This window comes from Cryptomeria japonica, chromosome 3, assembly GCF_030272615.1.
Source record: "Cryptomeria japonica chromosome 3, Sugi_1.0, whole genome shotgun sequence".
Taxonomy (NCBI): Eukaryota; Viridiplantae; Streptophyta; class Pinopsida; order Cupressales; family Cupressaceae; genus Cryptomeria; species Cryptomeria japonica.
Genome location: NC_081407.1, coordinates 740,115,368 through 740,187,456, shown reverse-complemented (window position 1 = coordinate 740,187,456; position 72,089 = coordinate 740,115,368).

The window sequence follows — 72,089 nt, the reverse complement described above, 5'->3', positions numbered from 1 at the left end:
AAAGTTTAAATTGCTAATGTTTTCTGTAATCTGTGACAACTGATTTACCCCCCCCTCTTAGTTATCTTTCGGTTATCTGAACTATCTAACAATCATTTACTAGTTGTTATATCATACCAGTGTCCTATTCATGTCTTCAACACGAGTCAACACTAACTTGTGTAATAGTGACTCTAATGTGTTGGATGACACTCTCTTCATACCAGTGACCTCCAAAGCTAGGTGACATCGAAGGCATCACATCCGATATGTATCAATGACGGTAACTACTCATCAATCTCCCATACCGGTTGACACCAATGACAACACAATGACAATAGGAAATGCCTATCGCAATCTATTATCAACTTTGATGAGTAATTGTGGGCCAAGGAAACTCATTTCATCAATCAAAATGTACCATTAATTCTTGCATTGCTCTTGAAACACTAATAAGGAATGCCATGTTGAAGGACGGTATTCTTGAATAAGTATGTGGAGGGTAGCATGGATTGTTGTTGCTTGAATGTTATAAGCAGACAAAACTATTTGTACAAGAACAAGAACTGGGTATACTTTTAGAATTAAACTAATATTTAGCTTATTTTATATGCAGTCAAGAAGAAACAATTTTCCAGCACCTTTTGTGCCTTGGATGATCAACCGTAATGGTGAGGCATTCAAATTTTGTGCAGTCCGAGAGGTTATAATATCAAGTGTAAGTTGTTGATTTGTTGCAAGTTCAAAAAGTATTGGGGTGACTTTAATGAATGTTGCCAAGGGTGGTGACCGATTGACTTTTTTCGGTTGAAATGAATTGAGGAGCTATGCTATGAAGGAATTCATTAGGCTGGGATGTACTCCAATTAAAGTGGAGGTCATAATCACACCTACCAAGAATTTGAAGGGTAGTCACATCAAAGTTGTTTGAAGCACCCATTTGTGAGAGGAACTCATACTCATAAAGTTCTTGATCTGTAGATTGTGGAATATCTTCTAAGTGTGAGTCTTCATCATTTTTAGGAATGAATTGTTCTTGAATGCCATTAACATGCCATCAGACATAATGAGTGTTATGAAGTTGTTTCCAATTCAGTATAATTTTATCAGCTGGTGTTCCTATGTGTAGAAGAATGTTACGGAAAGACTTGTACAAAAGCAATTCATTCCAACAAAAAGATTCAAATGTATTGTCATCTTCTACAGGTAAGGATTTGAACTGGGGGAAGACATTTACAATGGCTTTTAGTTTTCTTTTTTGCCATTTACTTTTTTTGTGATGTTCGCTATATGTATATTGTTGGGCTGAATGAAGAAAAGTAATGTTAGATAACTCGATCATTTTTTTCATGTAGGTGGAAATGAAAGAAATGGAAGGCTGAGAAGGTTCATCATAGGTTGTTATACATTGGAAGATTTTTTTTCCAACATTGAGGGTGACAAATTTACATGTGCAGGAGATCAAGGGGCATTTGAGAAGCATATGGAAAGTTTCTTGAGCACTAATGTCCCTAGCAGCAATAATGCCCATCATAAATCTCTGATATGCTAAGAGAATTGTATGTTTTGTACTAGTTGATGCAACAATTTGTTTGAGCATGTTAGTATAGCTCTCTTATTTGCATTCATTTCTTGATACATATTTATAAATATATTGGAGTAGTGCCCTTTTTGAGCAAACAAGATGGAAATCAACATTTACCCTCCATATGGATAGCATGGCTAGGTTGTGAACATTGAGATGACTCTCATTCCTTGCTGGTTGATAGCATGGGCTATTATTGTTGTCTAATATCAATGTTGAATTTTGTTGTTCAACTCAAGGTGCTTTGTAATGACATTCAAGAGTTGTGTTCTTCTTTTTCAAGCAAGTAAACTCTAAACACTTTGTATGATGCTAAACAATATTCACTAATTCAACATAGTCTGTGGAAGGATCAGATCTTAAAATTACATATGTGTTTGATAGGAATGGATCTGAAGCAACTAGTGTATATTGCCTATTTGCTTGCTTGACTTCACTGCATGGATTTCATGTTGTGATGTATTGGTCAAAGAAGGTTTTATCTAATTGAACGGTTTCATGATCTGTCTAATCAAGGTTATCCATATTAGGTACATTTGACAACCCTAGAAAGCCATGTACGTGTGCAAACCCTCGGTGTTTCCATTCATACCTATACCAATGGTCAGTTGCATGCAACAAATTGACAATTACTTCATCACAAAATATCTAGAATTTTAGATGCAAGTATAAAGCGGTTATATGTGGGTTATTGACAAGATTCTTAATACATTGTTTTCTAGCGAGTTGTAAAATATTTGGAGGACTGTTTGGGAATAGTTTATGTAGGTTAGGCCATTTTTTATCAACTAAGATTAACGTGAAGAAAAGAGTTGGTGGTCCCAACTGTTCTATCATTGTGGTGAGGTCCCTATGATATTTTCTCCAAAATGTGTGTGTGTCGTGTAAGGAAACATCATAACACATGATGTGGTTAGGAAATTAATTTGAAGGTGGTTTTTGTAAGTGCTCCCTCGATGCTTGAACATTGCCTGGAAGAGAACCTTCCAAATTTGTCTTTATGAAAACAATAGTTGATTGTTGGGAGTGGTGCCTCATCATAAGATTGTAGATGTAATATTTGAATCACACATGTTGAACAAATATTTGATCATGATATTTAATTAAGTGCAAAGCATATTCATACAAATGTATATGTTTTTCTCTATCTTGAAGAGGAAAAACCAATCCATTAGCAAACAATATTGGAAATGCCATTGGAAGTAAACCTTTTATATTGTATTCACTGATAGGTGAGGAATGAATTTGTGGCCAAGGGATCACATTGTTATTGGTAGTATCCAGATGTAGAATTGTCCTAATTGCATCAAGTTCAGACACTGAGGATGAAAGTTGTGGAATAAATGTGGAAGTGTTTTTCAATGCATCTTCATTATGGTTGGTGGAGGCTGCATCATCATTATTCTGTATAGGCTGATCTTGAGGTATTCAAACTCTATGTAACAAATCTGAAACATTAGTACTTATTCTAGGCAATAGGTCTAGTGCAGAAATATCAATGAGTACATCTTTGTAATATTGGTCATCCTTAATTTTATAATTCAATGCATCCATGATGTGATACCTATTAACATAATAGTCATAACTCATCCCTCCCAAATTAGTTCTACAGACAATAAGGATTTCTAAATCCTATATTTTTCATGGCAAGGAAATAGTAATTTCTAAAATATCTCATGAGAAGTTAATTGTATGGCCTGTATATTTATATTGGCCTCCCCTTGAAAAAGTAACTTGTAAAATAGGAGCAACCATTGCTATGAGCATTTCTTCTACTTGGGAAAGATGCTTTAAAATAAAAGGTTGCTTACCTAGGTCCATATTGTTTGATGAAGAGAAATGGTGAATGCCTCTCTCATTCGAAGTCCTCATGCAAACAACAACATGCTCTGCATGTTTAATAATCATGCCCACATAGCTTTCTTTACAAATAGAACAAGTTTATGGGAGTCCCAACTTGTCAATCTTTTTTCAGAAGATAGACAATGTGTGTTGAAATGCAGGAGTGTGGCGGATGAGTTTAGGAGTAGTGGGAGGTGTTTGGGAAACATTGTTTGGCTAAGGTTGATCAGTTTGCATTCCCAACAATGTTTGGAAGCCAATATTGGGCGCTTTCTACGCATGCCATTTCATTTGTCATTTGTTGGAGATATCCACTCTATTCTATGCATAGTAAATTCTATTAGTTTCTTTCCTCTTATCTTTGACCACATCACCTTGTTGTGTAGAAGGTTGAAAGGATATCTAGTAGTTGTAAGAGAAGAAAAGTGTATTGGAAGTATAATAATTGAAGAGGGCAGAGATACAACCATGTATGACGACAAGGATATAGTTATAGTGTTTTATATTAATGAAATTGCAAGAAAATCAATGCACATAGATAGACATATAATATATATCTATAGTTACATATTTCTATATAGATAAATAAGTTTGTATATATACACACATGTAAATACATATGCATACATATGTACATAGCTATATGTATGTATGTAAATACGTATATAATTGTATTGAGACATATGCATATATATAAATATATGTATATAAAAGTATATAAGCATACATATATGTATTTATGTAGACATATTTAGATTTATACAAATGTATTTGATTGCACCATAATTTAATTTGAGTGACTTGGTTTTTTGTTTAGTGGTGGTGGTGACATGTGTGTTGTGCACGCACCTTGAGGAAAATAGTGATCCGTAAGTGAAAGCCTTCTGTTTTGGTTTTCATTTCTTACATTGATTTTTGTCTGCAAGTTTTTGTTTCATTAGGGGTCCATTTGGCATTCACTGAGTGCACGCTTTGGCTGCGAGACCATTTGCTGAAGGCATTAGAAGAGCTCTAGGTGTGTTTTTTTTTTACTGTGCATAAACATTATGTTTGTGTAATGGTAACCTAATTTGTAATTTATGTATATATATATATATATATATATATATATATATTTGCATAGATATATATTTATATATATACATACAGATGTTTGTATATATACGCACATGTATATATATACATACATATATATGTACATAGCCATACATATGAATGAAAATATGTGTAGAATGATATAGACATATATGCACATATATAAATACATGTATATGTATATATATTTATTTGGACATACATGTATATATATACATATCTATATATGTTAATTTATATATAGAAGTGTACATGTCTACATTTATATACAAATCTATATATACATATATACATATGTATATATAAATATTGGAAGTATAATAATTGAAGAGGGCAGGGATGCAAGCATGTATGACGACAAGGATACAGTTACAGTGTTTTATATTAATGGAATTGCAAGAAAATCAAGGCACGTAGATAAACATATAATATATATCTATAGTTACATATTTTTATATAGATAAATAAGTTTGTACATATACACACATGTAAATACATATGCATACATATGTACATAGATATATGTATGTATGTAAATACGTATATAATTGTATTGAGACATATGCATATATATAAATATGTGTATATGTATATAAAAGTATATAAGAATACATATATGTATTTATGTGGACATATTTAGGTTTATACAAATGTATTTGCTTGCACCATAATTTAATTAGAGTGTTTTGGTTTGTTGTTTAGTGGTGGCGGTGACGTGTGTTGTGCATGCATCTTGAGGAAAATAGTGATCCGTAAGTGAAAGCCTTTTGTTTTGGTTTTCATTTCTTACATTGTTTTTTGTCTATAAGTTTTTGTTTCATTAGGGTTCTATTTGGCATTCACTAAGTGCATGCTTTGGCTGTGAGACCATTTGCTGAAGGCATTAGAAGAGCTCTAGGTGTGTTTTTTTTACTATGCATAAACATTATGTTTGTGTAATCATAACCTAATTTGTAATTTATGTATAAATATGTATATATATGCATAGATATATATTTATATATACATATAGATGCTTGTATATATATGCACATGTATATATATACATACATATATATGTAAATAGCTATACATATGAATGAAAATATGTGTATAACGATATAGACAGATATGCACATATATAAATACATTTATATGTATATATAACTATATAACTATGTATATATATTTATTTGGACATACATGTATATATATACATATCTATATATACATATATACATATGTATATATAAATAAATATGAATGTGTATATTAGTTTTCATGCATAGATTATTTTTTTTATGTTTTCTATGTGTATGAACAGTCAGTACTTATATATAGAGGAAATTGCAATGAAATCAAATTTATTCTGTAAGGCAACTAACCAGCATATATGAGTATGTATTTGAAGACATTGAAGTTTGATAGAGGCTAGGGCCTTTTATTGTGCAATGCAACAAGGAGTGTTGCATTAGATGTAAACCACCTTGTATATTTGCAAGTACGTTTACATGTGTAATTTTCTATATGCAAAGATGAACATTCTTAGTGTTCAATGTGTGAGCACAGACATATATATGTACATGGGTGCATCTATATAAAAACATGCAAGCATAGAGGCACATTCTTATAATTCTTGTTGGAGACATTGAAAGAAAGAAGTTACTTATATAATAAAGAAGTGGAAGCCTTTTTATAGTAGAATATGTATCTCTACATACATGAATTAATTTAAACTGGAATATGAAGTGCAAAACTAAATTTAAAAGTAAATTTTAAAATTTGGAAACAAAGTCGAATAAAGAGAAAGTTTAAAGTATAGTGTAAGCATCAAAGAAGGAAAGCATTTGTAAAGAAATAAGATACAAAAGAAATAATAGACTTTGTTATATCTTTTTTAACAATATATTTATGTTTGGAACAATAGAATAAAGGCATCATGCAGAGGATAATGGACAAACATTTGGCTAACAAGTTATAAAAGCAGTATATTTTTCTTCATCATTGCATAGAGTGAAACATAGTGGAAAACATACTGACATAGGAGGAAGCATTTACAAATGTAAGATATATATATATATATATATATATATATATATATATATATATATATATATATATATATATATATATATATATATATATATATTTACACCACCATTTAGAGAAAGAAACTACACATATATGCACATACAGACATGGAGACATATAAATAAAGGTGCATACATCGTAGGAATGAAAGGAATAGTGAAAAGCTTATACAAACATACAAAGGTAAAACTAACTATAGAATTATGTGTATATATAAGCTTGTTTGGTTAAACACCTATTTTGCTTACACTAATATACCTGCATATGTGTATGTGCACATATGAAACCCTTCTTGTACAAAGGGAAGCCTTTAGGAAGGCATCATAACAAAAAATATATGCACATATACACATGGAGGCATATAAAGAAACTTGTAGATATTTTAAGAATTAAAATGAATACCAATAAGCATATACAAACACATAACATTATAGGTAAATATACATGTGTGTACATATAAGTTTGTGGGCTTGAAGACCTATTTTATCTAAACCCCTATGCCTACATATGTGTATGTGCACATATGAAATGTTTGTTGCAGTAAGGCAAGCCTTTAGCAAGATATGGAATTTATAAAAGGACATAAATAGTTATAAAGAATAATCAAACATATATGCAGCTACACATATGCAAACAAACAAACAAGGCTATCATCATAATAGGAATGAGTCCAACACTTCAAATGCCTATGATTGTATGTGTACATATGTGTAACTGCACATAGAAAAGATTTTAGTGAATGCATTTGTATATGTATCTTAGTTGAAAGCAAAGACTTGTAAAGTGTAGCTAACTATTAAAAAACGTCATCAAAACCAAAAATGTTAGGAATTAACATCAATGCCTTCAAAATTATAGAAACATATTGGTTATCTATCATTATAATAATTGTCATAAAATTGTCTACAATGTAGCAGGATTGTATGCATATAAAACATGTAAAATTGAAAAAGAGGAAATGTGATAGGTCTTATATGAGAGCAAAGTATTTAAAATATCCAAGAGGTGTAGTACAGAGATAAGGTTGTGCGGAGAGGCGAGCAAACTCTGCAAGTAAAGCATTGCACTCAGCTTTATAATCAACCTTGCAGACCTTGTTAATTGCAACCTTCAACTTAGGCTCAAAATTGTATGTGTTGGTAGAAACCAATAGAGTGAATGTGTAGTGATACGAAACAACTGTATTAATGACAACACAAGGTGTATATGTTGTGCTAACATCATTTTGGAGCATGTAAAGCTCTTTTGCAGTTCTTTTTATCAAATATATTCCTACCTCATCAAAAGAAGTTGCCCAAAGAGTTCCTGTTGCATCTTGTAGTTTTGTTGGTAAAAGGTAACTGTAATTGTATTTTTTTATGCTCATTTGACATCTAGGACACAACCATGAATCATCAGCCTATTAAGAGCAAGGTTTACCATTAACTTTTAGTGGACATGCTGCATAATAGAAGTCATCATCTATTACATTCACAAATCTAAGAACAACAACTATAGTGGTTTGAATTGTTTCTAGTCTAGCACTCTTGTGTTCAGACATCAATGCAATAGTCATCTTGATGTATCTTCCATCAATATGTGTAAAGACCAAAGAGAAAGCATGAGGATGCAATGGATGAGGTCCTCTTAGCATGATGGGTTTTACCTCTGCGAAAGGAGGATTAATATGTAGTGTTGTTGTAGATGTCATATTGATAACCTTCCCATTAAAGTAACCTACATGGCCATTGAGTACAACAAGCATAAGAACAACATCAAGGGTTAACATATTGTTTAAGTCATGCCCTCTTTGTCCCGATGCTGGCCCCCATAGATTGACATCAATTGTGGAACTGGACAGATCATTAATTTTAATAGTTCGCTTCTTAGTTTGACTACCATCCTTTCTATGGATTGTAATGACATCTCCAACAAAGACAACAACATCGATGATGTCAACCAATGTATTATTAGTCAACTGAACCACTTCACTAATTGGGGTGAAAGGGGAGCAGCTCTGAGCAAAATCAACATTAGGTGTGCAACATTTCAATATTGAAGCATCTGATAAGAAAATCTCTAGATGACTGTTTAACTTATTGTATTTTGTGTTCACCTCCTTTATGGAGTCCTATGAAATGACATAGTGAGCACCCACCTCAACATGATCACTATGTAGTTGAGGTATTTGATCGAAGCATGTGACCCTAACCTCACAACCCCCAGTGTCTACAATGTCAAAGCTGAAAACTTTCCCATTCTTGGTAGGTGTACTATATGGACGTATTTGTTGTTTGTAGGTGAATTTTCCCTTGATTGTCCATTTATTTTGGTAGGGATTTAAACTTTTGATAGGGCTTATGTTATCAGACGTTACACTTTGTGGAGATGGTTGTGCACCACGAAACTGAAGAGAACATTTAGAGGATGAAGGTGTTTCTTAGCCCAATAATTTTGGTTGTTGTTCTTTGAATAGGTATGCAGGTTTACCAAATAATTGGTAGTTACTTTGTTTGACCTCTAGACTAAGTATTATAATAGTCCTGTAAAATGAAAAATAGTTTTGTTTAAGTTTGTGAAGTTTGTTGCAACAAAAGATTCAATATCAAAGAAGGATATTTTTATAAACATGGTATCTTTCCTACCTTGTGTTCCATACATATCTGGAAGTATAAATTTTCAAGAGAACTACAGATACTATTTTTAGAGTGTCTGAAAGTATAAATTATGGATACTTAGGTGGTAGAATTGCCATCTGCATGTATGTGCCATCAGACAAAACAAGTATATATCTGTGTGTGTCATCTTCGACACCCTGCATTTCTTGGAATGACAAAACTTGGAGAAATACTAAATGAAGGTCACCTCCAACATTGATATATTGAATTACACATGGGGTGGGGGGCACACTATTGGGCAAGTGACTACAAAAAGATAATATCAACATTGAGGACTTAATGTGAAGGGGTAGTAAGAAATATACATGACCATCCCTTCACATATAGTTGATTTTTTTGGAATGCATGCAATTAAAGAATCTTGAACCATTTAATGTGGCAATGGTATAGAAAAGCATCAATTAAAGAATGCATAACTATATTTCTATATGCTAGAAAACAAAGAGCATGTAAAAATGAAAGGCATGCAATCAATTAAAAATGTATTATGAACGAGGGATATTATGAAAGTAATGACCACAAAGTTGGGGTTCTGAAAAGGCAGAATGTATCAACTTACTGAAGAGTCCATTGTGGACTGCTATGAAGATTTAGAGGGAGTTGATGGAGATGACATATTGAAATGAGATCTTTAAAATCGAGAGGAAGGCTCTTCTATGGAAGCACTAAACATGCATAAGATTACACATTTATTAACAATCTCTTATAATATTTTGTAAGATATGTTTTAATTTTTGAAATAATTGAATATTGCACAGGTTGTTCTGAAACAAAGCTATTCACAGAGAAAGACATATGCAGAAATCAATAACTTAGTGATATGGACATAATTTTGTGTGTTTTTATTTAACCACTAAAAAGAAGGCATTTCATTTGTAGAGAACATAGATGCACATCGGAAGAGAAGGATAGCTTACCTGACTTTAAGTGATAAAATGATTTCAGTTTTACTGCGAGGAAATGAGTGTTGTCGTTTGGATAGGTATGTTGCCTTGCAAAATAAAGTTGATTTTGACCCTATTAGCAAATGCATTGTAAGGAGGTTGCAAAATTCCTTATTAGAAGACATAGAACAACATAATGGATTGAGAAATTTTGTGCCTAGGACAACCACCAAACTAAACCTTAATGAGAAAAAAACTTGTAGACCAAAAACAATGCACACGAAAATGAGGAATGGAAACCAAAACACACAAAAATTGCAGACACCCATTTCTTTTAATAATCGCTTTAATTACAAACTAATTGGGAGGTGTATCAGAAGCTTGTTGTAGATATTGTTCCACGTTTATATCTCACAAATATCCATCTCATTTGGTACCAGTTTCAATATAAAAACTATTCAGTATAGTCGTATGAAGGACACCCAAATGGGCCAAATTCTAATTCAATTAGGATGGGTTGCTTAGTATTTTCGATGACCAAAGTACATGTGGTGCAGGAGCACCTAGATTTCTTGATGAATTTTTATAATTTTGGAGTGAATGATCCCTAGTTGGATCAATGAGTGAATAAATGACTATTAAAAGGTCTAAAAGTGTGTTTTTAGTTTATTGGTAGTTTATTTGTGACATTTCTTCTTGAAATTTTAATTGGTGTTTTGAAATTCTTCCTATTTACATTATTCTCAGCCCAAGTAAAGGTTAAGGTCAAGATAATGGCTCCAACTTGAATTTACTTTGTGGATTCTTTATGCCCTTAGGGATTTGAGTTATGGAGTCGAAAATAATGTAAATATCTCTTATTATTTCCTGGAAGTTTTTTGGGTTCACTTTAACTTCATGCCCTAGGCGAGCTCTGCCATAGCCTAGCTAGGAACATGACTGCTATTCTCATTATTGCTTGCAGGGGTGATCTAATCTAATTATGCCAAGTTTTTGGAATTGAAGTTGTCTTTCGTACAAAGCTCTAGTATGAGTGGGGAGATATGAAAAAGTTTGAAGAACAGTAAACTCCATTGAAGAAAACTTATAAGACCTAAACCCTACAAAAGAGCCAATTTGGGTGTTTTACTTGTATGGACAAACCAGAACTACTCATCTCCTGAATCGTAAAGAATGTCCAAATGGGTATCCAGATCACACAAGATTTTAGGAGGGTCTTTGCAAGTTTTTTGAGCAAATGAGCAAAAACTGTGAAGATGGGGGTAAAAGGGATCATAGGGCTACTAGGCCTTGAAAATAGGAACTTAAAAAAATGATGAAGAAATGAAGGAAAAAAACTACAAAACCACATGGTCAGAGTTGTTACACCACCTCAAATGCCTCCTAGTCCCCTACAAGTTAAGGTTAAATTATTTGACATCTTGATGGTTGAACTTACTCTAGTGAGTTCTAGCCTGGATCTTGAGTAACTGGAGTAATCAAGTTGGTAGAGATTTTTCCATAAGAGTTTAGGTGTTGGAATTGAATCAAGAGGAGAGGAGGGCGTAAAAAACATGGAAACCCACCTTAACACCTTTTTCTAACCTACAAACCTAATTGCAACTCTTTTGTGAGAATCTCCCTATCAAAGTGGTATCAGAGCTAGGTTAGATTTGCGAAGGAACTAGTTGATGTCAGAGACTGAGTTAGTGGGTGAAAATAGTCTCAGAATGGTGACTAATTGAGAGTTAGCCAAAAGGGTAGAAGACCAAGAGGAAGAGAATAGACTCCTCAGGGAAAAGTTGCAACGATTGGAGAACAAACTAGGTGAAGTAGAAGACAAAATTGAGAAGGTGACTATCAAAATCAATGATGAAAAGGGTAAAGAAGTGGTAGAAGAGGATGACACACCTGAACCAGATCCTATTTTGCCTGAAGAACCTTTCCTTAAAGCCATAAAATCATTAAGAGGTAAGTACCTAGAAGGAGTACCACTGTTTTGTGGAAAAATGGAACCAAAATTGGTTATGGAGTGGATTGAAGGGCTAGAGAATCACTTTGAATGTGATGGAATTAATGAAGCACAAAAGGTGAAGGTAGCCAAATCTAGACTGAGAGGAGCAACCTTGACTTGGTGGAAGTTCATCCAAGAGGAAAGACAAAAGGAGGGTAAGAACCCAATTGCCACTTGGAAAGGAATGCTAGACAAGGTGAGAGAAGCCTATATCCCTGAAGACTATGAAAATCAATTACATAAGAGGAGACAAAATTTGAGATAAAGTGAACTAGATGTGAGAAGATGCATTGAAGAATTTTTCAAGTTGTGTTTGAGATACAGGATGAAAGCATCAAGGTTGCCAGGTACTTGAATGGTTTGCAGTGGAATATCCAAGAAGAGTTAAGTTTGTTATGTCCTAGTACTGTCCACAAGTGCTATCAATTGGCACTCAAGGTGGAAGAGAAGAGTAAAAAGAAACAAGAGAAATGTAATAGAGGCAGAGGTAGGGGAAGAGATGGAAGAGGTCATAGAGGTAGCTATGGTGGAAGGGGTGTAGACCAAATATCCCAAGGGGAATCCAAGTTGGTAGAGTAAAGTGGGGATTCCAATAGAAAGAGAAGCTATAGAGGAAGGGGATCTAGCAACTCTAATAGAGGATGGTCTAGTGGATCAAGAAGAGGGTCCTATTTCTCCATAATGAAGTGCTACAATTGTCATCAGACTGGACACTCGACCTATAGATGCCCTGAGAATTCTTCTTCATCCCAAGGAAGTGAAAGGAGAGTAATTTATATTCAAGAAGATGCAGAAAATGTGAAGACATCAGAGATGAGCTTAGATTCTAAAGATAGAGAGAACCTCATGATAAGGAGAGTTTTGATCAAGGAACTAGTAAAGGAGGAACCTAGACAAAGAATATCCTTGTGTTAGGATAAAGTGCAAGATCATGGGTAAAGTGTGTAGAGTGGTAGTGGATTCAGGATCTAATGATAACATAGTGTCAGAAGAGGCAGTAAGAAAACTCAAATTGCAAAGAATCTCACATAGTCATCCTTATAGAGTTACTTGGCTCAACAAGGGGCAACATGTTTTGGTGAATGAGAAAACTCGGGTAGGGATCACCAAAAGAGGCTACAAAGACAATATTTTGTGTGATATATTGTCAATGGATGCATGCCATGTACTCCTAGATAGGCTCTCATAATTTGATACAAAAGCAATACACCATGGAGAAAAGAATTCATATACCTTTAAAAAAGATGGAGTTACCTATAAAATTCAGTCCTTAGGAGATCAAGAAGAGAGCAGATCTAAAGGTTCCAATGTGCTGCTAGTTAGTGAGAAGGATTTAATAAACACTCTCAAAGAAGGAGAATGAGTGGGGTTTACACTTGTTGTAAAACCAGGAGATGAAAAGAAGGACAAGAAGGTTTGTATCCCTATTGAAGTGCAGCAAATAATCAATTAGTTTAAGGAGATCATAAGTGATGGAACACCTGCTACTTTACCTCCTTAATGAGCCATAAATCATCAAATTGACTTCATACCCGAAGCCTCATTGGCTAATAAAGCAGCCTACAAAATGACACCGAAGCAAAATAAATAAGTGGCTAAGCAAATCCAAGAACTTTTGGATAATGGTCTGATAAGGAAGGTTGTCAACCCATGTACAGTTCCCACTATTGTGGCACCAAAGAAGGGAGGTACCTGGAAACTTTGTACCGATTCAAGAGCCATCAACATGATTACAATCAGGTATAGGTTTCCCATTCCAAGAATTGAAGATTTGATGGATTGTTTATGGGGTGCTAAGTATTTTAGCAAGATAGACCTCAAGGGTGGCTACCACCAAATTAGAATAAAGGAGGGAGATGAGTGGAAGACATCATTCAAAACCATAGAAGGTCTTTATGACTGGCTTGTTATGCCATTTGGACTCACAAATTCCCCTAGCACATTCATGATACTCATGAATGAAGTGCTTAAAGATTACATTGCTAAGTTTGTTGTTGTTTATCTAGATAACATCTTGATTTTTAGTAAGTTTTAAAAAGAACATCTTAGGCATGTAGATATTGTATTGAAGCAATTATGTGATGAGAAACTAACTATCAATTTGGAGAAATATGAGTTCATGAAAAATGAGTTGGTATATCTTCGGTTTGTAATCTCAAGTGGTGATTTGAAGATGGATACCTCAATGGTGGAAGCCATAATCAGTTGGCCTACACCTAAAACAACAAGTTAAGTGAGGAGTTTTCATGGTTTGGCACAATTTTATAAGAAGTTCATCAGAGGATTCAGTGAGATATGTGCACCTATGCTTGATACAATGAAAGGAGGTGTAAAGGCTAAGTTTCAATGGACAAAAGAGGCACAAGAAGGATTTGAACTCTTGAAGACAAAGATGGATACTCTACCTATCCTTGTTTTGCCAAGCTTTGATAAACTCTTCACCATAGAATGTGATGCAAGCAACATAGCAATTGTGGTTCTAAGCCAAGACAACAGAGCGGATGCGTTTTTCAGTGAAAATATCAATGAAGCCAAGAAAAGGTATTCTTCCTATGATTTGGAGTTATATGCACTTGTTCAATCACTTGGGAAATGGAGGCAGTACTTATTACATAAATAGTTTGTGGTTTACACTGATAACCAAGCTCTTAGTTTCCTCAACTCCCGAGAAAAATTCAATCGTAGGCATATCAAATGGGTAGAGTATTTGTAATATTATACTTTTACCATTAAGAATAAGAAAGGTAAATGTAATAAGGTTGCTGATGCATTAAGTGGAAGGTTGCTAATAGTTCAAGAAGTGAAGCTCAAAAGCAATGGAGTTGATAGTTTCAAAGGGATATATCAAGATGATGAATATTTTGGTGACATCTACAAGGTTTGCCAAAGTTTAGGAATCATTTTCATAGTGAATATGGAGATTTTACTTTGGAATATGGTATTTTATTTAAAGGAGGATAACTTTCTATGCCAAGAGGGTGCACGAGAGAGAACTTGATGCAAGAGAAGCACAATGGTTCCTTAAGTGGTCATTTTGGGTTGAATTAGACTTAAGAACTTGTTCAAAGATTCTACTATTGGCCAAAGATGCAAAGGGATATCAGAAAGTATGTTGAACAATGTGTTAATTGTCAAAGGGAAAAGGGAACCTCTTTGAATTTTGGACTCTATCAGCCATTGCCTATCCCAAACTAGCCATGGGAGTGTGTAAGTATGGATTTTGTTGTTGGTTTACCCAAGCCAGAAACTAGATTTGATAGTATCTATGTTGTGGTAGATAGATTTAGTAAAATGGCCCATTTCATTCTATGTAAGGTTGTTCATGATTCTAGTCATATTTCTCATTTATTTTTCAAGGAAGTCATTAGGATTTATTTTTTACCAATCAGTATAGTGTCAGATAAAGATACCAAATTCATTGGTCATTTTTGGAAAACTTTATGGCAGAGATTGGGTACTAACTTGTCTTTTAGCTCAGCATACCATCCCCAAATGGATGGCCAAATAGATGTGGTAAATAGGACACTTGGGAACCTTCTTAGATGTTTGACAAAGGAGTACTGACAAGCTTGGGATCAGATCATCCATCAAGCTAAATTTTCTTACAATGACAATATGAATAGATCAACCTATAAGAGTCCTTTTGAAGTAGTTTATGGGATTCATGAAAGAGGTGTGTTGGAGTTTAGAGACATTGGAAGTAAGGTTCTAAGGAGTGGACATATTGTTGACATGGGTCAATCCATGAAGGAGATTCATGAGCAAGTTAGGTAGGATTTATAAGAAAACTCTCAAAGAATAAAGGACAAAGTGGATGAAAAGAGGAAGAATGTACAATTTTCTATTGGTGACATGGTAATGGTTCACTTGAAAAAAGAAAGGCTTAAAAAAGGTGTCCCTAGAAAGCTTCAAATGAGGAGGATTGGACCTTGTAAGTTCTTGGCTAAGTATGGGTAAAATGCTTATAAAATTGATCTACCCGGGGACATAGCTTTGTCTCCTATCTTTAATGTTCTAGACTTTGTGTAGTACAAAGGCACACTTCTAGAAGAATGCAATGGAGTCTTAGATGTCTCTCAATCAATTTCAAACCTAGCTTTACCACCTCCAACCAAGCCACAAGTGGAGAATGTGTTGGACTCAGGAATTCTGAATAAGACTAGGCATACCGCCTACATGGAGCATTTGGTTAAATGGAAACATATTCCAGAATTTGAGGCCACTTGGGTACCTGAAGCAGACTTTCCAAAGGTTGGAATAGACCTCTCTTTGTTTCCTTAAGGATTCATTTTACTTCTCTCTCATTGGGGGAGTAAGGTGCAGGAGCACCTAGATTTCTTGATGAATTTTCACAATTTTGGAGTGAATGATCCCTAGTTGGATCAATAAGTGAATAAAGGACTATTAAAAGGTCTAAAAGTGTGTTTTAAGGTTATTGGTAGTTTGATTTTCTCTAGTGTTAACTTATTTTCTCAGTTTTGTCCAATGTGTCTCTGTAAGCCTAAAATGGCATCATTTAGCAAAATGGGGTAAAAATACTTGTAAGGCCTCATAAGGATTTTGGAAATGTTGGTTTGATATTAGGAAACCATCCTAGGAAGTTTAGAGTGTGTAGATATGCACAAGTTTGAAAAATGCATTGGGGAGCAAAAGTTGTCATGTTTGCTTAACGTTTTGCAACAATGTGAGCAACTTTTGAAAAATGATCAAATTGGTGGTTAGAGAACCGATGGTTGGTTGGTTGGTTATGAATGAGTAGGCATATATAAGGCCTTTTGAATCATTTTAAGGAGGCTGGAAGATCCAAATAATCAAATTCCTCAATAAGCAAATTCAAGCATTTTCTTGTTTTCATAAAATTTGCAAAATTGCTTATAGCAGTCCATACTAGATGAAGTAGTTTTCATAATATACCTTCATGGATGCTTTGTATGTGATGGTGTGGTGCATAGAAAATATTTGTGACATTTAATTGTACCATTTTAATTGGTGTTTTGAAGTTTTTCCTATTTACACTATTCTCGGCCTCAGTAGAGGTTAAGGCCAAGAGAATGGAACCAACTTGAATTTCCTTTGTGGATTATCTATGCCCTTAGGGATTCAAGTTATGGAGTCTGTAAATAATGTAAATATCTCTTTTTTTTTCCTAGAAGTTGTTTGGTTTCATTTTACCTTCATGCCCTAGGTGAGCTCTACCATAGCCCGACTAGGAACATGACTGCTATTCACACTATTGCTTGTAGGGGTGATCTAATCTAATTGTTTCAAGTGTTTAGCATTGAATTTGGTTGTTGTGAAACTCTCCAGTATGAATGGGGAGATATGAAAAAGTGTGAAGAACAGTAAAATCCATTGAAGAAAACTTATAAGCCTTAAACCCTACAAAAGAGCTAATTTGGGGTCGTACTTTACAAACAAAGAAGAACTACTCATCTGCTAGATCATAAAGAATGTCCAAATGGATATCCAGATCACAAAATCTTTTAGGAGGTCCTTTGGAAATTTTTTGAGAAAATGAGAAAAAACCGTGAAGGTAGGGCTAAAAGGGGCTCATAGGGCTACTAGGCCTCGAAAATAGGAACTTAAGAAAGTGATGAAGAAATGAAGGAAAAAAAACTACAAAACCACATGGTAGGATTCATTACACCATCTCAAACTTCTCCTAGTCCCCTACAAGTGAAGGTTAAAGAATTTGACATATTGATGGTTGAACTTACTCTAGTGAGTTCTAGCCCGGATCTTGAGTAACTGGAGTAAACAAGTTGGTAGAGAATTTTCCACAAGATTTTAGGTGTCTGAATTGATTCAAGAGGAGAGAAGGGAGTTAACAAACATGGAAACCCACCTTAACACCTTTTTCTAACATACAAACCTAACAACAACTCTTTTGTGAGAATCTCCCTATCAGCATGTCTCCCCCTCCAAAACTATTAATTACATACCCATTTCTCATTTTCATCTCAAATCCTTATCTCTCAATGGACACTTGTAATTTATGCCTACTTAGTTGTTAAGGTTGAAAAAATCCAATACAATTTTATAGAGAAGTGAAAGATTCTAAGGAAGACCCGAACTCATACTCAACATTTCAAGGAAAGCTCAGTATTGAAAATAAAGGAAAAAACTGAAGGAAGATAAGTGCAAAAGTTAAAGTGAAAGCTCCCCTTGATGCAATTTTGAATGTTTTGATGGATTTTGAGAAATTGAGTGACTTCACTCCAGGACTTTCTCTCTGTCAGATACTGGAAATACGAGAGAAATATGCTAGGCTATATCAGGTATTCATCTAGAGTTCATTGTATATATAGATATATGTGTCCAATCAAATTCAGAGTCATACGCTATTATAAAGCATGCCAGTCTTAGCACTAGATTCCTATTCTTTTTTCTTTTGCTTAGGCAAACAGGGTTACACTACTTAGAGAGCATACCATAAAAGTATAAAACCCAGGATAGCTTTCACTGAAGAAGCTAAATCGTGACAGGTATTGCATCTAGCATTAATTGTAATTTCTTCTATCTTATGACTAGAAAATTTCTAAATAATAGCCAATCCACTAAAATAGAAAAAGAATTCAAAATATCCTTTTCCCATAAATTAAAATTTGTGTAAAAATACTTCAACTCCTTAAAATCACACACTTCGACAGTCATGTAAAACATAAATTGATATACCTAACTATACACCATTAAAGTGAGAAAAAAATTTGCTAATTGTTTTAACATATCTTACAACTACTTATAAACATCCAAAGCATCCGATCTTACAATTATTTAGCTCAAATAATCCAACACATCAGAATGATGTCATACGTATGAGGGTATGTTCTAAGAAAAAATGACTCAACAAAAATATGAAGTGTAATAAATTACTTTTTTAATCATATCTAAGGTTTCATAGCAAGCTATTTTGATCGGCTACAAAAGTTTTCTTAGTGTAAAGTTAACACAATTTGTAATTTTTTCAATGTAACAACTATCCATTTATGTGTTTGAATATGTCTTAATATATGTGTTCATATTCAACACTTCATATATGTGTTAATATGTGTTTTCATATTTCTTTATATATATATTCCTATCCTTTTATATAGAGTAAAATATTGTGTATTTGTATTTCTCTATAAAAAAAGAAAATGTCAACATTTGTTGTAAAACATACAATGGATCAGAAGAAAACCCAAAATAGAGTAAAGTAAACCAAAAGAGAAACAACACTGTCGTGTGGATATTTATTTTATGTTAATTGTAATATGTTCATTGATACAAAAAATCACAGTACCAATCTATGAGTTCTACATATAAGAATGGAGTACGAAAAGTATGAAGATCACTTCAAATATCAAAATATTATCAAAATAAGAACTAAACCAATGACACAGTGCCTAAACAACTCTAATTAGTATCTACCCATGCAACCCACCCATCTTGATTATCATTCCACTTAAGGATCTTATCTCCTATTTCAAAAACACCTACTGAATCAATTAACCATTCAATAGTGGGTATAGGAAGACATTGGAGATTGAGTTCGTTAATACTATCATCATCATCCACCATACTAAGAATGGTGGAAATAGGAGTGGCGACAATAGGAGGGGTTCCGGGCTGCCTAACCATTCTACGTTCTAGTTGATCAACAACCCTTATGAGGTTCCCCTTTATCTTGTTTCTCTCTTCCAAAAGCTTCCTCATCACAGTGTTAACATCCTCTCTTTCTTGGATCCCTCTATTCATTGTAAAATTTTGTTAATTATTTATGTCACTATTCTATGGGAACCAACAAGAGAAAACACATCATTAAGAAAATTCCCAAATATCATTAAAACAACATGTTACCTTGCATATTAATAAACACATATTCAACATTCTAGTTTTGTTTTGGGTTCACCTCCCCTTTCTACTCTGAAAAAGGTAAGAATAGAGGAGAAAAAGGTGGCCAAAGCCAAAATAAAGCATCTAAACATTACAAAAAAATGCAAGAAGGACTAAGTCACTACCCATGACAACTGCCAAACTAAACCCTAATCAACCGAAAACTTGTAGAGGAAAAAAAATTCACAGCAAAATGAGGACTGGAAAACAAAAGAAAATAAAATTACAGAAATCAATTTAATTTCCTAATCAAAAAATAGTTAGGAAAATTGCAGAGGACCCTTAAATAAAAAAATTAAACCTTTCTAGGTGGTGAAAAATGTGTTAATATTATAGTAAAAAAACCTTTGTAGGTGGTCAAAATAGCTCACTTCCACGCAGTCTAATACATTCGGTACTCAATGAACACCAAAAAAAACCCTAATCGAGTGAAAAATTACAGAGGTTTGCACTGTGCCAACACCCAAGAACCCTAATCAACAAAAAAACCATAATCAAAACACCAAAAAAGATGACATTAAACGAAAAAAAATAACATCCTCTCTTTCTCGGATCCCTCTATTCATTGTAAAATTTTGTTCCATTATTTGTGTCACTATTCTGTGGGAACCAACAAGTGAAAATGCATCATTAAGAAAATTCCCAAATATCATTAAAACAACATGTTACCATGCATATTAGTAAACATATTCAATATTTTAGTTTTGTTTTGGTTTGACCGCCCATTTCTACCCCAAAAAAGGTAAGAATAGAGGAGAAAAAGGTGGCCAATGCCAAAATAAAGAACATTATTGAAGAATGCAATAAGAACTAATTCAGTACCCATGTCAACCACAAACTAAAGCCTAATCAATCAAAAAACTTGCAGATAAAAATAATTCACAAGAAAATGAAGACCGAAAAACAAAAGATAAGAAAATTACAGAAACTGATTTCATTCCCTAATCAAAAAATAGACAGGAAAATTGCAGAGGACCCTTAAAAAAAAAAATTAAACCTTTCTAGGTGGTGAAAAATGTGTTAACATTATAGTTAAAAAACCTTTGTAGGTGGTCAAAATAACTCTCCTCCATGCAGTCTAATGCATTCAACACTCAACAAACACCAAATAGAACCCTAATCAAGTGAAAACTTGCAGAGGTTTGCACCGAGCCAATGCCCAAGAACCCTAATCAACAAAAAACCCGTAATCAAAACACCAAAAAATATGACATTAAACAAACAAAAACCTTTGTACATAGTCAAAATATGTCACCTACAATTTCTCTAATGCATTCACCAAATGCACTCACAACCCAAGCTTGCACTCAAAAAACACCAAACAGAACCTTAATCAAGCCAAAACTTACAGACAGATGCACGTACTCATCAAATGCACAGACTGAACAATAGATGGAACCCTAAACAAACCAAAACTTGTAGACCAAAAATATTCAAAATGATAATGAGAAATGAAAAACAAACAAAGCACAACTCATCACTTATTGTTGGCCACTTCTTCGAGATTCGTGCAAGGGACACATGTCAAAATCTAAGCCAAACAACCAATAATCCACCTGTCGCTTGCTGAGAAAAGTGACCGGTGATGGGAAAGCAACAGTCATTGGATTTTCTTACACTTCAGTGAGCAAAAAGCCCCCAGTAAAAGCCTATCGGCTTAATTAGTATTAATTTATTTTTTTATTCATAAGTATGTTGTGGTTAATAATTTAAGATTTTTTATCACTATATTAAATAAAATTGACTTTTAATGTATCATTATTTATCAACGTCAATAATTTTTTGCAACAACAATAATGATTATTAAAAAGACACATGAATAGTGTCAATAATTATCTACAACAACACCAATAATGATTATAAAAAGTCATAAGAATTTTAACTTATTCCATTTTTCTATTATGTGACGTATTATTATATAACATTATAATTATTTCAAAACAATCCATAAATGAATTTTATATCATACTAATATGATTGTAACTTGTGTATAATACTAATATATGTTACAAAACTGTGACCATGACATTTAGAAAACAAGATAATATAAATTGTTATAACAATAGATGCATAGGCATTATTACTAGCCTATAAATTTGTTTTATACAATCATAATTTAATCAAATCATATATTCAAATTTGTTCTACTTATAAAATATATTCGTAATATAAACATCATATACATGCTAGCCTAATTTTATAGGAAACTCTTAATTATTTATTTGTAATTTAAATTCCATGTGATCTATGTATGGTTAATAATATATGAAACAGGCCATTTCATAAATATGCTATGTTTAAAGTACGCCTACTTGATATTTGTAAAATTTAAAAATTTAAAAGGTTTGGCTGGATTTTATAAGGATTAAAATTATAAACAAATTAAGGTTCAATAACATTTTTAAGATTCATCTTAGTGTGTTATGTTCCTTGCTGTGAGAAATTTGCAGTCACGGAGGGCTGACATCTACATTTGAAACCCACTTCATATGTCTCCCTAAACAAGAATACCCAAGTGCGGGACATGTTTGAAAGGGGAGGAATCATTTCATTTTTTAAAATTATGAAATGAAATGATGAGAAATTCTTGTCCTTGTTTATTAATAGCTATAAAAATGGGATAGTTGTGGTGGATGGTGTAAAAAATGATATTTCAGAAGAGCTAATTGCTCAAGTGACAAGACTAAAGTGTGATGGTGAAACATTCCCCAGACTAAGCCATAAACAGGCTTATGAACAACATAATTCAATGTTTCTAAATGATCACAAGAAACTGAATAGCCATATGAATGGATTTAGTAGAGAACATCTTTCACCATTGTGGGGTGTCATTACCTACTACCTAGTATAGTACTTCATAATTGAGGAATGATTCTCTATAATCCACTAGTACCATTTACCACTCCTTAATCACTTAAGGCATTAAAAACATTAAGTTATCTGTTCCTTTTATTTTCATCCATGGAGAATGGGATTTTAAGGGGTTTACCTACTTCTACACTAGGGCTTGATTTATGTGATTTATAATTACTACTTAGTAAACATCCCATCTCTTAATACTAGTCCACCTCATAACTCTCCCTGGGACTATGATCAAAACCCACCTCTCCTAGTAGCTCCAAGAGGAAATTTCCTTTAAAGTCCCATCCCCCTCCCATGCCATTTCTTTGTGTAATGCTCTCCTCCTCTCCAGAGAAGCAAAAACTTACCCTAGGGTGTGGTGCACCCTTGCTTGTGGTTGACATTAGCCTCAAATAAACACCAAATAAGGGGAAAAAACCTATCAATACCACTAGTAGCTTTGGCCTCAAGATTGCATGAGGCAAAGGCAAAGCAAAAATTAAGTTTCCATAAAATATCTCTACTTCCTTCCCTTCCCTTGATATTAATATTTCTGACAACAATCTTGCTAAAGAAGATAGAACCACCTCCTTAGGAGAACAAAGGTCCACTAGGTTGGCTAAAAATTTGGTTGTTGCAAAGATTGTTGGGGCCATAGACAAAAATCCACATGTGGACAAAAATGAGGAATAATTAGAAGATTCCACTTTTGATGGTAAGAAAATTGAGACTAGCAATAAAACTCATGATGAGCCCCTTAACCTGGTTCTCAAAGAATTCATCTCACATTCCCCTTCAATTGAGACCCACTTCCATGGGGCACTTAGAGGATTGAACAATCTCAAGGGTTATGAGGATGATGAACCTAAGTAATAGAATGTTGGGAGTGGTATAGAGTCCTAGATTTGGTTGTTTAATGGCTGCACATTTGGAGGATTTGACTATTAGAGCTAATAGTTTAGAGACCTCATAGAACTACATAGGATGCAAAAGAAACTAATAATATATTAAACATATCCACAATGGTGTGGAGAATCTAGTTAGAATCAACAAAAAATTTATGCAAAAATCATTTATGGAGGTGGTGAATGCAAGTAAAAAGATTCAGAGAAAGAGAAAAAAAGATCATGTGAGGGTGTTGGATCCTCAATCCAAAAGAAAGAAAACATGCGCCTCATCCACTTGGGAAGTTGAATTGGAGGAGATTCTTGACGAATGGGGCTATATCTCTTAGTGCCCCCTTTATTTTTTCTTTGTTTGTTCCTTGTTGATATTTTTTTCTAGGTTGCCATTGCTAAACATTGTTAGTAGAATTTTTTTTATGAACAGTTTATTAAATCTTTGTTTGTTTGGATGGTGGTCTTGATCTCCAAGCCCTTGTGTTGGTCTTTTATAGATAATTTTTTATTTGGATGTATAACTGGTTGGGGCCTTTCCTCACGTAATCTAATCAAAAATATTTTTAAGATTCGTGAATTTTGAAACCTTTATGGATCTCTCATTGTTATTACATGACAACCCCTTGGACTAACAATTCCCTAATATAGAAGTTAATTTTAATTTTTTTATTTCTTTGTGAAAATATTTTTTAGTTTTTAGATAATATTTTATTATTTTATATGTATATACTCTATGACACATCCACTAATTAGCAATGTTAAAATAAATTATCTTAATATGAGAGCCTAATAGAAATATTTAGTGATAGATTCCATAGATTTTTTCTTGATCTAATGAATTTGGGATCTCATTTATCTATAATTGATATTTAAAAAAAAAAAAATTGTTTGTATTAAGAATTTTGAATTAAAAAATAGCATTTACTCTATATAAAAAATAAACATTTGAAACCTTTCACTTGTTATCTTTCATGGTGTGTTGTGGTTTTTTACAAGTATATTGACAAAATTATTCATAACGTATTGAATAGCTAAAATAGTTTTTGGCACAATTGCATTACAATCCTAGCATTAGATATTATTGTTATATTGATAGTAATTACATTCATGTTTGAATTAATTAGTAAACTATTTTATGGAATTCATGTGACATTTCTTATATTAATAACCAATGGCTGATAATAACACATTCATAATATTAAATATTGATAGGTACTCTAGTGAATACTAAAAGATATCGCCAACATATGAAAGAAAAATAGTATAAATCAAAACTAGTTAATCGAATTATGTGTACAACATATTATATATTTTTTAACATAATTTAGTATGTAATAATACTTTAGCCTAGTTAAATATTTACTTACAAGCTACATGCTTGAGAAGCGATTCAATATTCAATTGTGTTTAAAATATGGTTGTTGGAATTATCTTATGGGTGAACCCACAATAGTGGGTTACACTTTTTTACCAACTTTGACACTGCAATATTCACTTTTAGAAAAAAACTTCACATTCGAACACCTATTACTGGTAAACCATAAGGAATTTGTAGATGATGTGAACTAGTGACTTGTGAAATATTGTGTGCAGATTCTAAATATATTATTTTTGATTTTTTTTGGAATCAATTTGTTTCCATTTTTATATCTCCCTCGAAAATTAGTTTTTTCCACAAAACAACATTTTTAAAGAGTGATACTCATTTGGTATGGCATAACTTTATTTCTAAAATAGATATTAATGTGATTCTTTTGAATTTAGTTTGGTAACATCCATATCTATTGTTTGCAATTGGTTTCATAACATTATCTTCAATATTTCATATTTTATGAAGTTTTTAAGTTGAGTTAACTTTAATTTTGACATATGTTCACTTGGTCGCTCGTAACTTGTTGTGTATGTATCAAATTTTATTTTATTTTTATTTGGAAAGAGGACTTCAATACGTATTATATAAATATATTTCAGAATTTTTTTTCACTTGTTTACTATTTTTTCATAAGCATTGAACTTAGAAGTTGATGTTTGGTGTGAAACTTATGTTTAGTTAATCTAAAAATATATCATAATAAACTCAATATGTATTAAAATAATAATCATTGGAAATCTTGCTTCAAGTACTACTATCATGTATTTGGGTTTGTCAAAATTCATCCATTTGAGCCTGTGATTTGAGCTTTGAAGGCCAACAATTTGTAGAAACTAGGAGAGTTTTGGGGGGAGATCTCTAAAATAGAGGTTTGATCAAACATGTGCTATATAGAAAGGGGTTTGATCGAACCCCCAAACCCCCCTTGATACAGATTTTGTATTGAATTCTTTTTTGGATTCAATCAAAAGGAGGTTTCAATAGAACATAGCTAAAATTGAGTTTTGGACAAAAAAATCAATTTATTTCATCCAAAAAAAGTGTAACCCACTATTGTGGGTACACCCTTATAGCTTCTCTTTTCCTTGTAATCTAGCCACTATGTTTTATTCCCTAAGTCTATATATCTATATATGATTCAAAAACCAATTTTATTATGTGATATAATATGATTTTGATAAAATTAGTTTATTTATTTAGTCATACTAATATTAGAGTATAATTCTTTACCTTATAGATATATAAACTATTTCTATCTATTATTAGATGGCATCACATTATTGGTGGTCTTTGTGATCTAACAAAGTTATTGATTTTGTAATTGTGTAGTTGTGATTATGGATAATCCTAATCATGTAGTCTCAATACAAATAATAGTATTTTTAAAATGTTAAAAAATAAGAACTAATTTATACATTAAAATAGAAGATATAATATTATAACATATTTAATGTCTTTCCCAACATTCAATCCTTTATACTTCCATTTCTATTCTAATTTACAACCTTAATTCTACGAACACTTCATTCTATTATCTCTAGCTTTCTATCATCCACAAGAAAATACCAAAAATGTCACATTTTCTCCTTTTAAACATCAATACATGGAATTTTCAACATTTTTTAGTAATATCTTATTAATTTTGTCAATGAATCTTTTTATTCTTGTTCCTTTAACAAGTTAATGGTCTATATAAATATTATGTCTTACACTTATATCTAAAGTTTCCAATATGGGATAGAACTCTCTAACTACTAATAAATTTCCACACAAAAAATTGAAACATAAGTACTCTTTAGACTCCTCAACTAGGTGGAACAATCACTTAGCCAAAAAAACATGTAATAAATCCATCTACAATTTTACTAGGAATTAGAATCCATTAGGGGTTCCAAGGGTTCTTGAGGTTTTTTGAATCTTTGATTAGTTTTGGAGGATGCCTAAAACTCTTATCCCCTATAAATTAGTTGATTTTTTTATAATTTCCACCAAATTGGAACTAGAGATGCCCATTTCATCCTTCTACTAAATTAAAAACTTAATTAGCCAAAATTCCACAAATGAATCCTACAACAACTCACCAAAATCAACAATAAAAAACTAAGAAATAAGGAATATAAAATAGGAAATTTTTTTGTTACACATGATTTCTTATTTGTTTAAATGCTTTTCTATTAAGCATATTGGGTAAATAAAATAGTCACGAATTCGGAATTCATCAAAAGTTTTACGAGTCAAAAGTCAAGATCTCATATTGTGACAATTATTTAGCTTTCAACCTAGATGCCTCATCTATAGCCTTATCCTTCCAACAAGCCATGTACTCCATGTTAAATATTCCTCTCATCTTCTTTGGGCCACATAGAATCTAGTGACTCTATCAATGTCCCTATATTTATTTTTACGTATTTAATTTATCTATTTTGATTTGTCCTCCAAGTATGAATGTATTTCCCTTTGTGCATGTGTCTCTCCATCATGATACTTGTGAACATCACTGCTATCAAATATGGAAGAGATTTATACACCTACTTATTTATGGTAAAAAGGGAAACAACAATATTGAAAGGCTAAATAGATTCAACCACAAAACCCTAGCCTAACAACAATAAAGATCCACCATAACATATGAAGATTACCTAAGACAATGGAAATCAAATGAAATCACAAAGATTATACCATCACATGTCAAATAGGGTTTGGATCTCCAATATTCCTATCTCCATTGATCTTGCTTGATATATTTGCTCTCAGATTTAATGTGTGCACAAGAGCTCAACAAAGAACGAAAATATGGTTGATAGTAAGCTTGATGGCATATGAAAGTTTGAATGCTAGAATGCTTTAAGGATTGATTAGGGTTGATAATGAAGGAAGCATCTCTTTATATAGAAGACACTATAATAAATGGAGGAATAAGATTGAGAGATGTAAAAGATAAATGGTCAGCTAGGATTAGAGGGTAGGTAGAAGAAATAAGAAAATAATGAGAGGGTAGGTAGTGTAGGAATTAAGAGATGAATGACATGTAATTAAGGAAAAAGACAATTTAAATAAATAAAAGCATTTATTTAAATGAGAAATAAGGCTAGAAGAGGATAAATGAATTAATTAAATAAATAAAGATTCATTTAATTAATAGAAGAATTAGGCTTAAATAATTAAATAAATAAAGATATTTATTTAATTAGACAAGAAAATTTTAGGTTTCTACATTTTGCCCCATTTTGAGACAATGTAGCTTGTCATGTTCTTTCAAAGAAGATAAGATGAACTAATACAAAGTTGTCCCAAGATGGGAATAATATGCCCCCTTGAGAGATTGGATAGTTTGAAAAGATTGCAAACAATCTCTCGATAAGAAAGAAAGGCTAGAAAGGACTGACAAGATAGGATAGAGTGACAGAGTCATAGAATAAAGAAGACTGACTCGGGAGATGAGGACTAGGGTAGTCTATAAGATAGACTACAAGGAAAAACATCCTCATTGTCATCCACACACCTAAGAGATCAGAGTGCAGAGAGATCAGAGAGTAGTCAACAATCAACAACAATGGCATTGGTGCATAGATTCGATCGCGTTTTCCAATATCAGAGGCCAAAAGATGCAGGAGAGTCAGTAAGTACTACAAAACCTCCTTGTACCTTGTTGCATTAATTGTTGTCATAAATGCATGCTAGGTAGTGCAATAAATGCAATTTAGGTATGTCAAAAAATTGTCAAGCGGGGTAAGAAACACTAAGGTGCATCTATGCCAAAATGTTTATGGTAAAAATGGAAACAACAAAATTGAAAGACTAAATAGATTCAACCACAAAACCCTAGCCTAACAACAACAAAGATCCACCATAACATATGAAGATTACCTAAGACAATGCAAATTAAATGAAATCACAAAGATTATACCATCACATGTCCAATAGGGTTTGGATCTCGATTATTCCTATCTCCAATGATCTTGCTTGATATATTTTCTCTCATATTTTATGTGTGCACAAGAGCTCAACAAAGAACAAAAAATGTGGTTGATAGTAGGCTTGATCGCATATGAAAGTTTGAATGCTAGAATGATTCAAGGATTGATTAGGGTTGATAATGAAGGAAGCATCTCCTTATATAGAAGACACTCAAATAAATGGAGGAATAAGATTGAGAGGTGTAAAAGATAAATGGTCGGCTAGGATTAGAGGGTAGGTAGAAGAAATAAGAAAATAATGAGAGGGTAGGTAGTGTAGAATGACATCTGTCATGGGTAGAAAAGGTTAATGAATTAATTAAATAAATAAAGATTTATTTAATTAATAGAGGAAGTGGGATCAATTAAATAAATAAAATATTTATTTAATTTAGGAAAAGGACAATTTAAATAAATAAAAGTATTTATTTAAATGAGAAATAAGGCTAGGAGAGGATAAATGAATTAATTAAATAAATAAAGATATTTATATAATTAGACAAGACAATTTTAGGTGTCTACATTACTAAAAGGTTAATCTTATAATAATTAGCTAAAAACTTATTTAACACCCTACAATGACTTATCTCCCTTCATTTTATTTTATTGTATGTTCCATGTTGAAACCTCTTCATTCTCAATAATTCAAAAAATAAGTCCCCAAAATAAAATTTCTACTCTCTTCTATGTATATTAGCATAACTCATTTATTTGGTGGCACTCTTCTCCAAATTAACTTTCACTTAAGTAAATCACAAATGTACTTAACAAATTTCATAGAAATAATGTTTCTCCAATCCAAATATGTAGTATCCCTTTATTCATCAAAACCTCCTTGGTTGTAACTATATACAATACCAAATGGATTTTTTCCACACTCCAATTGATTGTGTTAATTTAGTATTTAAATAAGTTATAAGCTAATATCAAATCCCATAGAGTAGGCTATTTGTCTATTAGATATCTAAACAAATTAACCTAGACTATATTTATAGATTTATAGCCTTGGTTTGACCATCCATCTAAAGAAGGTAGGATAAACCAAAAACCAATTGTGTTCAAAATATTCCACAACGTATAAAAAAAAATCCATACAAACTTAATATATCTATCAAAATTATGCTCTTTTGTAGGCCATGCAACATAGCTACCTCAAAAATAAATGTGGCTATGTGGGATGCATCAATACTTGTTTAACATGGGATAAAATGTTCTATTTTCTAAAATACATCTATAAAAAAAGGAAATAGAATCATTTCTTCTTTGTGTTCAAGGCACTCCCAAGATAAGATATATACTAATATGTTCCCACAACCTTTCTAGTATAGGTAAAAGCTCATACAATCTTGTATTTCACTTAGTCCATTTGTAATGTTGTTATATTGTACACCTTTGCACCATATTATTCACATAATAATTTATTCTAAGCTTACATTATCCTTGTTTTAACTATTTTGATGTCTTTTCCACACCAAAATATTTCCTTAGGTCTCTAGTAGGCTTCTCCCTTATCAAATTTTTAAATTTTTCTCTTTAAACAAAAATCTTTCTTAAAACACATAACAATGGCTTCTCACTCTCTCCAACCCACCCAATTGCAAATGCTAATTTCCCACTTGTTTCTCCTTCTTTTAACATAGTATTGGAACTCTCTATTTCTAGTGGTGGTGTGGCCTTGGTTGGTGAGTTGGTCCCTTTGTTTTTGCTATTGGTTCTAGCTAGTTTCTCCCCTATGATTGTGCCAATACTTATGGTTCATCATGATGTTGATTATGTTCTTAGGATGGTTGTTCCCTCTCCTCAAAGGGCCTCCTTTTTTACTAGTTATGCAACTCTTTTGGTGGGTCTACAACCTTAGGTGCTACCCAAGATGCCTCATATGTGTATCTAGAACACCTTTGGTTATTTTAGGCCAGGATCTAGTTGATAATATTCATCTTTTGAGAATTTTTATTTGCTTTATAGGTTTTCTCATTTTTGGTCGATAATTTTAATATACTTGCATTATTGGATATCAACTCACTAAACCCCAATGTTCAAGGGTAAGTTGAAAATTTACCCTTGTGACCATGGGTTTGTTGGCATAAGGTTGTCATTGATGTCAACAAGGTAAAGTTGCTGAGTTGTAGAAGTAATGAGATGCATAAAATATTGACTATAGATGAGAAAATATGTTAAATTCTTGTATTTCAGATGTGGTATTATTTTTTTGAATCTACCTCATGCTTTGATTGATCCATTGGGTTTGATAGGTTTTATGTTTCAGATGAAAATGGTGAAAATGCATAAGGTTGGCAATTTTTTGGTGAAGTCTTGTTTCTGTCCTAGGGAAATGGTCTTCATGTCATTATGATTTACCTTATCAATGTGACTGTTGTTGGAATCCAAGAAAACTGAGAGGGGGGGTGAATCAGTGCTCTACCAGAATGATCAATTTTAACCATATTAAAACGTGCATACACCAACCGATATACCTATACATATAGAATTGAAAGAAATAAAGCAACCAATAATCCAATCACATAAATGGATACCATAACACACAAAATTATATGTGAAAAACCTCAAAGAGGAAAAAACACGATGGGATTTGTGACCCACAATATCAATTCACTTGCCATATGAAGAGATATTACAAAATATAGGGGTCTGCACTTGCAGGAAGGCTTATAGCCTAGAGCACACTGCTCAATCACAAAAAGGAGCCTCACTGACTACATACAAATCCAGACTACAATCCAGAGAAGTGATTGAACTACAAAGATAACATCTTCTATGTAGTTCCGGTTAAGCTCTATCTATCCCAGTCTGAAACCCTAACCCCTTACTGGAATAACCCTTACATAAATATCCTCACATACATGATCTCTCTTATATATTTTGCATCATATAAAATTATCATATTCTCCTATCCATCCATTACATATTATATCCTATATCAAAATGATCTAACATATTGACTTATATACCCTTCATAATTCATCATGCCTTATGTCGGCTTAAAAAGATAATTACAATATCAATATACATGTTTGGTAGATAACACCAATACATGAATATAAAAAACAATTGCTGATGTTGGATCCAAAAGATGTTGGCCTCCAATACCGATAACCTAATTCTAAACCATGTTGGCCTGCATTGCTAGTAACCAAAGAATTCCATTCAACCTAGTGGTGTCACTGCCGCTGTTGGTGAAATGTCTATGAAGTGCCTATCGATACATAACTAACCCAAAAATATGAAGCCAGAACAAATTGTCATGTTTCCATCAATGACAAGATAGTGAAACCAACCAATTGAGTGTCAATTGCCAACAAATTTTTTCTTCTTTCATTGGCCTTTATGTGCTATGTTTATAAGACCTTCCTTTTTTGGTATGATATAGGTCTCCTCTAGGCGACAAGAGTTTGATTTTGGCAAAAGATGGTCTATCTGTAAGACCATTATTTCTTCTCACTAGCCGGTATATGCTACACTAACATCTCCTTGTTCCAACCTCTATCAAGGTCACTTCGCTCATATGTCTACAGGTTTCCAGCTAGCGAATGTTCATTTGTCCACCTTAGCAATGAGATGATTCTATGGGGCCTAGCCATGTCACTTATTGGCCTATCGTGTTCGACTAAAAAAGTGGAAGTGTATCACTTTTGATCCTACATTTATGTTTCTCTTGATCCTCCAATCTCTGATGTGGACCCCTCCAAGCATCTCATGTCTTATGTCGCATGATTGCATCAAACTAAAAATTTGAAGTCATTTTGTTCTCAATTTTGACTTATGGCCAATCTCCAATCTCTAATAGTTGGGTCCACTTTGTCCGAGTGTCTGCAGATGTCTAGGTGGTGTATTCCTATTGGTTTACTTAGGATAGACTATGAATGTATGAACCCCTTCTCATTTATGCTCTATGATTCCATATGGTAGGCACAAGTTGGCTTCTCCCATTATGTGGGTTCTTCTCTAGTAGATCGACATCAATGCCTTATCAGCAAGGCTTACCTCTTTGACAAGATATTTTCCTTGTTTAGGTGCCCCTTTTAACCTGTATTGAAATACCTTTTCTCTATGACAGTATTTGTGTCTGGCTGAAATATGTTTCCTCCTTAGCGATGATCCTTCTTGGAGTTTTTGGCCCACCTTACCCACATGCTTTCCAGGTATTTAGATGGTGACTGCTCATTGGTCCATCTTGACAGTGCATTGTTTGTTTGGGGATAGCCTTCCTTTTTTGGCATGACCTTTCCTTTTGGCAAGACTCAAACGTTCTCAGGTCTAACCTTCATTCTATACGAAAATAGTTTCTTTGATGTGACTTGTGGTGGGTCCTGTAGACATTGGTTTGGATTTTGGTGTAAGATTGTATTTCTCTAGAACTCAAAATCATTCTTGCATACCTATATGAGCTATAGAGATAGGGTTTAAGGTTGTTTTAACCTTTAAACCTCTTGCCAATAAAACCCTTCTTGTGGGTTTTGACCATTTGAGATGATTTTGTCGACATGTTGGTAGCCCGATTGACATAATGATCCACGTGGCAATTAATTGATGTTGACTGGGCAACTTGGATGATAGATTCAAAGACGTGTGTCATCTAGATTGGTTGAAAGGTGAATCAAACATGAAAAAGACATACTTGCAAAGATGGTGGATCGTAAATGAGGTAGTTGTGTATCCCATCAGTCCAGGTAGAGAAAGGATGGAGAATGCATTAATGGATACCATGGTACAAATTTTTTTTGTAGCTTGAGTAAGGATATTAGATCTCATTGGGCAAATGAAGACTAGTAAAGTTAGTAATCTGAGTACAGAGAATGATTTAACGATAGAAAGGAAGAAATTAATATGGGTGCCAAATCTTAGTACAAAGGATAAAAATCTTCTGAAGTGAACATCGCCAAAATGACAAAAAATAAATAAAATATTTGAATTCTACTTGGAGGGAAAATGCTTTTGTTGATCGATTAGAGAAAGAGTTGATGAGATTTGATAAGGGTAGTTGAGTAGAGCTAGCTAAGACCAAGGTGCTTGCTAAATCAAAAGTGGAGTAGGACATTCGGATAGAAGGCAATGGTAGTGCAAAGAAGAGAGACTTTAGCAGAGAAAGAGTGCATTCAATAGAGATAGAGATTTAAGAAGACCAAAGAAAAAAAGGACAGAAGAATAATAGAGGATAGAGAAGGATAGACAGAAGACTTCAAGAAGAGGGATTGAAGACTACAATGAGAAGAAGATCTTTGAGAATCATAGGGACTAGAAAGTAGAAAAAATACATCAAAGGAGATATCATTTCAGAGCAGTAGTGTGTACTTTTAGATTATCTTGTAAGGTGTTACAAAACTCATTTGTAACAAGGATTTTCATTGTATCAAATAGTTTATTGAATCATTGTATTTTTCTGAGTTGGTGCTCAGAGTAGGACATGGTGCTCTAAATTTGTCAGGGGTTGGTGGCCTAAAAGACATTATAATTAGATATTTCATCTTGTGAGCCTGGATTGGAGTAGTAGACTCCAATAGCTATTCTCACCGAGGTTTTTCCCTTATTGGGCTTTCCTTATAAATCATTGTCTTATGTGACTTGCTCTTGTGTGTGTGTGTATGCTTTCAATCTGATTGTTGTATTAGTGGTTGATCACCTGGTTCAAAATTTTTAAATATCACTAATTCACCCCCCTCTCAATGATCACTTATGTTCTTCAAGGGTATTTGTTGCTTTTTTCCTATCCTAAAGATTGAGAAGAAGTTTTCACTATGAGGGATTAGAAATGGGAATCTCGTCCTCTCTCTCTTCATCCCTAGATGACCTCCTTAATTTTTTAAAAGAGTTTATTGTGTTTCCCTTGTTTAGGTAGGACTACCTTATCTTCTATATAGCTCTGGTGTTTATAATCTTACGAGCCTAATGAAACTTTTTTTTGGCATTTCCTAAAGGTGGTTTTGGATACTATTAAATTTTCCCATAATTCCTTTGCTCATATCCTTATGGATATTGATCTCTTGAGGGCTTTACCTAATGAGATCATTATTTAGGTTAATGAGCACCCTTGGAATTACATGATTAATTATAAGGGAATTCCTTTTTACTAGAGATATTATTTTACTATTGGGCATCTATCCTTGAATTGTCCTTATAGCACTCATTTAATGTCTTACCCAACCTAGTGGAAGAATTCTCTATCGTTCCATCTTACGATGTTCCCAAATGACTTGGATGGTAAGTTAGATGACTCTATTTATTTGGCACCTCCTTTCTCTAATACTTGAATGGGTCTAGATGCCCTAAATATCATATCCCTATTATAAAAATAATTTTTGAAAATTATTATAGGTTTTATTTTTAAACCAAAAATTTAAAGAAAAAAATATTTTTTAATCAAAACCACATCAATCATTCTTTTTATACCTTTTCAAGAATACTTTGGTGATCATATGGTCATATGAACAATGAAGGATGACAATTTTTTTCTTAAAACTTTGGGTGAAGTGATCATATTTGAATGATTTGACAATAAATCTATATTTTTTGTGCTTTCTAAGCATGATAGTAGGTTTATTTTGACCTAAAATTATCCAAAGTGGTAGCTAGTTTATAGATCTAGAAACCATCTATGAAATTCAAACTCTCATAATATATCCCAAGATGTATGATTTGGATAGAACAAAAAACAAAAAAACCATTCTCAACCCCTCTAAAATCAATGGTACAATCATACCTCCACTAGAAAAGTCCAATATTTACATAAAATACAATGAAACAAAGAGGAAATCCTCAAATATGGTATATCTTTCAATTTTTTATGATTCTTCAAAATATCATTCAATGCAAGAGAATGGAATACTCCAATTTTTAAGATCTTCCAATATTTACAACCTAGATCCCTCAAAATTGACTAATATGAAGCAATCTTGGAAGCTTTGAAACCACTTATGAGTTGCTATAGAATGTTGTATACCATGAAAGATTTGGCTAAAATATTTTAGCCACATAATATCTAGGTACCTCATGAAATCATAAAATAAAGCAACTATTAAATAATTGTGTTATTGTATCAATCGATACAAATGATATATTGATAAAAAAAATGTTTATTGAGATTAAAAAGTAGAACCCTTGGACATATAGTCATGTAGGGGAGGGGATTTATTACCTCTAGGCTAACAAATCTTTGAGAAAAAATCTATCTACCACTACCTCACTTATACTAGCGCTAAGGGTGAGCCAAGGGATAACAACAAGATAAACTACACTAATAAAGAGATAACTAAATGATTAAAGCATAGAAATAATGAAATATGAAGATATAAGCTAAGAGCATGGTATAAAATTAAAAGAAGATTACACCAGAAGACTGGGTAGGTCTCAGGTTTTGGACACCAGTGCGGTGTGTAGATGTTTGTGCAATATGATGTTATCTGTATAACTAGAGTGCACAAAATTCCACAGAAAGCTAATAGTAACACTCGATTACATAGAACATGTTTGTCATCTACACACACAAAGATGGGGGAAAATATTGGGGCATTATAGGATCCTACCTCAATCAAACCCCCACTTTGATGTTTTCACTTTCATAGACAACCACATAGATAGATTGGATAAAAGACAAAAAGATAAAATGCAAATAGAAACTATGTTTCGCTTAATGGAAGAAAACCCTTATTGTGAATAGATAAAAATGATATATTGATAAGATAAATGCACCTAGATAATAGATACACTTAGATATGTGATAGATAAATTGCATGAAATGATAAAGGATAGAGATAAATGATAAAGAGAAGACAAGGTGTGTAGCCAAACCCCCATTTTTGAGATACGAATATGATGAAGCTCAAGATACGTGCGTGTTGCTGCAAGATGATTGCAAGAGTGGTATGGATAGATATAGCTTGAGAGAAATTGTAGAGTGTTGAAGAGAGCCCAATGAGACCAAAACAGAGAGATAAAGGAGATTAAAGGAGTAATTAGGAGTAGAACCCTTTGAAATGAGCAAAGAAGAGCTTTTAAGGATGGAAAGAGGCACACAAAGCCATTATAGCCAAAAGCAAGCTAGAAGACACATGTTGAAAGGTGTCTAACTATTTATAGGATGTGAGATTCCATGGATCTATCAAGACTTTAGCGGGGTGCACCAATGTCTGCATAGTGCGTTGCCATCTTCCCAAAGATAGGCCTAAATGGGGTTTCAAGACAAACATGGGCATTTTGTCTTAGGGGCCCATGATGTCAAAATGATAGGATTTTGATCATGATTTTGTCATTAATGCACCAAGCACGATGCATAAGTCTAATAAAAGCACTAGGCATAATTTAGGACACTACAATTTCCCCCCTTTTAGTGGACTGGTCAACTCAAGGGATCATACACACTAAAGTAGTTTAAGAAATATAAGTTCATTAAGCCCATGTAGTTAAATGAATGAAATAAATGCAATAGATACTTGGCCCAAAATGGATACTATAGAGGCTGCAAAGATCATGTTGGAAATTATTGATGGTTTCCCCAAGTCTCCATGAGAAACCATAGTATTCAACTATTCAACGTGATGATTTCCATACTTCAAAACTTGAAAATTTGTCAGCACAAAAAATAGAAGAATCTACTTCGACGAGAAGAATGTTTAAGAAGCGTTCGTACGGATAGAAAGAGTAAACTTTGATAAAGGCAAGTATATTCCCCCTTGTGTTTTTTCTCCAGTGAGGTGCAAAAACTATGAAGGAAAATGAGCCAATATTGTCCCAAAATGGTTGAGAAAAATTTCAGGCAAAAATTAAGCTATATACTCGAGAGCAGGCCCCTAGAAGGGTCATTTTCACTATTCATTATGAGCATTTCCACTAAGATTTATATAAAGTGAGAAAAAATGCCACACAAAAAGGACCATAGGGTGAGGAGGATTGAGGATTTTTGGACCACAATGGAGTAGGGTGATGAGCCTGAGCGGGTCCTTATGCTTCATTTTATGCCTTTTTTTAGCATTTTCATTTTTAACATTGCACGAGCATCTAGAGGACATGTCCACACCCCAATGTTTCTTGTCCATGTAGGGCATGTCGTATCATTTGAGGAACATGCTTTAGTCCTTCCTAGACATTGGCATCTATAAGATGTGCTGGAGTCTTAAGGATGCGTTATCTTCCGTATCATCAAATTGATAGAGGCTAACTAAAAGTTTTTGTCTTCATGTAGACTTTTCCCAAGATGTGGGAGCATACATCAGGGCATTTGTTGTAGACACTACGAGACCGAGCTGAGGAGCTATCAACTGTAGATAGATGACTACTCAAGAGAGTAGGACTATAGAGGACCTTCTGTCTACTAGAGTTGTAGTTTAAAACACCAATGCTGCAAGCCCTAATGGAGAGATGGGATGCAAACACCATGTCCTTCCATCTTCCCATAGGAGAGATGATCATGAATCTTATAGATGTCTATCACATCCTCCAATTACTCAATCATGGGAAGAGAGTATCCCTTACCATCCTAGCAGGAGTGGAGCTAGGGAGACAATAAGAGTGTGCCCTCAGTTGGGTAGTTAATGTGATCAATCATATTTACTTATGATAATTGGGCCACGACCTAGTTCTAATTCCCTTGGTTTGTGCATCATGATAGTGATCATGGTGTGTTGGGTGCTAACTAATGGTCCCACTTCAAAGCTAAGAGTTAGATTTATCCCACTGATCTAGGAGATGGAGAAGTGTGGCATGGTATATGTGTGGGGGTAGAGAATGCTTGTGTACCTCTACTATGAGCTCTTCAGCTACGTGCACCACAAGTACTAGAGCCTGACAATATGCACCTTGCTGAAGGTCTAGATTTTTTAACATATTACATGTACAAAGCCAACCAAGTTTCCTATGATGATGCCCCTACACATGCCAAGGGCACATGACTATCCATTAGGACATGACGAGTGGCAAACTGGGACCTCACATACTAGAGGATCACCATCAACCATATCAAGATTGGTGACGTTGTATGGTACCCATTTCACGATATGGGCATATTGACCATGGACTGCATCCAGTTCTTATAGATACAACATGATCAATTATTACTTGATTGCTAGGATCATATTGTGATTCCCTATTATTGGTGAAGGTGTATACGACAATTTAGGAGGGTATCTAGACTATCCCATCCATCACCCCCACATATGTTATTTTTTCCATGAGCATAGTGTGACCACAGGACATGCCCTACCCCACCCTCGGAGATGTTTGTGATAGTTTTAAGGGTAGTGATGATGACAATATCATGTGATAACTTGATATTGATGATAAAAGAGTAACCAAAGACTTCACAAACTAGTGGGGCATAGTAGGGACTTCCCTAATCTTCCCACTAGATGTAGCAGGAGGATATGTCGGAGCTCTGGGAGAAGACAATGACAACCAGTCCTCCTTAGGTGATGAGGGAGATAGGCTAGCACAGAGACAATAGGTGGGGATCCCAAGCCTGGGTAGACTAGTGCCAGTAGTTAAGGGGCTCCCACCATTGCCTATTGCACCACCACCTCCACCACTAGCATGGGCACTAGCACCAACAATAGTTGTGGTGACATCTGCCAGTAGGGTGCCTTCGTGGGATCCAAACTAGCAAAGGGGCCATCCTAGTATCCATTGTGATTTTAGTTTGCACATTTTAGTATTTCTCATACATGATTTGATATATATACATGTAGCAATATTTGATGTTATTAATACTAATAAATGGTTTTCATGTTTGGAAAGATCATTGTCGAGTGCCTAGGTCTCATCCATTAGGCACTTACAGAGATCATCCCCAATGTGCAGACTTGGGGCCTAATATTGGATACTTACCAGCCCCTCTGGAAAACATGGAGATATGCCCACCTATTCAAGCATGTAACATGGCTTCAAATAGGGTACGAGGAGGGCCAAGCGAAGCAGGTGTAGGAAGTAGCATAGCTAGCCATCGTGATGGTGCAAAGGGATAGGGTCTTGTTGCAGGCCTGCACTAGGAGAGACAGAATAGGTAGTGACACAAGCTAAGAGTGTGGAGAGGGTACATGATTCTCTATAAAGCCAAGTCAATGACCTCCGATAGTAGGTGGATGTTGCATAGTAGGGTGTAGCGAGTCACCTTAACTACCCCCAAGTGTGCCAGTTGCTAGCGGACTTGGAGGAGGCTCTCGAGAAAGAGGCCACACTGTGAGATGACTTCAAGATGCAATGAGAGACTATGGCAGAGCTATGAGGAGAGTTGAGGGGCATGCGATCATGAAGCATTACAGCTATGAGATCATAGTCTACCTCAATTAGACAACCATCACACTGGGATCAGGAGCCTCTTGTGCCTGCGACCTCAAGGACCCATCCCCCTGGGGCATCATGACACATTCTAATTTGTATAGATTGATCCATTTTTTATTCATCAAATGTATAGCATTCTTTTTATTTATATGTAGATGTACTGATGTAGTTCAGAGACATATATGCCAACATCACATATTTTTGTAGTGATATGATATATGTATATTGATATTATACATATATATATATATATATATATACGGTATTCAACATTCCAATTCTATCTTGCATCATTATGGATGGATGTACTTTTAGTTATATATGCTCATGTGCTTGATGGTTTAGATTATATATACATCATGATTTAATTTACATGTTGTTGTGTATAAGCCTGATTAAATTCTATGATGATCATTGTATAGATGCTTTCAAAATATAGATAAAACATGTATAGACACGCATGCACACACACGTAGACACATGTATATGCACAGCCACTCCATAACACAAATAATTAGATATCATGTTGATGAAGATATATATCATGGTATGATTACCATAGAGATATAAGTGTCATGCACATAATACATACAAATTTCCTTCTATACATAATATCTACACAAGTGCAAAGTGTTGGCAGGTTCCTTGAGAGGCGTATCATCCATATGAGATAAACCATAGGCACCAGACCCATAGACAAAGGTGATTATGTATGGATCCAACCAATTCAGGATAAACTTCCCTCTTTGATCAAGTGGTGAATTGACATTTATTTGATTCTCACAAAGAACTAGGTCACCTATCTTAAAGGCTCAAGGTAGCACACTTTGGTTATATTGTTTAGATAAAGACTTTTGATAAGATTGAAAATGTTGAACGGCCTTCAAATGATACTCATCTAGCAACTCAAGTTGACTAACATGAAAGGTATGATATGAATAATCATCAATAAGCCCTTTTAGGGAGATGTGTAATGATGGAATCTCCATCTCAAGAGGCATGATAGCATTGGCGCCATACACAAGGTTGTAAGGTGTTGTCCCCATATCCATATGTACACTTGTGCGATAGGCCCACAACGTATATACCAATTGAATATGTCAATATTTTCCATGTTTAGTAATGGTATTACATAGAATATATTAAATAATCTTGTTAGACGCTTCTGCTTGACCATTAAAATGAGGATAATAAGGTGTAGAAAAATGATATTGGATGTGAAACTTCTTGGGAAACTGCTTAACCTCTTTGTTATTAAATGGTGTATCATTATCAAATACAATAGTAGCCTGTAAACCAAAACAATAAATGATGTTATCCATAATTAATCCAAAAATCATATCAATCATAGTGGATCTCAATGGTATAGCTTCGACCTACTTTGTGAAATAATCTGTAGCAGTTATGTTAAAGGTATGATGCTTAGAGGAAGGAGGAGATATCTTGCTAATGATATCCAACCCCCACACCTTAAACGACCATGGAGAAACTTGTGTTCGGAGCTCCTATACAAGAGATCAAATCAAGTTACTATGTTGTTGACATTGGGGGCATTTCTTGAAAAAGGCAAAGAAATCTTGTTCCATTGTTTGCTAGTATACTCATGTGAATCATCTTGTGTACCAAAGACCTACCCCCAAAATGCCCACCTCCAGAGCCTAAATGGGCTTCCTAGAGGGCAAGGCATATATCATATTTTTTCAAAAAACATAGAAGAAGGCCATTCTATTATCTTCGATAAGGACATTGGATAAGAGGATATAACAAGTGGTAAGTTTCTTAATTCGTGCACATGAGTTCTTGTGAGTGTCATCGGGAAAACTTTTAGTTTTGAGATAATTATAAATATGTGCAAACCATTCTTTTGAATAAATATGAGTGCACATGAAAATACAAAATTGTATTTGATTAGTTACAACTGGAGACCAAAGGACTTGTACCATAAAATGATATTCATCTTGATCAAACTCCGGGCCTACAAGGGAAGTAGTGCTTACCATTGCATCTGCATGATGGTTTTCTCTTTGTGAAATACTGTCGATCGTATAAGTAGTGAAATATTTCAATATGGTTGTGACTAGATCCTTATACTGAGATAACTTTGGCTTCTTAATATGATACGCTCCTGTAACCTGATTTACAATAAGCTCAGAGTACCCATGGATGCAGATGTGTTTCACATCCATGGCAATCGTGAGACATAACCCAATAATTAAGGCTTTGTACTCAGTGATATTGTTAGTGTAATAAAATTCTAAACAAAATGAAAGAGGGACAAGTTTTCCTTCATGCAAGACCAAGACCGTAGTTTCTCCTAAACCAGCCTGACACCTTGATCCATCAAAATGTATATCCCATGCGAGATCTTGACCAGTAGTTAATATATCTTCATCAGGGAAAAGATATAAGGTAGGAAAATATTTTTTCAGATGAGGCATCGACGAAATTATCAGTGATGACTTTCCCTTTGAATGACATCTAAGTAATGAATCTCAGGCCAAACTCAGAAATAAGCACCGCCCATTTAGCTAATTTACCTGAAAGATCAGATTTCAAAAAGAGATGCTTAATGATGTGATTCTTGTTGATTACCTATGTTTTTGCATGAAGGATGTAATGTCTTAACTTTTGTGTCACGAATACAAGAGCTAGACAATATTTTTCTATGAAAGAATATAAGGTATCATACACTATAAAGGTATGCCTTATGTAATAGACTAATCTTTCTTGGTCTTCATCATTATGCTGGGATAGCAAATCTTCCAAAGCATGGGATGAGGCAAATATGTACAAAAAGAAAGGTCTATCAAACATAGCCAGCATCAAGATAGGTCGGTTAGCCAAATAATTATTAATAGAATAAAAAGATTCTTAGCATTCCTCATTCCATTTTAAATGAACATCCTTCTTCAACAACCACGTGAAAGGAAGGGTACGATCAACCAATTGCACTACAAACCGTGAATGGCCTGAATCTTCCCTTGCAAACTATGAAGCTAAGAGATGATTTTAGGTGGAGGTATGTTTACAATTGTGTTGATTTTATTAGTACCTATTTTGATTCATCAATGAGAGACAATGAATCCTAAAAGTTTCTCGCTGTCTACACCAAAGACATATTTAAGGGACTCGATCTCATTTTATATAATCAAAGCCTCTCAAAGACTAATCAAAGAATTATAATGTGTTCTTGACGAGAAATAGATTTTACCAAGATATCATTGACATTACCTTCCAAGATCTTATGGATGAAATCATGGAATATCAAGGTCATAGCTAGTTGATAGGTTTCTCCTATTGGATATTTTTACTTCTAGGATATATTGTTGTCATTGATGTCAACATATTCTCATGTTCCTATATTGCAATGAGATTGGGTTGGTTCTTTCAATTGTATGTTGAAGATGTGCTGGTGTGAATTTGTGATTTAAGTAATGAATTATCTCTAGTTGACTTAGTGGTTGTTTCATGATGCTATATGGTGATTTGTTAGAGTTATGGATTCCTATATGAGGATTGGTTTTTTAGTGTTTAGTATTGTTGTGTTGTGGTATTTGATCTGTTGTGCTCTAGAATGATTATATCTTGAGTTGCAGATTTGGTAGAGTTCTTGGGATGTTCATGTGTATCTTCAATTCATGTGGTTCATGATTTGGTGCTACGCAAGTTATCTTTCTAGTCCTAGTTGTTGTTGTTGAGTGTTCTTGAGTATCAACGTGTTGATCGATAAAGATTTGATTAAGTGGCACTGGTGCAACTATTGTAGATAGTTATAACATGCTTGTTGGTGTTTCCTAATCATGTCCTATTTGTTTTGCGGGTCTACATTGTTCATTGTGTGCATCATTGAGGATCTTATGGGTCTGATGATGTTCTTCATGTTATGCGACATTTTTGGTGGTGTAGCATGTTGCAGATGATCTTGGCCAGATTTATGGTGGTGTTGCATGTTTGTGGATTTTATTTTGGTCCATGCTATGTTTTCATAGAATTGTATTGGTCTTATGATTGATCTATGTAATGTGTTATATAATTTTGTAATTATGTCTTCAAGGTTGCCCCGACCTTATAGTCAAGGTTGATGATTTGTATAAATAGGTGTCATATTCTTGTAATTTGAATATTGGTGGGGTGTCTATATTATCAAATCGTGGTGTATGTGTGAACAAGTGAATTCATCTTTCAGCGAGAAGTGTAGAGCAGAGAGTGTTGTAGAGGAAACAAATGTGCTTAACTGGAACTGTCATCAAGTATTAGAAGATACTATTCTTTCAATTCATGTAATATGGATTGTTGTTTGATCTTTGTAAGGAAGTGAGTCTTCCTCGGGGTTTTAGCCCTTCTTGTTTTTAAGTAGTGGGCTCTAGGAAGTGTGCTTGAATGCATGTGAATTCCCCATTGTAATATTTTCACATACTACTGCAAAGTATCATTTTATTGTGGGTAGGTTCCCACTATGGTTTTTCCCTTAACCAAGTCTTCCATGTCAAAATCTTGGTGTTATGTGTGTTTCTATTATTGTTCTTATCTTTCTTCTTGTTGTAATTAATAAGATATGAAGTTGTGCTTAAATTGTCATATCCGGTGGAAACTAAATCAGCCCCCCTCTCAGTTTTCTTTCATTGTTGTTGCCAACAATTGGTATAAGAGCTAGACCCTTCGGAAGAAGCTTGAATGCTTGAGGAGATATGGTATGGCAACCTATGTTTTCAAGAAAGAGAGTCTGAGATTCGATGGAAGCAACTAAATTGTATGGAAGGACTAGATGGAGTGTCATTTGAAGTGTTTTGGAGATGATAATTGGAAGATTACAAAGAATACCTATAATGTTTCACAAAATGGTTTGGTTACTGCAAATGAGATCAAAGATGTTGAACATAACATTAGAAATAAAGAAGCGATTCTAAGTGCCCTAACTGATTCAGAGATGACTAATGTGATGGGATTGTAGACTATACATGAGATCAAAAAAAAATTAGAGACTTTGTTTGAAGGAGATAAACATGTTAAAGTTGCTAAATTCTAGAGTTTGAAAGGAAAGCTTGAGATGCTGAAGATGGGAGAAGATGAGAACATATCATCCTTTATGGCTAAAGTAAATGAACCTATTATGAACATCAGATGTGCTAGTGGAACTCTTGAAGAAGATGATATTGGTGCTAAAGTGTTGTGATTATTGCCTCCTGGATACAAACCTAAAGTTATTGCCATTGATGAGATCCAGCCTATGACTACTATGACAAGAGACATGCTAGTTGGTAATCTTTCTTCTTTTGAGTTAATTTAATTTGGAGAATCACATGGTAAATCTGATACTTCATTTAAAGCCTTTGTATCTCGGAAGTAGTAGTATGATTTAGGAGAAAATTCACCTAGGGTTTCCAAATATGAAAGAGAAATGAGACAGATGGAAAAATAGGAAAGAGAGTTGGAAGAGCTTGAAGCACTTATTGATCGAAGATTGCCTAAGGGAGCTGGTAAGTATGATGGGAAGTTACCTTTGAAATGTTTTTCTTGTAATAAGATAGGACATTTTTCTTCTAGGTGTCTTGAAAGAATGTCAAAGTGTGATAAGCATGATAAATTTGATAAGCATGACAGATATGAGAGGTATAAAAAGTATGATAAGCCCTAAAAGCCTACCTAAAAGTACAAATATCATAACAAATGTTATTATTACGTTGATGAAGGTGTGACAGATGAAGAGTGTGAGAATGAGAATTTAGAAGATTTATTTGTATTTATTATTATCAAGGAAGATCGAAGAGAAAGATGAATGGGTAATTGATAGTGGTTGTTCACATCATAAGACAAGTGATAAAAGTAAATTTGTGAATATGGAGAAGTATGATGGTGGTATAGTATGATTTGGAGATGATAAATCTTCTATAATTCATGATAGAGGTTCTATTTCTCTTGATGGTAAGAATAATAATGATGATGTCTTATATGTTGAAGGTTTAAAGCATAATCTTTTAAGTGTTGGACATATGGTTGATAAGGGATATGATTTACAATTCAAGAATGGTAAATGCAATATTTTGAATGCCTCTAGTATAGAGATTGCATTAGAAACTAAGACTAATGGTAATATCTTTCATTTGAATGTTGGTGAGAAAATTTGTTTGATTGCTCAGATAGATGAAAGCTAGTTGTGGCATAGAAGGATGTGTCATATTAATTTTGACTGCATGAATAAGATAAGTTCTACTCAAGATGTTAGATATTTTCCTATGATTGTCAAACCTTCTAATCTAGTATGTAAAGAATGTCATTTGGGGATGAAAACAATAAATTCATTCAAAAGTAAGCAATATACATCTAATGGATTATTAGATATTATGAATACTTATTTGTGTTGTACTACAAGAGTGATAAGTGTGTAGGGTGATAGATATTTCATGTTGTTGATTGATGGCTATTCTAGAATGATGTGGGTTAATTTTCAAAGTGAGAAATTAGAAGCACCAGAGAAATTTAAGATATTCAAACCTAAGGTGGAGATAGAGACATGATTTAAGCTAAAATTTTTGAGATCTGACAAAGGAGGAGGATTCATATCCGATGAGTTTGATTCATTTTGTCAAAAGAATGGAATTAGAAGACAATTATCTTCTCCTAGAACCCCTCAGTGGAATGCAGTTGTTGAAAGGAAGAGAAGAACTATTTTGGATGTTGCTAGGGCTATGTTGATTGAAGGAAATGTTCCAAAGACCTTTTGGAGAGAAGTTGTTAGCACTATTGTATACATATTCAACCGGGTGCATATAGGAAAGTTTGATGCAAGATGTGATGAAAGAATCTTCTTGGGTTATTCTACTAAGAGAAAGGCCTACTAGTGTTACAATAAGAGGTTGAGAAAGATAGTGGAGAGTGCAAATGTGAAGGTTGATGAATGTCATGGAAAGAAAATCAGAGCATGTAGATATGAGTTTGAGTTTGATGATCAGGATATTCTTTTAAAGAAAGTGCATACTAAGAGGCAAAAGAAGAATGATCTGATAGAGACAGTTAATCTAGATATTGCTATTGTTGATGAAGAAGTTCAAGAACTTGAGAATCAGAATAATCAAAAGACTCCAAGGTATGTGAGATTAAATCATTCAGAAAATCAAATTATTGGTGATAAAAATAAAGGTGTGATGACTAGGAGAAGGATTGCTACTGAAGAGATATGCTTGTTTTCCAAGATTGAACCTAAAATTGTTGCTAAAGCTTGTAAAGATGAGAATTGGATAAAAGCTATAGAAGAAGGGTTGAATCAAATTGAAAAGAACAATACATGGGAACTTGTTCCAAGACCAAAAAATAAAAATGTGGTTGTTACTAAATAGGTATTCAGAAATAAATTTAATGAAGGCGGTGAAGTGGTTAGAAACAAAGCAAGATTGGTACGTAAAGGATTCTCACAAATGAAAGGTATTCATTATGAGGAGACTTTCTCTCTGGTAGCTAGAATTGAACTTGTTAGATTACTTCTTGCATATGTTGCTTATAAGAATTTTAAGGTATATTAGATGGATGTGAAGTCATCCTTTTTGAATGGTGATTTGGAAGAGGAAGTCTACTTTGAGCAATTGGATAGATTTTCATTATATCAGATGAAGGAGACATGGTATGCAGATTGAAGAAAGCATTGTATGGACTTAAACAAGCCCCTAGAGCTTGGTTTGCTAGATTGGACAGGTATTTGATGAAGTTGGGATTCTGTAAAGGTACTATTGATAATAATTATACTTTAAGGTTGATAATGATAACATTTTGATTTTTGAACAATAGAAGAATTTAAATATCTCTTGAAATGAGTGAAGACAGGAGAAGCAATTGTGGGGTGGTAGGGTTTATGTAGGGCAGGAGGAGGCTAACTTTGATAATGATGAAGGTGGTAAGGACTGGTTTATCATAGGTCTTGTTGTGCTAGATGGATCATTGTTCTAGGTGGTTTGTTTTGTTGTTGGCAAGGCAGGTGTTGTAGTTGGTGTGGACTGGTTTCCCCTTCCCCTTGCAGGTCTGCGTGTGTTATCGCCTTCTTTGCACCCTATGGTAGTTGTTGTGGTTCTTTCCTATGGATCTAGACCATGGTGGTGGCCTTTGGGTGGTGTTGGGAGGAGGTTGTGGGAGCTGTCGACTTTGTCCTTTCTACTTTTCTTTCTCCCAGGTTTGCTTCTATGTCGTTCTTGATGGTGGGTGCGATCTTGGTCCGTGATGAGCTGGGATGGGAGGTTGTTGTTATTATTTTGGATAGTGTTGGTTTTTGTTTCTCTGCTCCCTCCATATTCTTTCTATCCCTTTCTCTCCTTGGATTGCATTGGGAATCCTCTACCACTATTAGGTGTTTGGTCAAGGGCCTTGCCAGAGCTTGGCTTTGTGTAGTTGTTTTGGTGAGAGCTTTTGCTTTTGGGTGTGAGTAGACCCTTGTTTATTTTCTTGTCTCATCCTTGTTGTGGGTTTCTTCTTCTCTACCTTAGTTTTTCGGTTCTCTATTGGCTTTGGGTTGCCCTCCTATTGAAGAGGAGTGGCTTCTTGTGTGTTGGGTTGTGGAAGGATTTCTCGGGAAGTGGATCTACTCTCCCCAATTTCCTTTTGAGGTGACCCTTTCTCCCTTTGAAGTGAAGACTAGGTATGAGAGACTAATTCGGCTTTTGCTGGCTATGAATGAACTTTGTGGACCATTGGATTAGTTTCCTCTTTTTCCTAATGAGGTGTCCCTTTCTCCTATTGAGGTGGAGATAAGGGGTGAGGGAGATTTTCTAATGTTGGTGATGCTTGTGTTGCTAGTTGTGGGAGTCTATCAATCTTTCCATGGTGATCGTCACATCTAGGTCTGGGTTTCCTATTTTAACCTAGCATCCCAAGTTACTTTACAGGTTGAGGGATCCTATAAAAACCCTCTTGGTATTTTCTTTAAATGGTTTAGGGTACCTTTTCAAAACCCTATTTCTCAGATTGTATTTTCAGGTTGTTTTATTGTGATTTGGGTCTTGTCTGGTTGTGAGAGCCATGTAAAACCCATTTTTAAGGTTGAGAGAGCCTGAGAAAACCCTATTGTTTTTCTTTCATTCAAGAGTTGGCTAGATGCTATTAGTACCCTATCAGGTTGTTGAAGCCTCTTAAAACCCATTATCAAGGTTGAGGGAGCTTGCAAAAACCCTTGGTATTTTGTTATTATCATGGACAGGCTAGATGCTGGCAGTTTTCAAGGGCCTAGTTTTGATAGTTTGTGTTTTTGGTTAGGCTTAGGTTTTGTTGTTGGTGAGTAATAGACTTTGTTATAAGTTAAGGGAGCTTGGGAAAACTGTGATGTTTGGCTGGGGGTACTAGTTAAATCCTCATTTTATGTTTCTCAAATCTATAAGGTGGTTTGGATCTATTGTTGTGGCCAAACTAGTTTGCATTGTCAGTCTTTTGTGTTTGGCCGATGGTTATTTTGTTTTGGTTTCTCTGTGTCTTGTAGCCTATTGTGCCACAAGAAAGTAATGTTTAATATTTCTTGGTTGTTTGTGGTTGTGTTGCTGTTTAGCATTGTTATATCTATCTGTAGCATCCCTTTATTTGTTCCAGATGTATGAAAAATCCAAGGGTTTCAAGTCCCTTCAAAACTTCTTGTATGGGGTTTATGGTCCCCTCAAAACCTATTTATCCCAATCAAAAACATTTTGCTTCTTGAAGTTTTTGTTGATGACGTTATTTTTGGAAGAGATGATGATTTGAGTATGAGCTTTGTTGATGATATGCAAAAAGTGTTTGATATGTCTATGATAGGTGAGATGAAATTCTTCTTTGGATTGCAGATTACACAGACTAATAAAGGCATTTTCATTTCTCAATCTAAGTATGTCAAGGAATTATTGAAGAAGTTTGGGTTAGATAACTCCAAACCTGTTGGAACTCTTATGGTGACTGGATGCAAGTTGTGTAAGCATGATGAATCTCTGAAAGTTAATCAAACCTTGTATAGATCTATGGTTGGTGGACTGCTATACTTGACTCACACTAGACTAGATATTATGCATGTTGTTTGTCTTTGTGCAAGATTTCAAGCTCATCCTAAGTGAAGTCATGTTACTATTGTGAAGAGGATTATTTAGATACTTTAAGGGGAAAGTTGACTATGGTTTGTTGTATCTGGAGAATGGTGATTTCATGTTATGTTCTTATACTGATCCTGATTGGGCAGGTGATGTTGATTATCAGAAAAGTACCTCCAGCGGTGCATTCTTTTTAGGAAAGAATTTGGTTTCTTGGGCAAGTAAGAAGGAAGATGTTATTTCTCTATCTACTGCTGAAGTTGAATACATTGCTACTACTAGCAACTGTACTCAATTAGTTTGGATGAAGAAGATTTTGAAGAACATTAGAGTTGTTTATGATGAGCCTACTATTATATATTGTGATAATTGAATTGCTATTAATCATGGGGGCTTCACTTAATGAACCTGGGTTATAACATGTGCATTCAGGGAATACTAAATAATCTCCCTATTTTTAAAAATATTACCCTAAACTCCTTTTTTGTCACCCCTCCCAATACATAGGCTGAATTAAAATCCCCCCTATTTTCAACAAATATTTCTTTTTTTCATAGCCTAAAGTAAAAACCCCCTATTTTCACCGATAGGCAATATATTGTACCCTCATTTTTGGGATATTAAACACCACAATATGAATACACATGATATAATATTGCCTAGCCAATGAATCCCTCATGCTATTAATATTTCCAAGAATTCGGTACTGCATTATAAAACAAAGTATATGTCAATCAAGTATCGTTTCTTGAGTGAGAAAGTGAGGAAGAAATCAAATTGGATTATGTATCTACAAAGGATCAGATTGAAGATATCTTTACTAAGCCTTTGTTTGCAGATACATTTGTATATCTGAGAGATAAGTGAGGGGTCCCTACCCCTCCCGATCAGAACTAGATTCATTGAGATGCATCAATTCGGTGGACTTCATAGTCTTATCTTCTTATTTGGATTGATGAGCAGGTACTGCTACTCAGAAGGAGTAGTTAATGTGTGGTTTAGATGTTCAAATTTGTTAGTTTATCCTAAGGAGGAGAGATTGTCCTTCTTACTAGGAGAGATGCATGATCTATATGTGTCTTTAGCATTGTTGTCAAAGGGGGAGAAAAACATGTGAAAAAAAGCCTTATCTAGGAAGATTTGTGTCCTTGATCTCAAGGGGAGATTGTTCGTGTTGATTTCTTTCTTTGCATTAATTGTTTTTAATGTCCATATGTTTCTATCAATTGGAAAGGGGGAGAATGTTGGATATTGCTTCTTCTAGGATATGTTGTTGTCATTGATGTCAACATATTCCTATGGTCCTTTATTGCAATGAGATTGGGTTTGTTGTTCTAGTTGGTATGTTGTAGATGTGCTAGTGTGGATTTGTGATTTCAATAATGAAGTATCTCTAGTTAACTCGGTATTGGTTTCATGATGATATGTGGTGATTTGATCAAGTTATAGATTCTAGTATGAGGATTTGTTTTTCAGTGTTCAGTGTTGCAATGTTCTGGTATTTGATCTGTTGTGCTTCGGAATTATTATATCTAGAGTTGCACATTTGGGAGAGTGTTTGGGATGTTCATGTGTATCTTATATTTAGATGATTCATGATTTTTTTCTCCACAAGTTATCTTACTAGTCCCAGTTGTTGTTGTTGAGTGTTCTTGAGTATCATCATGTTGATCGATGAAGATTTGATTAAGTGGTGTTGGTGCAGCTATTGTAGATAGTTCTAATGTTCTTTTTGGTGTTTCCTAATCATTTCCTATTTGTTCTGTTGGTCAACCTTGATCATTGTGCATGTTATTGAGCATATTAGGGGTCTGGTGATGTTCTTCATGTTATGCAATAGTTTCAGTGGTGTAGCGTGTTGGAGATGATCTTGGCGAGATTTATGGTGGTGTTGCATGTTTGTGGATTTGATTTTGATCGAAGCTATATCATCATGGAATTGTAATGTTCTAGTGGGTGATCTATATATCGTGTGATATAATTTTGTAATTAGGTCTTAAGGGTTGAGCCCACCTTGTAGTCAAGGTTGATGATTTGTATAAATAGGTGTGATATTCATGTAATTTGGATAGCGGTTTGGTGTCTGCATTATCAAAGACTGGTGTATGTGTGAACAAGAGAATTCATCTTTCGGTGAGAAGTGTAGAGAAAAGAGTGTTGTAAAGCAAACAAATGTGCTTAATGGGAACTATCATCAGGCATTAGGAGATGTTATTCTTTTAGTTCATGTAATCTAGATTGTTGTCCTATCTTTGTAAGGCAGTGAGCCTTTCTTAGGGTTGTATCCCTTCTTATTTTTGAGCAGTGTGCTTGAATGCATGTGCATTCCCCATTGTAATATTTTCACATACTACTGTAGAGTATCATTTTATTGTGGGTAGGTTCCCACTGTGGTTTTTCCATTAACTGAGTTGCCCACATCAAAATCTTGGTGTTATGTGTGTTGATGTTATTGTGAATATCTTTGTTCTTCTTGAAATTAATCAAATATGAAGTTGTGCTTTAATTGTCATATCACGTGGAAACTGATTCACCCCCTCTAAGTTTTCCTTCATTGTTGTTGCCAACAACTCTTGCATTCTTCAACCTAAATGACATGACATCATAGAAAAAGGTTCCCTAAGGAGTCAGAAAGGAAGTTTTATACTGATATTCTATATTAATGTAAATCTAATTATAGCCAAAGAAACCATCCATGAATGAGAGAAATGCATTACCTGCGGTTGAATCTATGATCATGTCAATGTTTGAGAGTGGAAAATCCTCTTTGAGAGAATATTTATTCACATCCTGAAAAATCAATGCAAATATGGATTGGAACATCAAGTTTTCTAATTGGAACAATATTTGAGATCCAAGGTGAATAGTCAATGATATGGATTAAAAAAACCATTAAGATATTTTCCATCTCTATCTTGACTAATAATGTCACCTTAGGATTCATCTTTCGAATCTTCTATTTCATAGGTTTAGCATCGGGACTTAGTACAATGTAATGTACCACAATCAACTCATCAATGCCTGGTATTTCATAATCAGACCAAGAAAATATGTTGGGGAAATGATGTAAAATATTAGAATATTCTTTGGATTCTTTGGTGGATAAACACTTCTTGATCTTTATGACCTTATTAGGAGTGTTGTCACTCATAATGACATAAGTAGTCTTTTTGTTAAGGAGTTCACTATGGTCTTCTGGATGAGACTTGGGTATATGATCCTCATTATAAGATAAAGGTGCCCCTTGATCAATGGATTCTCCAAAATATGCTTGGGTATTTAAATAGTAAGGGAATCGGCATTTATGGTGATAAGTGAGAAATCTAGCATACACCTAGGAATTCCTTCAAGGATTATTTCAAAGGAAAAAGTTCCAAGGGAACCTCATTAGGTAGTGTTGCATTATCAATAAGTTTTGGATGAATAAGCTTAAGAGGAAGGGGGTCGATAGAAATCATGTTAATAGTTAACCATGGTTTTGTTTTGCGACCTATATGGTGATATCCTAGTCCAGTGTTGTGGTGTCAAGGTTATACTTCCAAAGGAATTCAAATACCTTGTCCATTAGGTCCGCAACCATTTCCATTGTAACCAAGTTGTGATACAAGCTTATATCCAGGACCATATCATGGAATTCCTTAAACAAAGAAGGTTTTTATACAGAAAATATGATCAACATGATAAGCATCACCTCAATTTATAGATGCATAGTTATCTTTTGTAGCCGAAGTGAATGAAATATTGGGAAACTTAAGGTGGACAGGATCCACCTTGTATTCACCAACATGAGAGTTAGTGAAATCTAAGGAATCCCAATCATCACCTAAACATGCATTTACATTGAATGAAGAAGATGATTTAGTTGAAGATGGTTTGTTGGGAGTAGACTCCATGTCTTGTACCTCAGGGAATCTTCTTTTAAAAAATATTGCTCCCTAGGTAGTTTCTCCTCCACAAGATCTTTCTTTTTAGGAATTTCCTCCTTCAAGACTTCCTTAATATTTTTCTCTTCCTTTTTAAGGGGCGGGGTAGGAGTAGAAGCCATCACTGAAGAGGATAAGGTAGGTACATAATTTTGAAAAGAAAGTGCAACTAAGGCTTGACCAATTTCTATTATTTGACAAAGGCAGATAGCTTTGGGGTCATCCTTGATTGTGAAAACTTGGTTACTAGCTACAAACTTTACATATCCATGAAGTGTAGAAGATATAGCTCCCAAAGTTTGAAGCAATGATCTACCCAAAATGAGATTATAAGGAAAAGGACTTGGAATCAAACATAGAAGAGTTGGAATAGTAACAAGCCCAACCTTCAAAAACAATATGACTGTTCCTACAACGGTTTTACCACTATTATCAAATCCTTGGATAAATAGAGAGGAAGCTACCAAGGTGTTTGGATCCACCTTGATTTTTGGTAACAAATCTAGGCTACAAACATTAAGTATAGAGCCTATATCAACAAGTGTTCATCTAATACCAACACCATTCACATGAACAATTATCATAAAATGATCTGCCAAATTTCTCACTTCTAGAGGCGAAAGCTCATGGGATAAAAGGTAATATTTGGCAATTTCATAAGAATATGATCCATCAACACATTCACATCTACTAGTCTTGCAAAAGAAGCTAGTAAGATATTTTACAAAGATTCCTGTAGCATATCTTGATACACTGAAGTAGTTTGAAGTAAATCCCATAGTCAGATCTTAATGGGAGTAACCTTAAGTTGCTTGATAAGATTATAGTCACTAGTTTGTTTATCTGTCGATAAAGGTGCTTAAAGAAGACTGATTTAAGAGGGTGGTAAAGAAACTTGTGGTTTATCATGAGTTTTCTTATTCATCCAAGTATTATACATGTGAGTAATGGTATTGTAAGACGATTGTTTATATTGCCTAAACTTAGTACGTAACTCATAATTTTCTCCTTTAAAAGGTTTTCCATTAATGGTTTTAACCTTCCTTAGCGAAGGACTTTCTGCAATCACATGAATGTAAGGTCTCTTCGGCCTTTGAGGAGCTACAATGATAATAGTAACATTCACATACCTCCTATTTTTGAATAAGGATGTTATGGAAGATGATACTTCTTTTACATCTCTTTTGGAGAGACGCGCTTCTAAGAAGTCATCTAAGACTGCAACCAACATATTGAGGTCATCCTTAGAGAAGGCACTGTCAAAAGAATCAAACCCCAAGAGGAAGAGATTTAACATGACTCATTCACGTCGAGCTCACATTAATGTATGGGAGGGGATTTGTTACCTCTAAGATGACAAATCTTAGAGAACAAATCTATTCATTGCTACCTCACTTATACTGGCGCTAAGGGTGAGCCATGGGATAACAACAAGATTTAATACAATAATAAAGAGATAACTGAATTATTAAAGCACATAAATGATGAAATATAAAAATATAAGCTAATAGAATTGTATAGAAGTAAAAGAAGATTATACTAGAAGACTCGGCAAGTCTCAAGTTTTCAACGCCAACACGGTGCATAGATGTATGCATGATGTGTTGTCATTTGTATAACCAAAGGGTATAGAATTCCATAGAAAGCCAACAGTAACACTCCTTGACTACAAGAAACCTATTTGTCTTTTGCACACACAAATATGGGGGAACATGTTGGGGTCATATAGGGGCCTTCCTCAGTTGGACCCCCACTTTGGTGTTTCCACCTCCATGGGTAGCTAGCTAGATAGATTGGATAAAAGATAAAAAGATAAAATGCAAATATAAACTATACTCTCTATAATAGAAGAAAACCCCTATTGCAAGTAGATAAAAATGATATATTGATAAGATAAATGCATGTAGATGATAGATACACTAACATATATGATAGATAAATTGCATGCAATGATAAATGGGAGATAAATAATAAAGAGAACATAAGGCATGTATCCAAACTCCCCTTTTTGAGATACAAGTGTGATGAAGCTCAAGATATGTGCTTATTCCTGCAAGATGTTTGCAAGAGTTCTATGGATAGAGATAGCTTGAGAGCACTTGTTGAGTGTTCAAGAGAGCACAATGAGACCAAAAGAGAGAGATAAAGGGAAGCCAAGAAGTAAACAAAAGTAGAACCCTTTCAAATGAGAAAAGAAGAGATTTTAAGGTTGGAAAGAGGTGTGGAGAGTCATTGCAGCCAAAAGAAAGCCAAGGGACATGTTTTGAAAGGCGTCTGAACTATCTGTAGGATGTGATATTTTGCTGGTCTATCAGGATGTTAGTGTGGCACACAAACGTTTGTGTGGTGCACCGTCATCTTACCAAAGATAGGTACAAATGTGGTTTTGGCTCAAAAGGGGCATTTTGTCTTTGGGGCCTATGATTTTGTCATTAATACACTGATTTCCATGCATAAGTGTCGTAAATATACTAGATGCAATTTAGGATACTACAAGGCCAAGGTGAACATAGCATTGGATAATATTATATATGTATCATAATATTATTAACTTGGACATAAGATGATTGATCTAGAGGGAGTATAACAAAACCAAGCATACTCCCTAAATCTTATAGTTTCAACATTTCCAATGTATCATAATATGCCCTTACTAAGGGAGTCTTCAATTCCAAGAGTATTATTAAAGATGTTAGAACTTATAAAGAGAAAATCATTATTGAGGAATAATATTCCATCCCAAATATTCAATTACTTAAATTTCATGATAGCTGTCTAGTCTAAGTGATCATTAACAATCCTCTAACCAAATTTAGACAGGAGGGACAAATTCAACTTTTTTAGAGTTCTCAATATCTGAACCCTCATTTTTTGTGAGAGAAAACCATGTCCCAATCCACAAGTGAAATTTGATGCTTCTAATCAGTTCTTGACCAAAGAAATTGTCTCTAAATCTGTTCAAGATTTTCTATCCATGACAATGGCATATGGAAGAGGAAAAGAAGGTAGATAGGTGTACTTTGGAGGGATAATTTAGGAAGATAGAGCTTTCTCATGTTACTTATAAGGAACTCTTTCCAACCTAAAGCTTATGTTGAATACTTTAAAGAAGGATGGACCAATAATAACAATAAACATTTTGGGAAGTTAAGGACACACCCAAATAGGAGGTAGGGAAAAGTTGAATGTGGAATATCAAAATACCAAAAATCATTAACAACAATGAGGGATGAAAATGTAGGAAAAAATGACACTTTTCTCCTTGGAAATTATTTAACCAGAAAGTGATGTATAATAAGTAAGAATATAAACCCATTATCTAGACCTTATAATAGTGGCATCCTTGAGAGGATGAGTTTCATTAACAAAATAGTGATGATAAAACAACTGTAAAAAGGAGAAAGTCTTAAAGCCTTATTTATTTCCTCTTCTAATGCTATCCTCAATATTCTTCCCTAGGACATTAGCAAGAATAATGAAAAGATAAGGGGAAAGGGGATCCCCTTTCTTGATCCCACTAGAGATTAATAATTGGTCAAGAGGATATGGTCCATTAAAAGGGATAGAGAATATCGAAGAGGAAATATAAATCTTAATTAATTTTAAGATCTTACCTTTATAGCTAATCTATTGAAGGATCAAAGAAAGAAACTTCCTTGACATCACATGATAGGCTTTGGATATGTCCCACTTAAATACAATACTTTCCCTATTACCTTTCTCCATTGGATGAAGGGTCTCATGAATAAGAAGGATGCCATCAAATATTTTTTTTCTAGGCACATTGCCATTTTGATTACCATGAATAATTTTCTCCTTGTTAAGTTTGATAGGGAACAATATTAGCATAGATCTGTTATATAAGATTGTTTGATTACTAGTGGATACATATATACATTTAGCAGATTCATTATCTATGATAATTGCATCTCGACATTTTTCCATAGTTTTTCCACTATACAAATATGAATTTGTACTTAAAACAAAGATAATTAACCAAGAATTTAATTATTAGATTTGACATTTCAAATTCTTATATCATTTTTATCTAATTTTTATCTAACATATTTTTACTACTACATGTATAAATAATATCATCAATATAAAAAAAATGACGAGAACTTATTACTAACATATATGACATGCAAGGTTGGATTTCAATGATTTTAAAAGGAACCCTTAAAGAAATAAGTACCAATCCTTGCATAATAATTACGAGGGGCCTACATTAAAAAATATAGAGTGTTATTCAACTTGTAAATTTATTATATTTCACCTATACTTTCATAGCCAATTATTTTATGCACATAGAATTACTACTTTACATAACTAAAAGGGCATATCAATTTCATGTCCATTTGACATAAAATCTAATAATTTTCAAGATAATATTTGCTACTATCAAGTATTTTCGTAGGATTCAAAGTATTTAAATAGTCTACTCCAAGAATATTTTAAAATACCTTAGGCACTAATATCTCATTTTTTTAATTACATTAAACCATCAACATTATATTTTACCATATAAATGCATTTGACAACAATGACTTATATGTATTTTAGAAGCTGCACTAATTCTCATGCATTATTTTCATCAATTTGTTATATCTCTTTATTCATAGAATCAATATGTACTTTATTTTTCTGACTAATTCATAGAGTGAGGATTCAAACTAAATTGCACTAAGAAAATAAAATTAAAAATCAAATATTGGTTCATATTAGTACTCTGTTTATGTTTACTTGATAGTTTTACCATTTTCACAATACATGGAGATGATGTTAACTTCATTGTAATATCATCTTATGGGAGATTGTTGGTTGTCTTCCTTTGGGGGAGACTTGTTTGGCATTTCTTAGCACTTGGATGTTTTTCACATCTAGTGTTGCCATCAATGCCAAAGGGGGAGATTGTTGGCAAATTGGAGGAACTGATAATGTGTTGCATTGATGTTTTTTCATTGATGGCAAAACCAACTATTTTGGTTGTTTATCGATTTTTGGTAGGTTCCAGTAGAGCAGTTGGATTATGATATTGATCCGGTATGCTTCGATATGCTTTGGTTTATGGAATTGGTTTAGATCTATCATTCATGTTATTCATATGGGTATCATGATCAGTTGGTTTGGGATTTGATGACTTAGGAGCTATCATTTGTTCTAGTAAGTGTTTTGGTCACCGGTAAGGGTTTTACCGGTAGAGCTTTGTTGAAGATATTTTAATGCACTTGATAAGTGGTGTTGGTGCAGCTTCTAGATGGCTTTTGGGATGTTGTTGGTTATCTTATTTGTGTTCTTATTTATTGGTGGTTTGCATTTCCGACCAAACCTAATGCTATATTATTCTGCTAGGTTATAGACTGGTTTATGTAATGTGGTGGATGATCCTGATGCATTTCTAGTTAAATCTATTGATTGGATTATGTTGTTTCGGTCTTAGGCCGACTTGGTTGATCATTGGATTGCGGGTTTATGTTATGAATTTATGGTATTATCTTTTAGGTGGCCGACCTAATTGTTTAGGTCCCGGGTTGGTATAAATATGATGTAAGATCTCTTTGTAGATCGTCGGTTTTTGGGATATAGGTTTAGTTATGTGTGAATAAGGTTGTAATCATATGCAGAGGCTTTTATCGATCATAGGTGATCGAATTGGGTTGGTGAAAGAGGTTTAAGACCTCCTATACTGATCTTAACCGGAACTGTATTAAGGCATATGGGATGTTATTCTTGTAGTTTACTATTCTTGTAGGCCACTCTTTTTGTAATCACATACTTACTGCAAAAGTATTATTTGACTGTGGGTAGGCTTCCCCCCAAGGTTTTTCCCTTTATCGGGTTTTCCATGTACAAATCATGGTGTTATCTTTTGTGGATGGTTGGTAAATGTTATGTGGTTTATATTTGTTCTTAACTATTATATCAACTATTATGATAATAATGTTTTAATGCTCAAAGTTCTATAATTTGTTAACAACTGATTCACCCCCCCCTCTTAGTTGTTCATTGGTTATCTAAGCTGTCTAAAACATATTAGTACTCTACTAATGTTTACTTGATAGTTTTACCATTTTCACAATACATGGAGATGATGTTAGACTTGAAGTATCATTTGGATTTGTGATATTAGGATGGCTTGGTTTAATTTAACTCTTGAGCTATCATAGGACCTTTAAAATCCACTTGATCATATGGTGAGAGGAACCATATTTATGTGCATAATTACTAATATTTATTGGTGTACACATTATTACCATTGTAGTACTCTCTCTTCATAGAAAACCACATCCCAGCCTACATTTTGTTTCCATATTAATATTGTAAACTTTCTACACATTGGCACAAAACTATCCCATAAAGACTAAAAGATTAGTATTTACTCCCTACTTCTCCCATTTATAAACAAGAATATATAGATATTTTGGACAACTAAAGACATGGAAATGAGATACATAATTCTTATCACAACTCCAAGCTTCCCTTAGAGTGATCTTTTGCAATAATATTATTAAAATACTATTAAATATTATACTATAATTTATATAACTTTTCTCTCCATAAAAATTGGGAAGCTCCTTTAAATGCAACATGCTTCATGTAATTTTGATAATGATATTTTTTATTCTTTCAAAAATACCATTTTTCTAGGGAATATATGATACAATAAGTTGGATCCTTGTCTTGTGATTGTCAAAAGAATCAAAATATTTTCTTAGAAGTGAGTTCTTCCCTCTATGTATTTTGAAATAATAATCATTTTTTTTCCATTCATGTCCTTGAAATTATTGAAGAATTCAAAGGGTTTATATTCTTCTCTTAAGATAATAGGTCCCTATGTGGCAAGGAAAATCATCAATAAACATTTTAAAAAATAATTTTTATCCAAGTATTTCCCTTGCACATCACCCATATGTCAACATGTACAAGCTCAAGAAGAGTTTTCCCTCACAATGATTTATTCATTTTAAAACTATTATGTTTTCTAAGTGAGCCCTCAACAAATGTATTCCCCTCTTTGAACTTTTATAAGTTTTATAATCACATTCTTCTTATGAAATAAACTCAATCCTTGACATCTTAGATGTTGTGGGGGTGAGAAAAGAAAGATCGGGTGACTAGGACCTAATCCCACATTTGCCAACACATTGGGAATACGAAAGAGCCTAGGGAGATAGATCACTTTGGCTAATTCTTGTGAGAAAGAGAGAACCAAGGGTTATCTCTTAGGGTTTCTATTCCTCTTGTTATAAATGATGAGAAAAAATTGGTTTTCAATGATCAACTAGACAAGGACATAAATAATGAAGTACAAATGAACTCGGGATTACACAAACTTACAGATCTGAAACTGAGATACTAAAAGAATGAAAGGGGGAGGATTTCGGATGTGTACCTGATTTTGCAAAGTAAGCCAAATTGACCAGGACCAGGGTGCCACGCCACTGTCCTTGATGGACTAACAGAGAGTTGTAACTGAGAAACTACAAATCTAAGATTCTAAAGCTACATCCTATCAAATTTCACTGCAAATTGGAGGGAACAGGGCATAGGAGAAGGGTGCCCAGAGAGGACTAGGGTGCCCAGAGAGGACCAAGGCGCTCGGAGAGGACCAGGGAACCTAAAAAGGACCAGGGCACCCAAAGAGGACTAGGTCACAGGACTAAGGTTCCTAGAGAGGACCAGGGCACTCAAGGAAGATTAGGTTGGAGGACCAGGGTACCACACCCCTATCCCGGTCATTTTTTCTCAAATTCTATCTTCAAGACTATGTCTGTGTGCTCTACCAGATCTATAATTTGCAGAGATGATGAGATCCTGTACCTGCACCTACAACTAAAAAGGGGAGAGTTTGGAAGGCTATATAGGGTTTTGCCTTAGTCAAACCCCTGTGTTGGTGATTTCCACCTCCACAAATAGTTGATAATGTACTGAAAATGTGTGTGCTAGAACCTTGTGTGTATGCACGATCCTAAAGTGAATGCAAACAATCTAGAGGAACCCTAAATGCTTGTAATGGACAAAGTAAATTCTCTAAATCAATGATGAAAATTGATCTAAAACATGAATTTAAATATGCAAGTTGATGTAATGAAGCTCATACAAAGACATGAAAATAACATGGAATCATACACATCCCCAAGGGAGATATATTGCCACTAGATCTCCTATTACTCTTCAATGTCTTCAAGGCTCTTAATTGATGATGAATGTTTGATGAAATATTGTTGAATGTTGTTGAAGACTCCACATAGGTTTCTCTTTCACTACATAGAAGGCTCCTTATGCTTTCTCTAAAAACCTGCTCTTAGATTCTCATATTTGATTGATAGATAGTCCTTAGTTCCCTTCAAATGAAGAAAGAGAGCTCTTATGTCTGAAACCCTAGATCTTAATTTTGACTTAATTGCATCTTTAGGCCAACCTAGGAATTGAGTTTCTTGCCAATGTTTTGGAGTTAAGCATTATAATATCATAGAATTGTGCTCCCAAAATTTTGAGAAAAAGGTCGAGGACCTATGTGCATTCCCGCCATGGTTTGACCAAATTTTCACTAAATTTTCAGGGCCGTTAGATATGATAATATTAGAGTGAATCCCAGAGTTATAGCTGATTTTGAGGTGTTTTGATATGCAAAATATGGCCTTAAAGGTTGAAAGAAGACATAATTAGGGTTTATGATTAAATTATTTATTGGAGGAATAATATAAAAAGGGGCACACTCAGGGTAAAGGGCCTAATTTTATGATTTATGAAGTGATGAAATAGGACTTTATATTTTATGATGTATGAAGTGATGAAATAGGAAATAATAATGCAAGATGAAAACACACTAAGGCAGGTGCTAACCTAAGTGTGAAATTATACCACCCTAGCAAAGGTCTACAATTTATGACACTACATATACCTATAATGTTTGTTCTATAATTATGCATCATTTGTTCTTATTTCGAATACATGCATTTTTGTGAAAATCAATGTAGGATATTAGATCCTATTCTTTATCATTGAAACCTTTTTTAAGATATTTTAATTAGTTGATTTATCTTGTATTTTGTCTTAGTTATCTTCAAATATAACATTGTAATATTTTCTAGTATGCTATCTAATACTTAAAATATTATGCATCATTATTTGGAACATGCAAAGTGTTATAAATACAAGAAATCTCTTCATGTTTAGTATTTAAAATAGGGTGCCTCTTGCATTACACAAAATTATTTGTCATTAGCACATCAGTTGACTTCTTAGAGATTCATCTAACATATAAAAGAGATTAGAGTTACCTATCATATGGTTTGAGTAGAGACTATCTAGGAACCACACATCTTTATGATGATCTTTTGGTATGTTAGATGTGAAGAATGCATAATATTTTAACCTTTTAGAAGAATTATTGATACAATTAGCTTTAACATAGCCCTTGTGTATGTCATGAAGGTTAGGGGAGCCTTTCAAAATCCCCATGTGTGTTTTGTCCATTCCACAGGCATGCTGGATGCTAAAATTTTTAAAGGGCGTAGTCTGGCCAGTGATGGTTTTTGGTTAAAGGTTAGTTGTACTATTGGTAATCTGATGACTATGTTACTGGTTATGGGAGCTTCGGAAAACCCTTGTTTGCTGGTTTTGGGAGCCAGTTTAAAACCCCTGATGAAGGTTAAGGGAACCTTTCAAAACCCCAATATTATGTAGGTTTAGGGAGCCTTGTAAAACCCTTGTTTTTGTGTTAGGAACACTTTGTGTCTAGCTTGTGGCTTGGCTATTGGTTCGCTGATGTTCTTTTCTTTTAGCAACATTGATATGTGGGTTCTAGATCTTGGTAAAATCTGAGGGTTTCAGGTCCCTTCAAAACCTGGGGGTTTCGGGTCCCCTCAAAACCTATTTGCGGGGTTTTTAGTCCCCTCAAAACCTTTTTACCCTCAATCAAAAACATAGTCAAGTAATATTTCTTAATTCAACTTTTGGACCGGTAGTACCCACAACTATATATATGAGATACTTTTTCATTATTTATTCCTCTTCTCTTTCTCTACCATGTCTTCTAATATATTGATTCCTTTAATTTTTTATTTTTTTTGAGAAGTGGACATGTATAGTTTATTCACTTCTTACTATAGACTATAAATCTTGCACCGAACTCTACATAGAATGTTCCATAGCCTCCTCATTAGATTGAAAATAGCCTACAACTTTATTATTTTTAATGTAATTAGATGTTTAATTTCTTCAGTGACAACAATCACTACATCATATTTTGGGAGAACAGATATTACAAATTTCAATATAATTTTCTACTGTATTAGGGCTTCCCCTAGAGTCTTAAGATGGTTCACAACAATGCTACTACTTTTTCATTTGATGCTAAAAATCTCATGCAATCATATCCTAAAGTAATAGATTTAGTTGTTGGAATGATAAATCGTTACTAATTAACAACTCTAACCTATACTAATAATTTTAACTTACAACTCACACAATAAATTTCCTACAACCTTCTCTAATACCAATTGAATAAACAAAAATTATACAACTCTTATATATTATATTAGAAAATAAAATATATTTGATAATATAATTAGATGATTAAAAAAAATATAATCATGTCGAAGACATTTTCTATATGAAGTATGCAACCTAATTTTTTATTTGAATTGTTCAAAATTAAAGAAAACAATGCAAGACGATTGAATTAATCTCAATAGTATGCTTATATTTATATTAATTTAAAAAAACTTTTATGAAAAAAAAATCGCTATATTTTAATATTATTAATTAAAAAAGAATTATAAAGAAAAAAGAAAAAATCTATCTTTTACTATTTCTTTCTTTTGATAAGACTACATTTTAATAGTATCTTCTTTTATTAAGATATTCTATTTTTTAAGTTTCAAAAATAAAAACCAAAGAACTAGCTTTCTTCTTATTTTAAGGATTAAATTTTTTAAGTTTAAAATTTATTTGAATTAATACTATATTCTTATGAAATGACTAATAACAATTAAAAATTTATTAAAATTAATTTAATTTATAATTATTTGTCTTATTAACATTTTAATTATTGTGAAATAATTATATTTTCAATTAAAAATCTATATTTTATTGTTATCTTCTTCTGATAATAATATATTTAATCTTGTCTTCTTTTATTAGGATATTCTATCTTGTTTTTTAATTTATTCTACTCATTTTCTTGTTTTTCTAAGGATTAATTTTCATTAAGTTAAATTTCTTATTTCAATTATTTATGTCTTCTTATATAGTTAAAAATAGTAATTAAAAGATATTAGAATTATTTTATTTTATAATTTTATTTTTATTAAATTTTAATTTATTGTAGAATAATTATATTTAAGTTTCTATTTCTATTTATACGATAAAATAAATTTCAACTTAAAAATCAAATTAAAAGTCTAGAATGAGTGAGTATGAGAGAGAGGAACTAACTTTATTACTTGTTTCGTGCCAAAATTGAAGGTTATCATGTGTCCATGGGGAGTTATGCTTAGGAAGCATGCCATTTGATTATTATATCCATCTCTAACTCTCTCCCCTATCTATATCTCCTTACATCTCCCTGAATTTCCTCCCTTCCTCATCTATCCTTCTCATTGTATATCTCCATCTCTCCCTCTTTCTATCCCTCTCTCTCTTTATCCCTCTCTCCTATTGCTCACTCTTTTTATATCTCTTTATGTCTCTAACCTCTCTTTACTTCTCTCCCTCTCTCTCCCTTTCTATCTATATCGCTCTCTATATCTATCTCCATATCTCTCTCACTCACACACACATTCCCTATTCCTCCCTCCTTATCTCTATCTCTATAGCTCTCACTCCATAGACACTCTTTATTCATCCTTCCCTATCTCTGTTGAGACATGGACCAACTAGGACTCGAACCTAGGACCTTCCATATGCTGCTGGAGTGCTCTACCACTGAGCCACTAGCCCCTATTGGACTAGTCCATCATCGGTCCAGGTGTGGCTTATGTAAATGTATATAGACTTTGATGACTTTCAGAACAATCAGAATTCTGAGACAATGAATTTATACTGTTATTGTTTGATTTAAAGAAATATAAAACTGATTGTATGTCTTATCAGTTTGCCTCTATAGATACGAAGACCGAGCAATTATCCCTTATACCATTCACCACATGTATCATGTTGTAGCTTTTATTCAATAAAAGATGGAGGATATATATCATTAGTCTTCATTGGATCGTGCCTCCATAGGGGTTATGATCCTATGTGGAACCACGTGGTTGCACATAGGGTCGTGACCCCTGTGTGGGGTTATGATCCTATGTGGAACCACATGGTTCTACATAGGGTCGTGACCCCTGTGTGGAGACACGATCCTTCTACACTAGTGGAATTACTTAACCAAACGTCACAATAGAAAAACTAGTATGTTAGTTTAATACTAACTTAAATAAATCAATTAAATCACAAGTAAAACAAAATCGAATTTCTAGGCGCTTATAAACAGATTATGATTTTGTTTAGAGTTATGACTAAGACTAATTTTAACACTCCCTCTTAGTCTTAGGAGTATAGTCCTAAAACTTAATTTAGCTCAACACTAATCTCATGATAATTACATCACCTAGGTGTGAAGAATCATCCTGTGATTCTAAGGATATACTCACTTTGATATCCAGTTTTAAGTATCAGCTTGTGATACTAAGGATATACTCACTTTGATATCCCTGTTATAAGTATCAGCCTATGATACTAAGGATATACTCACTTTGATATCCCTATTATAGTATGTGCACTGACATTAATCCGCTTACATAATGTCTACTATAACTTATCATATTACTGATATTCAAATTTTTTGATTTTCAGTTTATATGATCTTCCAAACATTTATAAGATCCTCACCTTACAATGTTTAAAATACAAGTGTTCATTAACTAAAGAATTGTCATCCTTTAGGAATGAACACAAGGAAAGGTTACATACTTCATATACTCAAATATATGACCAAGAAGTTTACATAATTTTAGACATCAATTACATTTTAACCATACCAAGATACCTCCTGAAGTGATCAAATTTCACTCTTGCTAGGGGTTTGGTGAGAATGTCAGTTGTCTGATCTCCTGTTTTGACATATTCCAGTCTTATTACCTTTCTCTCTGTCATGTCTCTTACATAGTGATAAGGAATCTCAATTTTCTTGGATCTATCATGGAAAACTGGATTCACTGAAAGTTTAATGCAGCTCTGATTGTCACAATGAATGATAGTAGGCTTCAGACTTTCACCAAACAATCCTACTATCAATTTCCTCAACCATATGGCTTCCTTAGCTACCATGGATGCAGCTATATATTCAACTTCTATTGAGCTCTGAGCTATGGATGATTATTTTCTGTAGATCCAAGATACCATAGCTGATCCTAAGCTGAAACAACATCCTGAAGTGCTCTTCCTGTCTATCACGCTTCTAGCCAAGTCTGAATCAGAGTATCCATGTAGGTTCAATGCAGTGTGTTCATAATGCAGTCCATAGTCCAAGGTACCTTGTAGATATCTCAATATATGCTTTACTGCAACCAAATGTATTTCTTTGGGTTCGACCATGTGTTGGTTGAGTGCATTTATTGCATAACATATATCAAGTCTGGTATTGACTAGGTACATTAATGATCCAATAATCTGTCTGTATAATGTTGGATCTGCAAATTTGGAATTTGCTATAGCTTCTTTTAGTTTATGTAGGTTTGTTTCCATAGGAGATGACATTGGCTTACAATTCATCATTCCAAATCTCTTCAAAATGTCAATGGTATATTTACCTTGATTTAGATAAATACCATCTGGTTTTTGCCATACTTCTAATCCAAGGAAATAATGGAGTAGACCTAAATCCTTCATCTCAAACTCTGAAGCTAGTTATTATTTTCATTTTGCAATGAGATGATCTTCACCTGTAATTAATAAGTCATCTACATATAATATGAGTATCAACATTTCACCTCTGATTATTTTGAAATACAGATTTGGATCAACAATGTTCTTAGAAATACCTATCTCTAATAAGTAACTGTCAATTCTTTCGTACCATGCTCTGGGAGCTTGTTTTAATCCATACAATGCTTTATCTAACTTGCATACATGTGTTTTAGCATTATTTACCTCAAATCCCTTAGGTTGCTATAGATATACTTCTTCTTCAATTGTTCCATTCAAAAATGCAGTTTTTACATCCATTTGATGAACATTCGATCCTTTAGATGCTGCTATAGCCAGCATTGTTCTGACAGAAGTGTATCGTGCAACAGGTGCAAATGTTTCTTTATAGTCAATTCCTTCATTCTGTGAGAAGCCTCAAGCAGAAAATCTTGCCTTATGTTTTTCTATACTGCCATCAGCAACATGCTTAATTTTAAAGAGCCATTTAGAAGATACAACTGATTTTCCTTTAGGTCTAGGCACAATTTTCCATACATCATTCTTTAAGATAGATTGATATTCCTCTATCATGCCATCCTTCCATACTTGCTGTTTAAAAGATTCTCTGACACTTGAAGGTTCAACATTTATGAGGTCTGTCATTAGAGTAACATAGCTAGAAAACTTTGAAGGTCTTTTGCTTTCTCTAATTGTTCCTCTAGGTGCTGCAAAGGATTCTGCTTCCTGTAATGTTTTAGTGGCCTCTTCCTGGGATTCTCTGTTGTAGTGTTCTCATGTTCCAAGGTGTTATCCTCAGGATGCTTCCTCTGAGTTTTAGAAAGAGAGTCTTCTTCCAAATTAATGGAATCAGTTGGGATTTCAGGTGTGATGGAACTCCTTGTTTTGTTAATAGCTATATCTTCCTCAAATATGACATCTCTGCTTAATTCTATTTTTCTTTGACCAGGGATGAATATTCGATAGGCTTTAGATGTTTCACTATATCCTACAAAAATCCCTTTCTGTGTAGTAGGTTCTAATTTGGTTCTTTTCTCCTTAGGTACATGAATATAAACAGGACATCCAAATATTTTGAGATGGCTAATATCAGGTTTAATTCCAGTAAAGACTTCTTCAGGAGTTTTGTCACCAATATGAGAGTGAGGACATCTGTTTTGAATGTATACAGCAGTATTTGTGGCTTCTCCCTGAAGTATAGTTTCTAGGTTTTGATCTAACAACATAGCCCTTGCTGCTTCTACTATTGTTCTATTTTTCCTTTTAGCAACCCCGTTTTGTTGAGGATTGTAGGGTACAATGAACTCCCTCTTAATCCCAGCATCTTTGTAAAACTCTTTAAATATTTCTGATGTGTATTCCCTACCATTGTCAGTCCTAAGAGTTTTGATTTTCCTACCAGAGTGATTTTTTGTAATATATTTGAACTCTTTAAATTTCCTAAGAATATCTTCAGATTCTTTACTTTTAAGGAAATAAATCAAATTTTTCCTAGAAAAATCGTCTACAAAGATTACATAGTATAATGTGTTTCCTAGTGATGGTTCAGACATAGGCCCACATAAGTCAGAGTGAACTAGTTCTAGTACTCCTTTAATTTTTCTAGAACTGCAAGGAAAAGAGCTTTTAGTGTTTTTCCCTAGTGCACATCCTTTGCAAACATCTGAATGAATTTGCTTTAGTTTAGGTAGTCCTGTGACTAATTTCTCCATCGAGGGTAGAGCACGAAAATGTAGGTGCCCTAGTCTTCTATGCCAAATTTCTGCTTGATCTATGACTTCATGAAGTAAGGTTTGATTTGGCTCATTACACAATTCATATAGGTTTCCTTGTTTGTAACCAATCACTTGTGCTCTTTTGAAGGTGGATGTTTTTGGCCATGCCATTACCTTTCCTTCTATGAATGAGACTCTATATCCTTCATCCTCAAGTGCAGAGATAGAGACTAAGTTCCTTTTGATACCTGGTACAAATAGTATCCCAGTCAGTTGGATTGAGATTCCAGACTTTAGTCTGATTGTACATGTCCCGACACTTTTTACAGGATGTGCAGAGTCATCCCCTATTGTTACCTCTTCATTTGATCCCTCTTCCATTGAGTCTAGTAATTCTCTGAATCCAGTGACATGTCTTGACAATCCATTGTCTATCACCCAAGTGTTACACTTGTTTGAAGCTTGACTTGATAGTGCTGAATATAATACAAACTTCTCAGATTCTAGTCCTGTGTTCCTTTCTACTTTGGCGAATGATGCATGTTGTTTTACTTTGTCAGGACAATTAAATGACATTTGTCTGTACTGATCACATCTATAACATTGGATTTTTGACATGTCTTTCTTATTAAATCTTTTCCCATGATGGGATTTTCTCTTCTTGAAGTTTCTCTTCTTGCCTTTCTTACGAGAGTCAGTATTCAGAATGTGGAGGTCCTCATCTTTAGTTTTGTGATTTCCCCATTTCATTTGCCTTGACTCTTCAAGGAGGAAGTCATCCCTTAGTCGATCAAATTCTGTAAATTTATCCCTTGCATTTATACCTTGTTTGAATGATTCCCAGGATTCAAGTAATCCATCTAAGGTAATCATTGATAGTTCTTGCTTCTCGACATGATAATCAAGTTTTTGCAGTTGATCTCTGAGTGAACCTATCCTCATGAAGTATGAGTTTATTGTTTCACCTTTTTTTATACTTATGTGGTTCAACTATCTTCTTAGAGCTAGGGTTTTGCTCGGATTGTTTATCTCATACGTCCTTTCAATAGTTTTGAACATTTCATAAGCATTGTCATATTTTAATATAAGTGGTATTATGTGATCCCTTACTGCATCTATCATGATTTTTACAGCTTTATCATTTCCTTCATTCCACATAGTTTTCTGAGGTTCGTTTTCAGGTTCGGGCTTGTCTTCTTTTATGAATTTGATTACTTTGTTCTCTTTTAACACAATCATAATTCTAACTTTCCAAGCCACAAAATGTGCTGCTCCTTCGAGTCTGTCCTCGAATCTGATTGTATTCGCCATTTTTGATTTGATATGTAAGCTTCGCTTTTAGTCTATTCGGATCTTAAGTAGTTAGGCTCCGATACCATGTAAATGTATATAGACTGTGATGACTTTCAGAACAATTAGAATTCTGAGACAATGATTTTATACTGTTATTGTTTGATTTAAAGAAATATAAAACTGATTGTATGTCTTATCAGTTTACCTCTATAGATATGAAGACCAAGCAATTATCCCTTATACCATTCACCGCATGTATCATGTTGTAGCTTTTATTCAATAAAAGATGGAGGATATATATCATTAGTCTTCATTGGATGGTGCCTCCACGGGGGGTCACGATCCTATGTGGAACCACATGGTTCCACATAGGGTTGTGACCCCTATGTGGAGCCACGATCCTTCTACACTGATAGAATTACTTAACCAAACGTCACAATAGAAAAACTAGTATGTTAGTTTAATACTAACTTAAATAAATCAATTAAATCGCAAGTAAAACAAAATCAAATTTCTGGGCACTTATAAACAGATTATGATTTTGTTTAGAGTTACAACTGAGACTAATTTTAACAATCTCTATCTCTATCTCTATCTCTATCTCTATCTATATCTATATCTATATTTTTGTATGTCTATCTCTCTCTTGTACAATCCTCTCCCTTCATCTCTCCTACTCTCTCTCTCTCTATCTATATTACTTTCTATAATATATTTATCTTTTTATCTATCTATAGCCCTTTCTCTCATTGTCTCCCTCTTTCTATCTCTATTCCTCCCCCCACTCTCTCTCACTCCTTTATATTTCACAAGTTATATCTACTATATCTCTCCTTTCTATCCCTATTTCTCCCCCTCTCTCCTCACCACTCTCTTAAA